At 39.9% G+C, this 60,948-nt stretch overlaps 1 protein-coding gene across 1 annotated transcript; it reads left to right on the top strand.

Moving 5' to 3' along the window:
* The first annotated feature begins 1,752 nt into the window (after nt 1–1,752).
* syt9b (synaptotagmin IXb) lies at nt 1,753–50,038 on the top strand. Its single transcript, XM_051382081.1, has 8 exons — nt 1,753–2,450; nt 23,551–23,726; nt 25,042–25,259; nt 25,530–26,070; nt 41,033–41,153; nt 41,320–41,491; nt 41,585–41,714; nt 46,922–50,038. The coding sequence occupies exons 1-8, from the start codon at nt 2,303–2,305 to the stop codon at nt 46,997–46,999; spliced, it is 1,584 nt and encodes a 527-aa protein (XP_051238041.1). The 5' UTR covers nt 1,753–2,302; the 3' UTR covers nt 47,000–50,038.
* Nucleotides 50,039–60,948: the final 10,910 nt, after the last annotated feature.

Below are 60,948 nucleotides of genomic sequence, written 5' to 3'. Positions count from 1 at the left end.
ACAAACCAGTCAAGGTTTGAAAGTATAGGGAGACACAGCTCACGTAAGGGATGATGACAGGATGAGGGTGCATCATGTATAGTTCTTTAGTGCGTTCTCAGAATTGCAACGTGAAACCAAAACTAATTCATCAAATGTATACAGTCAGTGTAACAAAAACCTTAGTTTCTGCAGTGAGAAAAGCCTGTATTTTCTGGCCATTTGATAAATAGTTCAATATTATCTTTCAGAACTTTAAGCTCTGTTCTGTTTGGTTGTTTTTTTCTGGTTTGTTTCAGGATATTGTTGGGTAATGTCTTGATGTTATATTATCTTCTCACTTAATGTGTCTACCTTTGTTCTCTGTTTCTGTGTTTATGCACTCTGCAATAAAAGCTTCATTAAAAAAAAAGTTCAGTTTCACTCTCTACCAACTCTTGAGAAAACTAGCTCGGCATTTTTCAGCATGTTACTTTATTGAAGGAAAGTGGATAGAGATAGGAAAGGGGATTGTATGCAGCAAAACTGGACTCGAACCTGTGCCGCAGCGGTAGGAAGTCAGCCTTGACACATGGCGAGTGCTCTACCCTGTGAGCTGCTACATGTTCCACTATGTTAGCTATTCATTAACTCTGCCTATTGCTTCTGCAAATGAGAGCTATGAGAGTGAATAAAAGTGGTTAAAACAACACTATGTAAGATTTGGCAAATTTTTTATTTTTCTGGCACCCCCACTTTCGGAGTGCAATACCAAAAACTAGTGAGATGACAACTTGCTGACATAGCCAAACATCAAGTGCAACACAAGACACAGCAAGCCAGCTATCTGTCTTGCCGTCTGTCTGCAGCCTTTTATTTCCAGACAGAATGACAGAGGAACCCTATTACAAGCAAAACTATTCTGAAGTGGTTATTTTAAGGTATCAAAGTTACATAATGTTTTAAGTTTCATGAGATGAAAGAATCTATACAGCTGTGTAGAGCTGAGGAGAACTGCAGTGGTTAATAATTCTCTGTGGGTTTGTCAACCTATTTCATATAACACCCATAATTTGATCAATTGTTTATATGTAAATATAGACTGGTGCAGCTTTAGAAGTTTTTACAGGATAATAAAGTGCTAAAATATAACACTCCTCACTTCTCCGGAGGCTGCCGGCTTTCCATTGGTTATCCAGTGGGTCCCTGTCACTGTTATTTGACATCAGTTTGGCCAGCAGCCTCATACACGTGCAGCTGAAACACTGAAAACCAATATAGCAAAAGCTTCACAGTCAAGTTATTTTTGTTGCTTGGAGGTATTTGTTGATACACTTAAAAGGTCCTCTCCTAATACTTCACAGAAAGAGACAGAGAGACTGAGATAGGGAGGCCTTTATTAGCTCCTCCGCCAGGGCTTTATTGTGACATTTATCTGTCGTTCTTGCCCTTCATTACTTCCATCAGTAAAGGTCAGGCTCGTGCATGTGGGTCCAGGTGTTTGGGCCCCATACCCTGTTTAAACATCTGCTACCCATGAGCACATGGGGCTATTACTTCATTACTCATGTGTTTACCTGCTGAGAGGAATCAGATCTGACTTTCCTCATTAGGCAAAAGAAAAAAGGAGGAACAGAGGGATTTCATGACATTTGCAGAGAGAGGCGCACATAAGTCTCTAATGGCTTTTCCACACAAGACTTCTCTGTGAGGTGGGAAGGTTGCTTCTTGAATGGCAGGGCGATGATGATGGTGATGGTGGTGGAGGTGGAGGTGGGGGGCTGATGGAGGCAGAGCTTCCTCTGTGTCTCGCTGCATCCCAGCGCACTGAGAAATAACTGAGCGCAGTGAAAGGCGAGCATTCATTCAAGGACCTTGACTGGCGCTGCTGAAGCCTGGAGGCTCAGTAGTGATTCAGCAGCACCGCGGAGCAGCCGACAGGAGATAGAGGAGGAACAAAGAAGGAGAGAAAGAAGGAAAGAATAGAAGAAGAAAAAAGAAGAGGTGGAGAAGAGCGTGAGCTGCGCGCTGGGTTGGAGCCGTTATTTTATCGCTGAACAACAAAACCATGCAAAGGAGGATTTTTCAAACCGGTGGAAACTTCTCCTCACTCACCTAAAGCCTTCAGCTCTCACTCAGAATTCACCTAAACTCCAGCAAATTCGGATTTCACGGGATTTCGCGGATGCGTCGAGCGCACCGGACCTATCCAGGGGTGTAGCCGTGGTGCTTCTCGTGCGTCTTTGCGCCGGTAGAGGCTGTGTGTGTGAGCGTGTGTGTGTGTGACAGAGCTGGTGGAGGATCAGCCGGAGTGGCCGACCAGTCAGAAGGATGCTGGAGGGCAATGCCTGCAGAAAGAGAGGATGAGATTTGTCGAAAGGCGCTGGAACTGCTCTCCGACCTGTGCTCCAAGGGAGAGGTGCAGGACGACAACTGCCTGGATTTCATTTACTACTTCAGGGACTTGGCCAGACCGCGTTACACGGACTCAGGTCAGCTTCTTTTTGAGTTTAAAGTAGACTGGAGTTTTATTATGGGGCTGATGAATCTACAGCTGCCTTAAAAAAAAAAATGAAATGTGCGATTTTATGGTCAAATTGAGAGTTTGAGTACATCGTGAGCTCCAGGGCTGATCAAAAATTAATTTCTATTTTTAGAAGAGCATTAGGGATACTTTAATCTCTAACAGACATGTTTCCTTTCATATGCAGCTTCTATTAAACTTTCCAACATGGGATCCAAGATAAAAAGAAATGTGGAATTTAATAGACCAAATTCAATCACTAAATGTTACCTACACTCTTTATTCTGTCTTACATGCAATCCAACCTCTTGCTTTGACACAATAATTTATACATTTAAGGGATCCTTACATTGAGGGTGTGTGTGCATGTATTAAAAGATGGGTTTTTTCCTCCCTCAGTGGTCAGCCTGAGAAGGAGAAAACCCTGCTGTTCTGCAAATAACAAGTGCCATACCACACTGTGAGCCACCACTATGTTCCCAGTTCACTGAAGGCGAGAAGAGTGTGATCTGTGAACTTGTTGCTTGCATCCATTAGCACCAGCAGCATCTACAAAGCATTTCCCACCTGTACAGTATGTCTGTGTGTTTGTTTGTTTGTTTGTTTGTTTGTTTGTTTGCAAGTCCACCACAGCATCCATCCTCCTCCGCCAACAGGCTCGAGTGTTGGTTGGGTTTCTCTTTTACTCTGGCGGGCAGGAGAGAGAGAGAGAGAGAGAGAGAGAGGGAGAGAGAGAGAGAGAGCCCCACCCGATATTCCCCATAGCTCCTAGCACTTTGCAGACGTGGGTCTAGCAAAACAAAGAAGACCAGTGATCTAATCCAGTTATTTTAGACTCCCAGTCTGGAGTAGTTGGCTGGAATTTCTGCAATACTGGCATTCAAAACAATACTCTGATCAGTCTGGAGCAGTTTGCTGGAAAGAAACCGGTCTGAAAAACATTCTGGTACACTTTTTAAACTTTAAAAAGGCTCCATCCATACTATAAAAAATGACATTACAGTTTTAGGCCGTATAGATATTATAGATAGAGCGTTACTGGGATAGCACCGAACATTTGATTTATTTTCTTCAGGGAATATTCCACAAAACCGGTCATCTCTACTGTACTATGATGAAATGTCTAGTACAGTATGAGTGCATGTGTGGCGTACTGTATATCAGAGCTTGTAGGCTATAAGATTATATTTCCCATGCACATCTGCAGTATACATACGATGCAGTAAGCATGATTGTGAATTAATTTCTCTCCTCCTCTGTGTGTGTGTGTGTGTGTGTGTGTGTGTGTGTGTGTGTGTGTGTGTGTGTGTGTGTTTGTGTGTGTTTACATGTACTGTATGTTGTTTGTGGCTGGGCCGCTGCCTTAAAAACATGTTACAATCCATCATTAAACATGTATGATGAAGAGGAAGTTCAAGCTACCATAGAGGTCCCCTGAGGATCTGTGACCCACTTCCTCTTGTATTAGACTGCTCTAAATGCACACACACACACACACACACACACACACACACACACACACACACACACCAGTTTGATCCACAACAAACAGACTCAAGAGGGGAGAGACCGGAGCGTGGCTGCTCTCCGACACTCAAAGTTTTGGGAGGTGCACCGAGACGCACAAACACAAGAGGAGTCAATGTTTCTACTTGCACCATAACAGACACATAATGGGACCACACAAGACCAGGATGTGTACTTTGTGATCCACTGCAAATGGACAAAATAGTTCTTGATCATTTCAGGTACACACAAGCACCAGTCCATCCAGCATTAAATGTACAGCAGCATCTTCCCAAGATGCAGCGGGTGTTACACCATTACCAATGAATATTTGCTGCCATTCTTATTTTAATTATTGGATACAGAAGAAATAGGTTTCTGAAAAATCTGCCTTAAAAACTTTGTACAGATCACATTTTCCACTGAATGGAAAGGCAAGTTTTAACATGATTTCAGTTCGGTGAAATTGCCACTGTCCGCAGGAGGGAAGCCAGTGAGGGATCATGTCCTTAAAGCTGCTCTAGGAAGTAGTTGCTAGTGGTTGGGGCGTCTGTGTGACACCCGTAAGAAACAGAAAGACACAATCATGAGAGCCACAAGGTGGTGTCTCCTCACTGATAACTTCATCATGATTCTTTAGCAAATGCACAAATAAGCAATTATGATATTAACATTATGTAACAATTCCAGAGAATCCACATCCTTAAATATTAACAAGCAGCACGTCGCTATGGCTCAGTACGCTTCCACAAAATGTACAGAAAGGCAATAAACATCATACATATTTAACAATGTGTATATGAGTATATTACAACACATGCACCCATGGATTCCCATTAAAACACATGCACCCATGATTGGTTTAAGTTCAGCTGTGACAGACAGTGATGGATGCTGAGTATTTCTTGAAAGTGCCTGCCCTTTTCTAGTTTCAGTTGAGTGTATCAAACCATCTGGCGCAGTCAGGTTAGCATGGAGGTGGCTGCATTTCATTGTGCAGTCTTGTACTGTAATGACAATAAAGCTGAACCTTGAATCTAAATGCCAAACACTAACTGTATGTGTGTGTAATCACAAAAGTGACTGGGTGGTGCTTCCTCACTAAGAACCTTTATTATGAATGAGGTGCAATAAGCAATCGTTTTCAGGCTAGGCTCAATCAAGATCACCTGGCTGATCACTGGTAACACGACAAAGACTAGACTACACTAAGTATTGTATTTTTCACCTGTCATGGACTTTTGCTAGAGTATGACAAGGACAAGGACCTGATCCCTTAGCAGCTTCCCACCACCAACACTGCTTAATGTACGTGATGGGGATATTGGAAGAGGTCTGTGACGGTGGTGAAGTGTTTTCTTTTTTTGCACATTCAGTACATGAATAAACAAATCTTTAACACTAAATATTTGTGTTGAACTGAGTGTACTTAATCAGTCCTCCTTCAGTAGCTCATTTCAAAAAAACAGTTCAAACCAGCAACAGACTGAACTTTCTTGAAATCTGAAACTAAATTGAAGAGCTTTTATTTCTACCCTAAACTATCTTTGTAACTTTGAATCAAATCACCTACATGCTATGCAGGTCCCATTATGTGCTTATTATAGTACCTTTGTGAAAAATGTACTCCTCTTGTACCTCTGTTTTTGAATGTGCAGCCTTTTCCTCAGTGGACCTCCACGATGGCACCCAGCTGTAGGTGCTAGATCGGTGACGCAATCGCAAAGCCTATTCCTTGTCCTCATTTGTGTGATTCACCCAAACTTCACCTTCCTACCTGTGAGACAAACACAATGCACATATCTGTCGAATATGTTTTCACACAGATTGGGCCACATGCCGATAGTAGTCAGTGAAAACTAGGTGATGAACCTTTCTTGGTTCATGCTAGTGGTATGCAAAATTATTGTAATGTATTGTAAAGCTTCCCCGTTTGCCCCAGTGTTTCTCTGGGTGTTTTCCAGCTATGCTCCCTCACTGCTTTCATACAAAACAGTTTTACTACACTGAAGTGCTGGCTTGACTATCTGGTCATCTCAGGGCTTCCATGCACAGTGCAGCTTCAGTTAGCGTATATGTATTTCACATTCATTCATTTTTCCAAAGAACACGAAGGTCAGATTTTGGCTAATTCGGATACTTTTGCCGGGGTTGGGTTGCACCGACTATCTGTAAACCCATCACTACATTTGCATGTAAAGTCCTTCTTAAGTTCTTAGTAACTACTAACTAATTGTTCACATATACAAGTTGCACCATTACAACTTTGATTGATCTGAGCAGCTGATACAGGACCCATTTTAAACATTACCAAGTCTTTACTGGTTAAAACATTCGCAAAAACAATCAACCATGTAACCATGAAGCTTCTGAGGCTTAACACAACCTCCAAAAATAACAATTTAGGGATTCAAGTGATGTTTATTAAACTTAACTTCTACTTTGTAAATATAGGTATGACTTTTTAAATGTATATATGCATACATGGAGAAGTAAGTGTTTCATAGTCAGTAGCATTTAGAGTGACAGGGAAATATCCGATCATGCTAGACTAACCAACCTTATCGATTATTTACCAAAACATTTCTGGCATAAAGTTTCGTAGTTTGAAGTATTTTTTTGTGATGCATAATTTAAAATCTTTAGTGTTACATCACTATTAAACAACATGTTGTGTCATGTTAAATATGTCAGCCATATATTACATTACCTTTACCAGGTCATATATAAGCAGGCTGACATTAGTTTTGTTAGTTAGCTTAGTTAGCTGCACAACAGCTCTCTTTGCTGGGTGTAAATAATTATCACCAATTAATATCTATATAAGAACTCATTTAATAATGCATAAATGTTACACAATATACAGTGACTAGGCTGAGTTCGAACTTAGAGCACAGCTGGTGCAACGGGATCCTGGTCACAAAGTTTTATGAAATTTCCACCTGTCTGTCTAATCCCCTCATTCTTAGACTGGTAGCTGACAGCATACAGGGACTTATTATGACAACAGAGTTTACCTCTGAATGGAACATGATTTTCATGTTCTTGCACTCAAAAGCAGAAGCAGAAGTCAACAATGATGCATTGGATAGTGAAATGCAGAAAACAATTTCTTGGTCTCCAAGACGAGGGATTGATTAAATGTTGGGGGAAATAGGTTGGGTTTCATTACACTCTTGATTGCATTTTCCAGGTATTGTTGCCAGGCAACATAACATTGGATATTTGGTTTAGATATCTTTGAGCCTCTGGTGTTATTCTTAAATGAGCTCAATAAAGTTAATGGCTCTCGTCTTCCCTTCACTTCTCTTAATTTGAAATCCACCTCTCCACATCATTCTCTTGAATCCCCTACATATAAATACATTCCTCCAGGTTTATCCATGCAGAGCTATCCTCCTTTTTTTCCCACATGGCATTGTACAAGTTGTTTCCAGGACATTATCCCTATGCCTCCCTTTAGAACCACACTCCCATGCCCTTTCACCTCAGCTATTGTCTCTTATTGACTCACTGCTGACTTGGCTGTTGCAGCTTATTGAACTGTACTCAGTGCTGGGCTCCCCAGAGGAAGGACTGCAGTTTAATGAGATGTCTGTAGCCTGAGGCCTGCTCTCTGACAGCAGCACGCATTAGACTCCTCAGAAAACAATAAATTGGTCATGATCATAGGCTTTCTGTGCTCTGCTCTTAATAACTATATTACCTTGTAATATTAAACGGTATACTTCCCAGGAATGTGATGTCAATACAGTTGAGTTTTCCTATGATTTATGTGTTATTTTGACTTTTTAAATGATATAAGTGACAAGATTCAACTGGACAAAGTGACCATGTTTTTAGTTTGACTGCCATCTAGGCTACTTTTAAATGGTCCAGTGGGGTTTCCTTATAAGGCCAAAAGTGAACCTACAACATGACTAAGAGTCTACAGCCATGCTAGCTGCTCTGGAGCTTTGAGCTAATGTTCACCATATTAGTTTAATGTGTTAGCATGCTAACATTCACTAATTTGCACTGAACCTAAAGCACAGCTGAGGCTAAGTGGAATGTCATATTGGTAATTAATTATTGAACAATTAAAATTTTGACCTGATGATACTGCTAGATGAACACTTAAAGGACCAGTTTGTAGCATTCAGTGACATCTAGTGGTGAAGCTGCAGATTGCAACCGTTTGAATACCACTCAGCCTTCCACATGTGTAAGAGAAACTACGATCACTGTGAAACTTGCAAAAGCATTAAAAATGTGGTAGGCCCTATCAAGAGCCAGCATTTGGTTGGTCTGTTCAGGGTTACTGTAGAAACATGGCGGTTCAACATGGTGGACTCCATGGAAGAGGTTCCGCTCCCTCTGTAGATAAAAACTGCTCATTCTAAGGTAAACAAAACCCAATGATTCTCATTTTCAGGTGATTATACACTAATGGACCTATTAATACAGATAGAATATAGATCCTCCAAAATGTTACACACTGGACCTTTAGGGGATCACTAAAGTTATAAAAAAGGGCGTCTGATTATTTTTTACTGAAATTGATGTCAATCTATTCAGTAGTTGTTGAGATATTTTAATTTGGATCACAGTGATAGATTGACCGACCTATAATTGTCATTCCTAGAGCCAAGCAGTTAGTGTGGCAAAAAAATTAAAAGCTTAAAAAGCACTAAAAGTGTACATTTTACATCACACAGGACACCTATATCTTTTAGAGTGATTTTGTCAGTCGTAGTCATAAATGGAAATACAACACTTATGTGTAGGAAGGAAAAATAATGAGAGCTGTTGTCCCATTGAATCACCCATTCAACTGTGATGTTTACATCAGTACAGTAATTTAATTGCAGGATATTATATGTGTGGGTGTGCTGGATAGTAAACAGCCATAAAGTTACATCATTGCGTGTATGTTGCATGTCTCTGATCAGTGACTGCCCTGCTCAGGGACTAAACATAGGGTGTGATGGGCCTATAATGAACCTTCCTCAGAGGCACAGGGGCCTCTGTATCCACTCATCACCACTAATGCTTGCAACCACAGAGATGATACTGCATTGAAATAACAAAAATAAAACCAGCTATAAAATAGGCCAAACTTGTATCTCCCTAACTGCCTGAAGTCAGTAATTATAGAGCTCATGATTTTTATTATGACCTATAGAGTTGATAATAAGAAACAAAGGGACGTGCAGAGTGTTTATACCTCCCAGTATCCATAGGAATTCATACTGGATAAATCAACAGCCCATGATTCGTGAACGTTGAGTGTCAGTGCAGGTAGTGTGGCCTACGTGTAGGAAGGCATAAAGGGACGGTGTGGAGATCTGGGTGGTGGATGGGCGAGTGGCAAGTTCATGCTGTAGAACACAGTTTATGACTCATGTGACATTAATGTTACATTAATGCTGCTATTAATTAGGGTTTTTGTAAACCAACTTTACCAATGTCAACCACAATCATTCCTTCACATTAACCATACAGTAGTTGTCATTCGCAGATATTGTGACAATAAGAGATTTCTAAAATACTGACTTTCATTCCAAAGCTGGGTTTTGCAGACTTTTCCATTATCAACTTTCTCTGCATGGATAGGGTGAACTTTTTACACCATTGGTTAAACTGATTGTCAGACTGAATTGCCATTTTGTTTTAATTCACTCATTTAGCCTGATATGGTGCTAGCCCATTTCTGCTTGGCGGAGGGTTATTTAATTTTTTTTGCTCGAACCAATTAGTAGCATGTGATGTTTGTGTCCCACTATGGTAGCAGAAAACCATCAGTTAATGTTTTCAAGACAATCAAAGAAATATGTTAATTAAAAAGGATGTTTTTCGGTAAATAAAGCTGTATGGCTGTGTTAATCTCATTTACATATGTCATTGTTTTTGTTTCCATTTCCTTGTCACTAGTTTTCCCTAATGTAGCTGGGTAGCTGGTAGGATTGTGTGAGTACTTGGCTGAAATGAATATCCAGAAGATAATGTGCTATTTTTCGTATGAGTACCAAACAAGTATAATGTGCCAATATCTGTAATATACCAACTTTTATTTAAAAAAAACTTAGTTTAAAATAGTTATCAAATAAATATAGCAACTTTTATCAACCCATATCAATTTCAGGCTTAAATAAACACGTTTGATTTAGCACTGCCCATTTCAGGTTTAAGCACAACCCATGTCCGGTTTAAGCCCTGCTCACGAGTACAGATACCAATACGGATAATTTGGTTGAACAGATACACATTTTAGATCCAAACTCTTTTTTTTAGGAATCTTCTATTTAGTAAAGTATAAAAAAAATCAAAGGAACTTACCTCAGTTTTTTTCTTAATGCAATGCAGAGCTATTCACCACTGTTATCTATAGATAGGAGAAGGATAAGGATTTATTCATTAACCTTTGGAATGTTTACCCATCTGTCTCGTGAATGCGTGTAATCTTTATTCTGTGTTCAAAGTGTCTACAGGTTTGGAACAGTTTAAAGGTCCAATGCAACTCTCAGAGTTGATCTAATTTAATCAAATCTATTATTGTTGAAAAGTATTGTATTGGGACAATATCAAATTAGGTATCGAGAATGGTGAAATTTCACTGGTATTGGAATCAACTACCACATTTCTGGTATCGTGACATCCCTAATCCCCTCATCTTCCATTACAGCCGAGGAATTATTCTGATGACATATTTTTAAGTTTTTGAATTCTCTCACTGTTTATACTCTGAAGCCAGTTGGAGTATGAGCAGTAGTGTGGCATCTGCCAGCTTGGAGTCCAGTAGGATGATCATTGTTGTGTAGATTGCTGCTTGTTTTTTCCCCCGTTTATAATTGAAGTTGTCTTGTGTGTCTTGATGAGCCACTGAGAAAGCTGACAGAAAAATGTACACACAGTTGATACCTTTGAATCACATCCACGCTTCTCCAATCACTGTCTGTCGGATGTAATCCGTCATTGCGTTCCACGTGTAACAGTGGAGTACAACTGTTGCCAGGTTATGGACGAAGACTGGAGACACATCTTTGGAATTGTATTATGCCTGTTTCCTCCACTGGCCAGCACTCGTTTTGAATTGATTTTTAGTGACTGCATTCAGTTCAACTTCTGGTCACATTTTTTAACCCCATCTTGCTTGCAGAGGGCCAAATGTGTAACTCTTCCCTTGTCTTTCAACTGGTTCAATGTTGGTTCTTCAGATCTTGTGTTTTTTTTTAAACAAGTGAAAAAATTCTAGGGATTTGCTTTCAGTCAGTCATACTGTTGAACGTTTATGATATGAAATTGATTGAGAAATTGAGAAATTAAAACTAAATTTCAGACTAAATGGCTTTGTTGAGATGGACATGCAGCATTTTAGAAATAGTTTAGAAATTTTTGGTATAGTTGTAAGGATTTGTGGGTGTTTCACATGTCCTTTGCCTTTGATTGCATTCACCAAACATTCCTCAAACAGCTATTTGCAGAACCGGGCTTGTGTTCCAGGGAAAAGCATTCTCACTCTTGATGGAGAGTACAAAATGAATGAGACAGAGTTATGACAGAGAGAGGTAGGAAGGGAGAGAGCAGGGAATATGAAATCACAGGACACAAAATATTCAGCAGTCAGTGAGCTGACATGTATTCCCTACCTATCAGTGGGAACACATCACAACTTAAAACATGCCTAGGGACAATGGTGTGTGTGCATGTGTGCTTGTTGACTTTTGGTTATTGACTCATAATCCTCATGTCTGTAACACGCAACATTTAAGGTCTTAAATGTTTGTAATAGGTTTATAATAGAGACTAGAGTTAATATATTCTACTTTTCATTTGGGTGCTGAGAGTTGCATTGGACCTTTAAACTGTTCCAAACCTGTAGACACTTTGAATACAGAATAAAGATTGCACACATGCACAACACAGATGGTTAAACACTCCAAAGGTTAATGAATAAATCCTTATTCCTGCTTTTAAACTCTCCTAGCTCCTAGTGTGTCTGCATGTGTGAGAGTGAGTGCGTGTCACAACAACCCACATGCTAAATTAATCATGCAGACCTGGCGGGGAAGTTTAAGTTTCAAAGTTGGCGCTGCTGGCTGTCTTTCTGCTTCACTTGCTACCTATTCTGAAGTTCAATACAAATAAGCCCTTTCTGCAGCATACCAAGCAGCAGCCAACCTAGAGCGGGTTGTTGATTTACACAACGCCTCATCAAAGGGAGATTTAGTCCAAATCAATAAAAGCAGCCATCTGTGTGTCTGTTCACTTTGGGGTTTTAAGCTTGATTCACTTCAGAGGCAGGAGAACGCCTCTGCCAAGGCTTCTATCAGTAAAATCCATTCGCATTGTTGGACAATGAAAATCAGACTCTGATCTCTTCCACTGATGTGCTTCCTGGTTGTGAGACATTCTCTCTGTTGCCGGCCAAGCGGCTTCAAAATCTTAAATGTATTGCTTTTATCATGTGTTCTATTGTAAATTAAAAACAATTTGTTGATAGCATTTATGAAAATTGCTTGTCTACAATGTTGTTCTCACACCTGAACTTCCTGCAGTCCAGCTCAGAACCTATGATCTTTGCAGAATTGACTATTCGCTTAGCCTGCTTCCCTTAGCTGTTATTTCTACACCTTCAAGGTTTCTTTTCTCGCATTGCAAATTCTTAGACATGTTTACATACTTGGACAAACAAGACAGAGATTAGATTCAGCTTTACTGATCGTGTTTGCAAGGTGTATGTTTTAACTTTTAACATTACCAGAGAAAAGGCATTGAGGATGAGGACTCGAGTTCTACACAGGCCTAAAACTAAGTCCTGAACCTGACCTGTGCTCGTGCAGACTTGACCCAAAAATAATGTTATTTCTTCGTTAAAAGTTTTATGCTAGCTTAGAAATGCTTTCTCAAAGAAAACAACAAATCTGACAACAGGCCAACACAGAAGCCACCAGCACAAAACATATAAAACAATAAGCCATAGTTTTAGTGGCAACACACACGTTGCAATCAGCCCTGTACTAGGATCTCACAATAATAGATTTGATGTAGGCCATCATTTATAGAAATCCTATGTTTTTCCCCCTTTTTACTGGGCTGTATTCAGTTGTAGCACACTGGTATTTGTAAGAGAAAGAGGGTTACTTTGTTTCTGATCTGTTAATTATGAACATGTATTAGTCTATTTATAATAATTCCTGCAAAGTGATGTGACTCGCAGCAGGTCGCAGCTTTCCCATCGCTCGTCAACACATTGACGTCAGGGCACTGATCGTTTTGTCACACAGACCCAGAGAGTTCAGTCCAATCAGAGTGTGTAAGTGAACTGTAATTATATTCACACTGTGGATATGTGGTTTGGTTATAACTCCTGATTATACAGTAAAATAGATCTGGTAACTAGAGTTTGCTCTAAAATTTGGAGGTTTGGGTGATTATTAATTTAATCATTTTTAAATGTCACCTAACTGTTTCCCCGGAGAGAGACAGAAAAATGGAAATAGAGAGCTCATATGGACGAGTGAGAGAGAGGTAGCGTGTGAATATTGACAGAAGTGGAGACACAAGGAAAAAAACTTTCTTTGATCGTGAGCCTGATGTAACTCTCTCTCAGCTAGCAGTGAGCAGGTCCGGTGCTCTCGTCTCTTGTATGAAATGGCTGTGTCCTCACTGCCCTGCATTATTATAAATTACTGTAAGATTAACTAGTCATAGGCCACGTCTCTCACGCAATGTCTCACTCCATCTTCATCTCCCTACAGTTTTCATGCTTGACTTCAGTGTCCCTGACTGTGTGGTTGCTGTGGCTGCTTTTACCCAAAGTATGTTGTTGTTCAAATTTGCTCTCAACTGGAGTGTGAAAATGTCCTGAAATTTGTGTAAAATGTTCTCAACAACTATTAGATATGAAAAATAAAATAGTAGTTAATACAAAAAGCATGAACGTCGCAAAGCATTTAGTATGTCGCCACCATATAGACTGACTTTCTCTCAGCAAAGCCAACTGTGACTGACTCCCAGCATCCCTTATCCAGAACAGAACTTTTTTTCAAACTTCAAACATGATGCTTGTTGATTATGGTTTTTAGCACTGTCCTCCGCTGGTCAACCGCACTGGCTACGCCCTGTCTTGAAACCTGCTTCCCAGTTGATAATCCATATGTACTTCCAACACATGAGAGGCACTGGCCAAGCAGCAACCTCTGTGGCTGGCAAATGAAGCCAACACGGAAGTAACAAAAGCTGCAGTTCCTTGAATGGCCACTTGAGTTTTGCTTCATAAGGTCCCATATTAAAATGCTCAACTTTACAGCAGTAATAAACATGTTTACAGCCTGGTACCAAAAAAAAAGCCTTGTTTTGGTCTCTATAGCATGAATGTTTATATAACTTACCTGTTTAAATTATATCAAGGCTTAAAGTTTTGCATAATTAAGGCCATGGCTGCTTTGAGTGACAAGTGGGTGCCGTCACAGGTGGCTGTTTTCAGGCTTCATTCTCTTACCCATTTTTAGATTAGCTGGGAGCCGGCGGAGTCAGGACTGCCAAAATGGCGACGGGCAGAGCAGCTCTTCACAAACCTATGGGTGACATCACAGAGACTTTGTCCATTTCTAATTATACAATATACAGCACTGCATAAATGTTGGCAGAGTCAAAGCGAAAGTGAAAGACAGAATTTTCTATATGGAGATAAAGTAAAGTAAAGGTACAAGTAAAAAGTGCCAGTTAAATTATGGTTATGAAGGATATGTATGGTCTTTGTACCTAAAGTGCCAAATTAGAACTCATTAAGGGTTTTTACTTATTGGTCACTTTCATAGGCCAGCACTAATACGTCAGTGAGTATTAGACACTTTTTTCTTGTACCAGTTATTCCTCCATGCATATTCACATAAACTCAAGCAACCCCAGCACAGACAATTACACTAATCAAAACCTCTCTAACCTTTTTTAATTATAATTGTCGACTTCCTTTAGAGAGGAGGGAGCTTATTGATTATTGGAGCTCCTGAATCCAATTAGCCACCACCAGCTGTACGGGGTTTAGGCCTCAGTGCCTTGATTGCGCCCCACAAGGGGACTTGAAAAGCGGAGACACCCTGTGGCTTTAGAAAAGGCTCTAACAAAGGTAATTGAATGAAGCCACAGGGTTGTCTGGGCTGTTTTACTCATTTTAAAAGCCAAACTTATCCAACAAGGAGCAACAATGTTTTCAGTATTTAATTTTTTAACTTAAATATTTGAGGTGGTTTGAAATATAACTGGTCAGCCTGGGACAGAAACAACATGTACAGTTGAAACCAGAAGTTTACATACCCTGTATAAAAAGACACATAATCTCTTTTCTCTCTGTCTGACATTAAATCAGATTAAACTTTTCCTGTTTTAGGTCAATTAGGATTACCAAAATTATTTCTATTCAGTGAATTGAACATTGAATCTTTTTGTGCAGCACTTTGGAAACCTTGTGTTTGTTAAAATTGTGCTATATAAATAAAGTGGATTGGATTGGATTGCTAAATGCCAGAATAATGAAAGACTTTTTTAGACAATGTTTTTATTACTTTCTTGAAAGTCAGAAGTTTACATACATTTCATTAGTATTTGGTACCATTGTCTTTAAACTGTATGACTTGGGTCAAATGTTTTAGATATCCTTCCACAAGCTTCACACAATAGTTGGCAGGAATTTTGGCCCATTCCTCCTGACAGAACTGGTGTAACTGAGCCAAGTTTGCAGGCCGCCTTGCTCGCACATGCCATTTCAGCTCTGCCCATAAATGTTCAATAGGATTGAGATCAGGGCTTTGTGATGGCCACTCCAAAACATTGACTTTGTTGTCCTAAAGCCACTTTGGAACCAGTTTGGCAGTATGCTTGGAGTCATTGTCCATTTGGAAGACCCATTTGCGCCCAAGCTTTAACTTCCTGGCTGATGTCTTGAGATGTTGCTTCAGTATTTCCACATAATGTTCTTTCCTCATGATGCCATCTATTCTGTGAAGTGCACCAGTCCCTCCTGCAGCAAAACAACCCCACAACATGATGCTGCCACCCGCGTATTTCATAATTGGGATGGTGTTCCTAGGCTGGCAAGCTTCCCCCTTTTTCCTCCAAACATAACGATGGTCATTCTGGCCAAACAGTTCGATTTTAGTTTTGTCAGACCACAGGACATGTCTCCAAAAATTAAGGTCTTTGTCCCTGTGTGCATTTGCAAACTGTAATCTGGCTTTTTTATGTTTCTTTTGGAGTAATGGCTTCTTCCTGGCAGAGTGGCCTTTCAGCCCATGTCGGTACAGTACTCGTTTCACTGTGGATAATGACACACTCTTACCAGCTTCAGCCAGCATCTTCACAAGGTCTTTTGCTTTTGTTCTTGGGTTGATATGCACATTTCGGACCAAAGCACGTTCAACTCTGGGACACAGAACCCGTCTCCTTCCTGAGTGGTATGATGGCTGGAGATTCCCATGGTGTTTATACTTATATAAACACCATGGGAATTATACGCATAATAATGTGTATAATTGTTTGATCAGATGAACGTGGCACCTTCAGGCATCTGGAAATTGCACCCAAGGATGAACCAGACTTGTGTCCACAATTCTCTTCCTGATATCTTGGCTGATTTCTTGACTTTCCCATGATGTTAGACAAGAAGCAGTGTGTTTCAGGTGTGCCTTAAAATACATCCACAGGTGTGTCTCTAATTAACTCAAATGTTGTCAATAAATCAAAAGCTTCCAAAAACATGACATCATCATCTGGGCTTTGTTTAAAGGCATAGTAATCTTAGTGTATGTAAACTTCTGACTTTGAAGAAAGTAATAAAAAATTGTCAAAAAAAACATCCTTCTCTCATTATTCTGGCATTTAGCAAATAGAAATAATTTTGGTAATCCTAACGGACCTAAAACAGGAAAAGTGATTGTCTGATTTCATGTCAGAAAAAGCGTATGTGTCTTTTTAGACAGTGTATGTGAACTTCTGGTTTCAACTGTATATGAGGAGAACTGACAGATATTCTGAGCTGTAATTTCATTTTGATAGAGAAAAGTGGAATTTTGGTTATGAAATATTTCAAATTTTCATGAAACAAATGCATCAACTGTTTGGCACATCAAAGCCAGAGCACGGTGGAACAAGCCACGTGCTCTCTATCTGTGCCAGCTGAGAACATAAAACCTGCACTGTGTCGGGACACACACTGTATATCATCTCTCTACTGCTTTCAATTCATCCCAGCTGGTGCCCAGTGCGGAGCTGCACACAAGAGGGCTGGCTGTGTTCTACCTGCCTCATTTCACAAATCTTAGCGCTGACTGTGCTCTAATTCTAATGAGCATACTGTATAACACAGTGCTTTGCAAACACATTCAGACTCCTTTAGGATTTGCAAATGTTATTGTCCTATTAAAATATAGCGAAATATATTTATTAAGGATGTTTTCATGTAAATCTTCCTGTTAATAAATGAAACAAAGTAGTGAGGAACCTGCAGTGAATCATCACCTGACTCTGCAGTTCTCCTCAGCTCTCCCGATTGTTTTAGTGTCTTTAAGTGTATTGTTTTGATTTTTGGGCCAGCAAACTCTGCTCTAATTAACTTAGTTTTCAGGTGCAGCAGGCAACACTTTTCAGCCCCCCAAAAACTCACTGTACAATGTCAGCCCATCAGCAAACAGAGACAGACCAATTTAGCAACTAGCTCGTGAAGACAGTTGAGCATTTAACATCTAAAAGGCCAGATATCTTTCTCTGGAGTTCATAGAGAACAAAGCAGAGCTACAAGGAGAGTGAATAGTGGAAGTTTCATTTATCAGACGGACAGAAATGTAGATAAAACAGCTCATTCTAAGGTAACAAAAACACAGCAATTCTTATTTTTATGCAGTTATACACTAATACATACCTACAAATATTGTATTCCATTTCTGCCAAAAATGTTACACACTGGACCCTTATTGCAGCTTTAACAACCAGCTGCAGTATTGCTTGAGCAGTTACTTTGATTGCCTTTGATTTCTTTGACAGTCTTTCTTCAGGACCCCATCTATGGGTACACGGACCTGATTCAGACCCTAGAATGGCATCTCAGAGAGAGTTGTTCAAATGGTGCAATTTTCATCACATTTAAAAGTTGATGAAACAGTAAGGAGCAGTAATAACTACTTACAAAGTGTGTGGAGAAGGAGCTAGTCTTAAGCTCCAGCAACACTTTAGTTTCATTTAAAGTTTTCATCTTGAGCTTTGATACTTGGAAACGGTGAGAGCCAACTAGCAGATTTACATTAGTTGTAAATGATATAGTTTCTTGTATGGACAAAAGGAAGCATTGTGCTGCTGTTTCACTGACTTTTCAGAAGATACAGTTGATACAGGTTTGATTCAATTGCTTGTAGATGGCTCTAGAATTACCTTACTGAAAGAATTCAGTGTGTCAAATCTGGAAATATCCAATCAATTTTTACCATTAACAAAAGGTGTTCCACAACAATAAGTTATCGGCCCTGTCTTGTTTACAATTTATATTAATAAGGTTTTCTCTTCCAACTGTAATGTCCATCTCTATGTGGTTAATACCGTTCTATATTGTACTGGATCCTCCGTCCGACTGTTGAAAACCTACAACTTTCTTCTAGTGCACTTCAAGATGCTCTTGTCAAATGTAAGCAAATACTAAATGCAAGCAACAGAGTTTATGCTTTTTTTCTAGAGCAAAAGATATTGATTGAAACAGTCTGCATCTATCCACACTGAATGGTAGCAATATTGAGAGACTATGAATATTTAAGTATTTGGCTTGATGAATCATTTACATTTAAACGTCATAAAAATAAAAATAAAACTGCCGCAAAAACAGATTTTTGTACAGAAACTGATCCAGCTTCTCTTTAAATAGTACAAAAACTACAGTTGAGGCAGTCTATCAGTCCTGGATTATTGTGATATAATCTACAGACACACTGCTGTTTCCACTTTCAAATCCCTAGACTCAGTTTATCATTCTGCCCTCAGATTCATTACCAGAGGTCCCTGTGTCATCTACCATTGCACTCTGTATAATAAAGTTGGTTGGTCCTCCATGACACAAAACCGTGACAAGCACTTGTATCTTTTCATCCATAAAGGCCTTATTGGACATTTGCCATCCTATATAACATCTATTCTGCACTGTACCACAGGACCCTATCAAACTCGCTCTACTAACTGTGTCATGCTTCAAGTCCTGCAGGTTTATTCTGAACTTGGAAAATCTGCCTTCAGCTTTTGTGCATCAAACACATGGAATTATCTACAACATATTCTCAAAAGTGACACTCTCACTACCCCTGGACAACTTAAGGACGATGATCTCAAATCACTTCACATCAGTGTGCAATTGTTTATATATTAATATATTAATATAATATTGTCCTCCTTTGAATTATTATTACTATTATACATTTAATTTGATTTGATTGGTTTATTTTATTATTATTTTAACTCTGAATATTAAGTAGATCCATTTACTATAAATGTGCATTTTCGATAGATAGATAGATAGATAGATAGATAGATAGATAGATAGATAGATAGATAGATACTTTATTTATCCCGAGGGAAATTCAAGTATCCAGTAGCATACAAAATACTAAAACATACATTAAAAATAAAATAAAATATAAAATATTATATATATATATTATATATATATATATTATATAACAGTAGCTACAGTAAACAGTGCAAACAGTAAACAGTGCAAATGGAAGTAAATCAGTGCAAATGGAGGTAGAAATTGTCCATTGTCTATTGTCCTCAGTGTTAATTTCGTTGACGAAGACTGACGAAAAATATTCGTCAACGAACCTTTTTCACTGACGAAAACTAAAATAAAAACTAAATAGAAAGTCAGATATGATGACGAAGACTGTGACGAAATATAACTGACATTTAAGTCAGCGAATAAAAATGAGACGAAAATGTTAGGGAGGGACGAATGGAGAAGAGATCCAATCAGAACTACAATTCTTGTGGGACAAGTTGGGAAGAAATCCAATCAGAGCAAATCTTTGAGGGTAGGTTGATCTATGCAGAAGCAGCAGAGGCATTTTAAAAAAAAAAAAATACAACTTAAAAGCTTCGGCAACTCTTTTAGTTTGTTTAGTTGCAAATGCAGAGCTTTGGCTGATCAGTTGAAAAAAATTGACATCTGGTCACACTTCACATATGACAACAAGGACAACAAGACCGTCTGTAAACCGTGTGGAGCAAAAATCACTGGGAAAAACACCACCAACTTGAAGTGACATTTACAGACGAGTCATCCAGAAATACACGCGGAAGTTATTTTATCAGATAAACCACCGTGATTTAGTCGACTAAAATCTGCTAATATTTGGTCTACTAAAACTAGACTAAGACTAAAAGATTTCAGATGACTAAAATATGACTAAAACTAAATGGTGTGTTATTCAAAAGACTAAGACTAAGACTAAATCAGAATTTGCTGTCAAAATGAACACTGATTGTCCTCCCTGCCTTTTGTGTTTTTGTACATTTTTGAGTCTGTTGGTGGAGCTGGACTGGGACAGCAGTCTGCCACTGAACACACTCCTCTGCCTGGTGAAGGTGTTGTGCAGAGGGTGGTGGGTGTTGTCCAGTATGGACAGCAGTTTGTCCAGGGTCCTTCTCTCTGCCACTGTCACCAGAGAGTCCAGCTCTGTGCCCGCCACTGAGCCAGCTCTCCTCACCAGTCTGTCCAGTCGACCGGTGTCTCTCTTCTTGCTGCTTCCTCCCCAGCAAACCACGGCATAAAAGAGGACGCTGGCCACCACAGACTGGTAAAACATCTGCAGCAGTTTTTTGCAGATGTTGAAGGACCCCAGCCTTCTCAGGAAGTACAGACGGCTCTGCCCTTTCCTGTGTAAAGTGTCCATGTTTGCTGTCCAGTCCAGCCTGTCGTCCAGCTGCAGCCCCAGATATTTATAGGTCCTGACCACCTCCACATCGACCCCCTCGATGGACACGGGTTGGAGATGTGGTTTCTTCCTTCTGAAGTCCACCACCATCTCCTTGGTCTTGGAGGTGTTCAGCTGCAGATGGTTTGACCTGCACCACCTCAGATGTATAACAGGCGTTCCTGTAGAAAAGGGTAAATCAACATTGAGTCACAGAGCAGGTTCTGTGGGCTGATAAACCATGTTAGCTGCATACTAATTAGGGATGTCACAGCAGGTCTTCAGCCTTTGACATCTGATGAACGCTGTGCAATGACATCACTATGGCCAGAAGAGCAACATGAATGAAAACATGAATTAAATGGACATATAATAGATCCTGAGCACCCTACATCCATGTTCACAGCCACCTGCTTTGCTGGAGAAGCTACTGATAGTTGTTGCTATGGATACAATTCAACACTATAATTGCCTCATCTTGTGCCATTTAATTACATGATCTAGTCCTATACCTTGACTCGATGTAGGTGGTGTGGTATGTGGCATATGTATACCGTATATACATATATAAATGATGACCTGAAGTAATATCAGTATACTGGGGCTTTAGAAAGTATTAAGACCCTCTCCATTTCGCACACTTTGTTGTACTATTACTAATATCAACTTTTATATGGATTAGAATTACATTCTCAGCAATTAAAATGTATTTAATTTTGGAAATGAGTGGGATTGGGAGTCTATATACTTAATACATTTAGAGATGAATTTTTTTTACTACCTCCAGTCAAAAATCTGTCCCTACAGTGTGCTGTTTGAATGCTGTCTGTGCAGAGTTTGACACTAAGGATGTTTTCACATTCATCTGCTGAAAGTGGAAAATTTGTCTGTGCTGATTGAAAGTTGGATTTTAAATGGCGGGGCCTCCCAGCATGATTTGTGATTTGTATATAGTATGGAAGTCAATCCTGGTTCAGTATGCAACATATACAAGTGTGATGTAGAAACTTGAAGCCACCAACGCACATCCACTGAGTATGGGTTAATGAGGTAGAAGGAGTAGATGTTAAGTGTTTTAATGTGAAAATTATATTTTTTATTTATATTTTTTTGCAGAAAAAACATATCAGACACACATTATTGTTCCACGCATACTATTTTTATATATTTCTGGAGGGGATCTTTAAGTTAATTTGCAAAAAAAATGTGTTTTTGTCATTATGCGTGTTTGTATGTGGAATGAACTCTATACGTACTTTCCACCCTCTCATTAGTAGATGCTCTCTGCTCTGTTAGGAGGAAAAACAAATAGTAAAAGGTAAGCGCTGCTCAAGCGAGTTAAATGCAATATAAATGTGCCACTAATGGCTGTCCATCTGATGTAACACCATGTCATAAGTGAATAACCTACCTTGGATGTTAGATACTGAGTGTATCACTGATACTGTCAGTGTATCTTGGAGTCTGTAGGGCAACATACTAAACAGAAACTCAGTCTGGTGGCTTAAATAAAATTCTGACATTCGTTTTCTCTGTTGAGTCAAATTCAGAGTGACAAGGAAAAAGAGAACTGATGAATAAATAGGTGGTGGAGAAAGATACAGAACAGTCTGTAACTGTTTCTCTCTAAAGGCAAAAGAAAGAGAGAAACAAGCCCATATCTAATGTATGCTTTTTTTTGTGAGCACTAGTTACATCCTACCTATCTGATCTGCAACCAGTAACAAGTATATGGTCAGTTGATCTGTCAGCTTCTGGGTTTCAAAGAATGTTACTTAGATTTGACATAGTCCAAACCAGAGCTCTGAATCACTGCCCACATCTCTGATTTGTTTAGCAATTCAAGTAGGTCTGGTGCTCTGCCCATTGATGGCTGGTTAGAGAAACAATCAACCAAGCAGAGCGTAGTGGGAGGGGTTGAGAATGGGGATGTCATCTTCCTACACAGTTAGCTGGGAGCAGTAGTAGTAGTAGTAGTAGCAGAAGTAGTCTCTGTTGTGTATCATATGCATCAAATCAAATTTACTGAAGTTGAAACATACATATAAGAAAAATCCAAACAAAGTGGTTTCCTTGTCAAAGGTCTGGTTGATAATTTGTCTGCTAAAGATACATAAATGCCCCCCTTTTTCTGAATGTCTTCCTGGATTCCCCTCAGACTATGAATCAAACAGAAGTGGATGTTTTAAACATGGCAGACACAAAGTAAAGTAAGAAACCCAATAAAGCTTGAGATAACATGTTGTTATCAACCTTTTCTTTCTGCCTCTGAATAGTTACAAAGCATGATGAAAAGAAAAAATGGACATGCCTGTAAATATGAATTCATAATTGGCCAAATCACTGTTGGTCTTCAGTGATTATTCTTTGGTTGTGAAGGCTCTTCTGAATTTCCGTGCATCTATGTTGCATTTTAGCACCTCATCATCATAAATGTTTCATATATTTGGATACTTCATGGGAGTAATTCATTTTTTCTTCAACTTTTGCCTACAGTGAGGAAATGTAATAGTTTTTCCGTCTCATTTAGCATTCTGAATAAACACATTCTGTCCACCCTGGGGAGCCAGGGTGGTCTGTGCCAACGTTTTTCACTGGAAAAGCTGAGTCCCTCGCTCTCTCTTCTGTCTCTAGATGTATCGGTGAGCCTGTTGTCCCTGCTGGTGACCACCTGTGGTCTGGCTCTCTTCAGCGTCTCCCTCTTTGTCTCATGGAAGCTGTGCTGGGTGCCACTGAGTGGCCGTTTCCTCCCAGATGTCCTCAAGGGGGCGCACTTCCTGGGAGGAGACCAACAGCCTGTCCTCACAGAGGTAAGGAGGAGAGGAAGCAACATTTAGTCTGCCTGATGACTCTCTTATATTTTCTTTTATTTTTTCAAATATTTTTCTTTCCATTTTGCCATTTATTAGTTAGTTTACACACCTTGATATTTCTAATCATTATAATGTGACTTCTACTGAGGATATACAAAATGAAATTAAACCACACAAATTAGTCTGTATTGTATTCCTAATGGATGCTGTGCCAGCTACAATACACACTAATTCAGCACTAGTTTCCTCCTGATCCTGCCACACAGGGGACAGAAGACAAAAAAGTGTGCCACATTCTTGTACGCATGCAGGTCAGTTCAGGACTGAGACCAGTTCACACTGGAATCTGATATTGGACACATAATGAAAGTGAACAACCAAAAAAAGAAATCTGAGCAATAAATCCGAATTAAGCTCTAAGGCTTACAGTGAGAGTGACATTGATCTTCTAATTCTCTGCAGTTAAGAAAAAAAGCCTGTTTCCCAATGTTGAACTACTCTTTGAGTAATGTTACATCTGACCCATAATAACTATATAGTAGTTACTGTTCACAGTTTGTTTCCTAGAATGGAGTTGCACAACACAGAACTGTTATCCTGGATGTTTGGCTGTGGTGCTACAGGAACAAGCCTGCAGCATAAAATGTTTCATATATGAGTACATTTCAAATCTCTTCTTTAATTTAAGATGATAAAAGAAAAGGGAGTGTGTTAAGTATTAAAAAGCTGGTGCATAGACAATGCCTGCCCTTGTGGACCAAATTTAGATTACCGTGACAGTGAAAAGTGCCTTTAATCCATGTCACAACTTCAAAACATACATGTTGTACATGTAACAACGTCACAAATGTTAATGTAATAAGTATAATGATGTTAGCTTCTACTTGATATATTAACTACCTTGCATATTAGATGTGCCTGCAACAGCACATGATAACTAACCAGAAAAGGTAGCTTTCAAGCTTATATTCATATTGTATTTATATAGTAATGAGTATATCAGTGGCCAGATGATAAGCTGCCAAACAATACTCAGACGTGACATTATTAAGTTCTTGTTTTGACAGCTCAGTTTCGTGTTCAGCCTAAGTACTTTTCAGTATGGCAACCAGAGAGTCAGACTGTTAACCAAACAACTCTCCTAAATAAAGATGAACTGCTTTAACAAAGCATTGCATTACTTTTGATTAAAAGTACACCAATTTTCTATCACTACAAATCGTCAAGGCCCCCAACCTAATTTATCCTTCCCACATTAGCAATACTACAGAAGGATTCACTGACACTGTAAACACTGATGTCTGCTGTGCAGGTGGACGGGGAGGAAAGGGAGTACAGCGAAGATGGCTGTGTGAAAGAGCCTTCCGGGCTCCCCTCAGCTGTGGCTGTCCCAGAGTCAGCCCTAAAGATAAGCCATACCTCGCCTGACATCCCACTGGAGACCCAGACCAAGGTGGAGAAAAACCAGGTCCACACTCTGGCCAGGGACAGGGTCCAGAGACAGATTACTGAGCCTACCTCATCTGTACGGTCAGTACACATCAATCCCTGAAGCTACTGTCCAACTTTAGGTGTTGGCAGGTTAAACATAGATGGACACACACAGTTAGACAGTTAGACTAACCCTAGACCTCAGGGCTCAGAGATACTCTATCACAATGTTGACTGCATATAAAACATCAGGGTTAAGGGAACACAGTAGCTCTAGCAGTTGCCTTACAGCAACAAAGACAAAGAATATGTGCTCAATGAAAGTGGTTTGAATGATCTTATATAGCCACATTTTACACTTTGTTACAGGCACAACTCCATCCGTCGTCAGATGAACTTGTCCAATCCGGACTTCAACCCTGCTCAGTTCCAGCGTCAGGAGTCTCTGTCTGGTTTGGGCCGAATCAAACCAGAACTCTACAAGCAGCGCTCTGTGGACGCAGAAGACGCTCGTCGCACCGATAGCTGCGGGCGTCTCCACTTCGTCCTGAAGTTTGACTTTGACCTTGAGCAGCTGATTGTGAAGATCCACAAGGCCCAGGACCTTCCCGCCAAGGACTTCTCAGGGACCTCCGATCCTTATGTCAAGATCTACCTGCTACCTGACCGCAAAACCAAGCACCAGACCAAGGTGCACCGCAAGACACTCAACCCTGTGTTTGATGAGGTGTTCCTCTTCCCTGTGGCGTACACCGAGCTGTCGAGCCGTAAGCTACACTTCAGTGTCTACGACTTTGACAGGTTCTCTCGCCATGATTTGATTGGCCAAGTGGTGGTGGACAACTTCTTGGATCTTGCCGACTTTCCTCGGGAGACTAAACTGTGCCGGGACATACAATATGTAACCTCGGTGAGATACCAACTTTTATTCATCTTTCAAAATTCTATCACTATCTGACTTTGTCTTCTTCTTTTCACCACTGATATATCATTTCTAAGTATAGCTTTGCATTTGTTAGTCAGCAGCACCATGGTAGGTTGTTCGTAGCTACCAACTGACCAGAATGTTGCAGCATGTTTGTGGTTGGATACATTTGAAAGTCTGTCAGACCAGTAGTATCCATACCAGCCTAAATCCCATGTATTTTCCTCAGTCCAGCCAGAATCTGCTTGAACAACCAAAAAAGAGCAAAAAACCCTGTTACAACAGCAGAGGGAAGTAGATATGTTAATGGACGTATCTCATTTCCCCTCCAAGTGGAACTCATCTGTGGTTTCAAGAGGCAGATACATAGAAATATACTTAGACACACTTAATGTTTAATGAAAGCAGTGGGAAACACTTGGGGGTAGTGACCCAGATCTACACTGACATAAGACTGGGGTTGATTTGACAGAGATACAGCGACACTGTCTATATTACATTATTCACTCAGATAAATCGACAGCGTTGGTACACTGAGTAACTCAGGAAGGAAGTCAGATCCTCCTGCCAGGGAATTCCTCATGGCTCGCCTGTCTTGTTGAGTGAGGATTGCAGTCTGGTTTATGGGCAAACAGTGTAAGTGGACAGTATACAGTGCTTCTCAGCATCATTGCATAGGCTATAATCAGTTAATGGAATGAGAATGACACTATATTTAAAATGTATAGTTTATGGGTACTATGTGCAAGATTTCACCCTTAATACATAACTCATCAACACTTTCAGCTATAAAACAGGACTAGACTGGGATAAAAACCTAGGCTAGGATTAACGGAAACTACTCTGTACATTCGGACCAGAGAATTCACATTGTAACTATTTTGTCAACAGTACACAGTGACAGTCTTTTATAAAGCTTGCACACACTGAAATAGAACATAAATAGATATCATCAGCAGTGTACTGGTTTGTGGAATGCAGGTACACAGTGTATGCACACCTCTGGGCAGGGGTATTTACCAACCTAAAACTAGCTAGAGATATCAATCAGAGGTAGAAATCACAAATCCCTTCACTGATTAAATCCCCTTCAGTCTGCTAGTCCAAGCTGTCATGTTTAGTTCAGTACATAACTAGCAAAAGCACTGAACCACGATCCTGAAACATGTTTTTACGCTTCAGGTCTGTCGTATGGCTAAACTGCAGTCCATTCTCTTGCTGTTATTTTTTAAATGCATAATGAGTACGATTTGTCAGTTGCTTTTTGTTAAGACATGATTCAAAGTTGCCAGCGCAACAAGCTAGAGAGAGAGAGAGAGAGAGAGAGAGAGAGAGAGAGAGAGCAGCGGCGGTCAATTAAGCTTGAGAGTGAATGAAGAGAGGGAGCGGTGTTACCCTGTGGGTAGGTGCCACATTGCTGGATTTAGTGTCAATGCAGCTGTGCATACAGAAGCACACACACGGAAGGACCAGCAACTGAGTGTAGCAGGAAAGAGAATGAGACAGCATTGTAACTTGGTAGCTAAGTTTTTACAGACTTCCAACTTCACACCCCGCACACTGCCCAAAGGTTGATGCCCACAAACTTCCTGAACACAGCAAAAATAGTAAGAAAATACAGGCAGAGTGCAGGGTGTCTGCAGATACAGACACTGCCATTTCTAGTGGGTCAGAAGTGATGACTGAGAGGGACTGTTCAGATTTCAAGCTCTCCTAACCTGTTAGCAAATTTTCAGTGTTTTTGTATACATACCTACTAAGATACCCCTACCAAATCCAAGCATTGCTCCATTGTGTAGAGGACAAATTTTAGAACTTCAGTAGTGATACTTTGAATAGGTTCGGCAGAAATCATAACAAATGTTCACAATAACCTGTAATCTAGTCCATAATCAAATTTGTGGAGTTAAGCAGTTATGGAAGTAACAGCAGAGAGCTGATGGCACTGCTTCAAATAGATTTACCACAATCAAAACACCAGATGATTGCATCACTTAACGTCAGCAGAGAGCTTCATATTCACTTATGTTTCTCTTTAGCACTTTTAAGGTGTTCATTTTGTACCTGTAATTTCCTCAGAGCTCTTGGCTCTCTCGGAGAAATTAGAACTATTTCCACCTTGTGTCTACGTATTTGTGCAATTATGTGTTATTTTGTGCTAGTAATGTGATAGATATTTGATTACTTGTGTCTCATTCAATTATTACAAAATGTACTGAACATGACAAGACCTTTAGAAAGAACAGATGCTGAAGTCAGGCAGACAACAGATTTAAGGTTTAGTGGAATTTTGTGGCTATAACCAATTAACATTAAAAAAAACAAGGCCAACCCTCTCGACTGTTAATTTAATCATTTTCGTCTTTCTTTGTTGTACTGCTTGGACTGAGGAATGAAAACAGCTATATTTGTCTTGTCTTGATTTTTCATTTCAGTTGTTGTGATTGTGACTTGTTGTGGAAGTTGCATGTGCATTTAAATCTATAGGTAGAGTCTATAGGCTTTGTGGCTCTAGAGATGGCAATGCCAGTCACTCACTTTGGTCCACGCTGGATGCATTGCCATGACATTTGGTCATATCGACTTTCTTGATCTCCTATCTCCACCAGCAAGTTGACATTTTTCTAGTAAAATCTCTCAAAATTATAAGACAGCATAGACTGTAATGTGATTATAAGTTATTTTAACTCAAAGGAATTGCTGAAACGGATTACATACAAAATTTTAAGTAACACAAACTCAATTTTGTAAGTTACAGATTAAGCACCTATTTCTAGGTATTTTGCTTTCACAGTACAAATAAAAATGACAAAATTAAGTCAGTTTCACCTAAAATGACTAAAACTACAAGATGAAGAATGTTTTTGTCTCACAAAATTGAGGTGGGTTCTACATAAAATTTCCCATTTGATGAGTTTTAAAAAATGTTTTTGTTAAATGAACCTACCTGGTTTTACAGCATGACGGGCAAATTTGGTATGCCTCCTTAAGGCACTGCCACCACCAGGTCAAATTTCAGAAATTTTAATTTGTCCAATACTTTGGGGTTTATGACCAAATACCTGTAAAACTAATGACAATTCCATCGGCCTCAATGGTACTTTGTGTGTAATACTAATAAGCACAGGTCAGTCGACCATGGTCACCATTCACTCCATACCATCCACATGTTTATAATTGTAAGCATGTTTGCATGCTGATATTAGCATTTAGCAGTCACATTCACAGCACATTATTTAGATCAGAGTAGAAGCAAAGTCAGAAAAAACAACAACTTGAAATTGTGGTTCAGATATATATTTTTGACAGCTACAATAGCTCCCGCTTGGTGAAACTACAACAAACTGGCAGTAAAGTGACTGCAAACTTACCATTACTGGTAGCTACATCTAAATAAAATCAAATACTATCACTAATATAGGCTGTTATATGCTAAGAGTATGAGACTAGCAGTAGGAGTTAGTAACTCAGAATAATGGGAGGTTTCTTGCCATTCTGCCTATACATTTCGCAAATGTAGCACTAGGCTTGGATTTAATTAGATTATAAGACTGCATTTTTGTGTGTTTACTTTAGATCCCAGAGGATAAAGTTTTAAAGCTTCATTGGCATCACTTTTATGTCCAATTGTTCATCTTTTGCTATCAGCACTGGTACTACTACTGGAGGGTTAATGTGCTACTATAACAGAAATTATCACCAGCTCCCACTGGTATTAACGTACTGTGAATTAGCTTGTAGCTACTGTATCAGTTGTGCCTTTACAATATAAAGCTCGCTATAGCAGTTGGACACGAATCAATGCATCCTATGAAACATATATTATCATTTGTATGAGGTTATGTCACTTGCTTTTTGCTATGAAACCCATGAAAATTGTATCAAAGGACTAGAAATAAGGCATTTTAGAAAGAGTGTTTCAGGGACCTACCCTGGTGTCTGTTGTGTGGCTACTCAGCCTGATTTATTTATTTTATTTTATTTTTTTGGCAGAGACTTTGAAACTTACACTGACAACACAGCTGCTCCTCATCAAGTAATTAAGTTCAAAGCCAGAAATGATTGTAAGCTGGGTCCGCCAGTTCAGACCTGTTATTGCATTGCTAACTACAGCCATGCAAAGATCCGGTGGGATAATGCTCCAACCTCTTAACACACACACAAACACAAACACACACACACACACACACACACACACACACACACACACACACACACACACACACACACACTAAAATATTGTTTTAACACCTTCCAATAGCATTCCCAGCTAAATAAGGTCAGTATAAATGGGTTAGAACCTCCTCTGAGGCATCCAACTTGTGAACTATAGCTGTCCTGTTTCCTGTGTCCAAGCCTTAGGACTCCACTTTCTAAATATAATCCCTTATTAATCATCAATTTGCCCAACACACTACATACTACATACTATTTTAATATTGAGGATCTATTGGATACTTCCAAAGCAAGAAGGTTTCAATTCATGTAAAAAGGCATTTTCATTTACACCTTTTACTTTCCTTTACAACTACAAATTTGTTATTTTCTGTTATTTGTAACAGATTATGTTTATTACGAAGTTGAACATGTCCTCTGAGTAGACAGAGTAGAGAGAAGAGAGTCATTATTTGATTCTTCTCCCACAAGGGTTAGCTCAGATACACACACACACACACACACACACACACACACACACACACACACACACACACAGTCATGTTGTTGGTTAAACATTATTAAATTGTGGCCAAACCTTCCAATCTTCATTCCTGGGTACCCAAATTCCCCTCAGTCTTTCAGCCTGATACAATTACTTTTACTGGGAATATATAAAATAATAGTATGATAAATTGTTTGATGAAGCCATTTACGTGAAGTGATAATTACATAATGCTTAAACTAAGAGAAAATGGAGGGACATGGTTGGTTGTCCATAGGTTCTCTCTATGAGAGAATGAATGCAAAACCCCAAATAGAAAATCGGGGGGTGCCCTGGTAGCTCACCTGGTGGAGCTGGAGTCCCATGTATCAAAAGCTGAGTCCTTGCAGAATGGGATTGAGTCTGAGGCCTGTGGCCCTTTGCTCCACTTCTGCCTTTTATAATTTAACACAATTTAGCCTATAGCCAAATGTTGCTTTGACAAATAAGTGGTGTGAACTTTTATTTATATTGAACTATGTTTGGTATGTTGGTGACTGGCGCAGCATAGAAAAGTCTCACCATGCTCTGTAACGTTATTACCAAAGTGAGACGTTTCTGGATGGTATTTAACAAAGTACTGTATTTTCTATGATCATCCTATTATATTATAGTCTTGTATTAATTTATGTCAAAAAGAAAAGAAGAAAGAAATTGGCTTTCAAACGAGAACAACACATCACTAGTTTCTGTTTATATTTATGTCCCAGCATTTTTATATCTGTAGGGGAGGTCTAAGGAAATAAATGTGAAGTGTCTGCTCTCTCCCTCTCTCACCGTCCCCTGCAGAAGTAGGTTACCTCCCTTGGGATTACAGGGAGGGACCCTGTGCTGGTCAAGTCTCCAGTCTGCGTGCATTAATCATGGCTGCCTCTAGCCATCCCTGGACATATGCATTGCACTGTAATGTAACTTGTAAAATGCTTATAGAAAAATAAGGTTCTTCCTGGGGGGTGTACATTATAGGGTCAGACACTGGAGCACTGACACAGTCCCACTGTAGTGCCTGAACTTGTTACTGTATACTTAGACACATTGATGAGTGTTTACAGTTAAAAACTGGCACATCAATTTTTATGAGTTTTAATTAACTCCAACCTCCAGCTTGCCATGGCAAGACTCTTCTTCTGTGTGGATTCATGCTGAAACCATAGCACCTCACTGTTAATCCACACACCATTAATCACCAAAACAGTAATTAAAATCCTCCTGTGGAAACCACATATACCTCTGCTGGTACAGGAACGAATCCTGCTCAACCCTGTGCTGGATTCATCCATCACTCTTCAGTCCCATGATGCTTCTGTGGCATTAACAAATAGACCAATGATTATTTGTACGCCTCCACGCCATCGACATCCCCTAGCCGGAGGTATTGTGTTTTTGGGTTGTCTCATTCTAGTGAATGTGATATCCCAGGATAGCCTCCAGGGAATTTCATTACATTTTACACAAAAAGTCCACTTGGACTCAAGGATGAACTGAAACTTGACTCAAAGGTCAACGGTCAATGTGACATAAAACAAGTAATGATACTTTTTAGCCAAGGGGTCAAAGATAAACTTCACTGTGACAACATAATGTCCCAGAAAAACACATGGGAAGATTGTGACCATATTGCACAGTTGGTCAGGCAATGAATTAACACTTTTAGCTCAAAGGTAAAAGGTCATTGTAACCTCAAAATAGGTTTTACCCATAATTTAAGAATGAGTTGAGTCGACTCCAGACATGTTGACTGGGATGACACAGTAACTAGCACAGTACAGACTTTCATCTTTCAATCTCATCAAATCTTCCTGCCTCATTCTGACTTTCGAGCGTTAAAAACGCGACACACCACGTTTTGAACAGCTATACTCTAAGAATCCATTTTTACATAGTAATCAAGTACATTTTTAATGTATGTTCACTGGAGTTATACATATGTATCATCATTAGAGAGAAAACTTAAAAATACACTTTATACCTTTCAAAATCTTCACTTCATATATTATGAGCCTGAACAGACATGGATGTAAACTGCAAGTTGAGTGGTTGGTAATTCTAATTACTCATTGGGAAATGGTGGATCAGTGTTTAGCACTTCGCCTCACAACAAGAAGGTTGATTCCCGGCTGGGGCGGAGCCCTTTTGTGTGGAGTTTGCATGTTCTCCCTGTGTTTGTGTGGGTTTCCTCCACCATCATAAACATGTATGTAGGTTAATCCTCCAGTCAGTGTCACAGGCTCAGATCTGGAGTTTGTCACCAGGCGCTGCAGTGGCTGCCAACTGCTCCCAATATGAAGGATGGGTTAAATGCAGAGGACAAATTTCACAATACATTGTACTGTGTGTGATTGTGACAGTTAAGTAGCTTCTATTCTGATTCTATTCTAGTATATTAATGGATCTTAGTTCTCTGGCTCACATTGGCTTTATTGTTGCTACGGAGTCTGTGTTTACACAGTGATAATAAAGCCATTATGAATCACCAATATCACTGCCATATCAAAGCAGCTTTTATAAACTCGTAGACAAAGAACTTGTAGGGTATCAAAGTTCCTTGTTGGGCCTGGTCACACTAGCATTTAAAACTGCGAAATCTTGTGGAAAAATTGATTCATTTCAATGGATTGCCCCAATGGATTTGCTTGAGGTCAGCAAAGTAAAGTTTAAAGGTTTAGCAGTAGTTCGTACTTTGGATCTCAATGGGAAAATGAGGCAGCATATTCAGAGGAAATTCTCACTCCTCAGTCTTTACCTTGTTAAGGTCTGAACTATCCAGTAATCTGTCTGACTCAGTGTGCAGTCAATAATAACCGAACACTTAAATACACCGTTTCCTGACATGTTCATGTTAGTATATTGCATATATGCCAATAGAGAGTTCTCTCATTGCTTACTCTATCATGCAGATATAGTGAATTTAATGGAATTTGGAGTGTCAAGAGACTTCCCAGCTTGTTTATTTAATAGACTCTGTTTGCTTTTAGATATCTATTATATTGTTACATGCATTTTCTTGCCTTTTTTGAGCCCAAGACAATGAAGAGCTCAGAGACACTGTAACCTGCAGCTCCTGCAGGGCCAGTCAATACTATTGACTGCAGTCTGGTTGGCCTGTAATCAGGGCCATGATAAATGGGGTCAGCGTGTATGTGCGTATGTGTGTGTGTGTGTGTGTGTGTGTGTGTGTGTGTGTGTGTGTGTGTGTGTGTGTGTGTGTGTGTGTGTGTGTGTGTGTGTGTGTGTGGATAATTCAGTGAAGGAGGTTCCTATTTCCCAACCATGATAAATGGTACCATACACCAAGCACTTGTCCTCCCATTTGCCCTTATTCACTAAGTGAGAAATATTATTCTCTAGATGCTTACGGTCAACTGAGTCAGTGGGAGATCCTGAACATATTACAGGGGCACACATGCATATGTAGAACCTATGCACAGACAAAGTAAATATACAGCGTTTCAATAGTTCAACATTTTGTTCACTTTTTGGCAGAGATTGATACTGTTCTCATGTCTGTGAATTAAATAGGCTACTGTATGAAGCCGAACCCAGGAGGTGATTAGCTTAGCATCACTGGAAGCCCATGGAAAGAGGTAACCTTTCAAAGTAAAAAAATATATTTATCTCTCATATACATAAATCTTTTGTAAAACAAAAAATAAAAACACCAGGAAAATGACTCAAGGCTACACATTTGTACAAGAGAGGAGGACAATACAAATCGAACTAGCTGTCATGATATATAAAGAATCATGATGATTGATAAATATAATTTTAGCATCTAACTGATAAATAGCTTTAATAGAAACATTGTCTCTTTTTTCTTTACATTGCCTGAACTTAGGTTAATTTGGAATAAGGACAGTCACTTACCCCTATGTTAGCTTAAATTAAGGTTAAGTTATTGTGTTAAAATTCAACATGTTTGTCATGTTTGTCTATCAGTTGGACATGGGTTTTGAAGTTAACATTTGTTTTGTAGTTTCAGACTTTGTTAACCTGATAATTTTGTGTTTTCACAATAACTTCAGCAATCTTTTGTCATACTGATATAGATTAATATGCTAAAAAAAACTAAAAGGCTAAATCCAATTTTACAGTGTACCAGCACCTCTAACTTGCACTAAGAGAAGAGGTGGCCAATAGGAGGTTGACAACCCAATTCCTAGCCATCATGGACAACATCTCCTACCCCCCACATGACACTGTGGCATAGCAGAGAACCTCCTTTACAACTACGTTGCACTATAAGGAGCTCTATAGGAGATCTTCTCTGCCTGCTGCAATGTACAACCCCTCCGTCAGCTGGCTTGATAGATTAGAAGAGGCATATATACCTTTCTTGTTTTGAGAACGACCATGCCACAATCAAGGCATAAACCAGCGCTGTAAAAGTGCTGCTGCCAAATTGAAAAAACTAGTGGCACCATGTCTAAAACCTGATGTGTCGTATCAAACAATTACTGTTTTCTTTTACTTCCCCAAACAAAGGACAATAAAAGAGATCTGTGGCTTCAGGCAGAGAAGATGAAAATGGTAAACTGCGAGACCCGGACACGTCAATACGTGTATGTCTGTGGCAACATAAATTAGTTAATCATGTCACTGAGTAAATTACCTGCATGCCGATTGTGCCTGTAGATCAATGCAAATCAGAAATCACTCTTAGTGATGGTGTAAGTGAAGTTTTTACTGTGAAAAAATATGGCCCTACCATAAAACACATGCTTTTTACATTGAGTTTGGTTTAACAGTCTGTCCACAATTTAAACTTACACATAAATTGTGCTGACCTATCTTTTAGTAATGAACCTTGTAAACCGCATAACGTAATGTAGGAAGAGGAGCTAAAACCGGCCTTTTCTACTTCTCTCATCTCATAGTAAAAGGTTGCTTAAAGGTTATGTGTGTCAAATTTAGGAGGCTCTATCATCAGAAATGGAATATAATATTCATAGGTATGTTTTCATTAGTGTATAATCCCCTGAAAACAGGAATTATATTTTTGTTACCTTAAAATTAGCTGTTTTTATCTAGAGTCGTGGGTCGCCTTCCATGGAGTCTGCCATGTTTGCCCCCAACAGACAAACGAAGCACTGGCTGTAGATACTGCCTTTCACATTTTTCACTTGTTTTTCACTTGTGAATAAGTAACAAATATCAACCTTTACCTTAAGATATAAATCGATATAGACAGGCTGTTCAATGTTTCAACATTTTTCCCATGACCTTTCACCTTTCTCCCGCCATTTAGCACTTAGTGAAAAACTCAGAAACATTTAGCTTTCTGTTTTTATGACACAAAACAATCCAAGAGATTTCCAAGTGAAATCAATAAGGTGGTTTGATCGGGTTTATCATGTCAGTGATAATAGTCGACACTTCTCAACAGTGGATTGGGTTGTTCACAGTAATTTCATAGTTTTTTGTTGGTTTTTAACATAACTTTTGCTTTTCTTACCAACAAATGTCAATAAAGAGTGTGCAAAATAATAAATGCACATTCACAATACAGTGCAACTTGCTTCATATGAGGTAGACTTTTATATTTGGAGTATTTAAACATTACATTGAAATGCTGAAACATATTCAGTCTGATGTCTTTAAACTGTACTTGCTACAAGTCAGCTACTCACACCGTTTTGTGAGTAACTGTCTCACTATAGAGTAGAGTTATGATGGATCCTGTAGCCTAACCTGATTCTGCCACAGTACATTCATCTAAACAGCTAAAGTTCAGCCTTGGCAGTGATTTATTTACTTCCACCATGTTCAACCAGGCGGATATACTGTACTGTTGATTGGCCATTGTGTAACAGGATCTCCAGTGTTAAAGTGAGATGAACAAAATCTTGTGCCTGCTTTTTGTCCTTTTACTGTTCTACTGAGTCAACTCATTTCAGTTCTTTTATTATTCCAACAACTTTGTAGATTGTAGATCCCTCTAATACCTCTCACATTTATATTGGTGGGAACTGGTGGAAGTGCCCTCTGCACCAGTTGTAGAAAAAAAAAGGTTAAGTTCCTCTTGACAATGGCACTAATGTGCAAGAAAATGTGATTAAGTGCCCTATAGGGTGCGCTTCTATTAGCTTCTCTACATGAATTGAAATTAGGTAGCCTCTATATGCCTCTAAATGGTTAAATAGTTAATAGTTCCCTGTGTGTTTTAGAACAGAGGTTAATATGAACCAGGTTTTGAAACCGTTTCACCATAAAGGCATCATGCTGGTGCCCCACCTAGTATTAAGACCAGACATAGGAAAAAAAATAGAGAAGGAAGATTTCTTTAAATGTATTTTGCATTTTGAGAATAAGATTGAAATGTCGAGGAATAAAGTCAACTCCTTCGTCTCTTGAACTTGAACTATCTGTGTGACCATTTTCCATGCATCTATCAGTGTGCAGTCGTCCTGGAGGATGCTTCGGGCACAATGGATGTGATAAAGTAGTCTGCGATTACTTAGTGACTAAAACTATCAATACAACCATTGATGGCAACACCATATGGCTTCAGATTATCGTACCAATCTATGTGCATAGCATAGTGGGACCTTTGTTGCAGTAATGCCTGTGTCTCAGAGCTCCACACCTTCAAGATAAATAGTCAGGATTATTGGGAAGCGTCACTGTCACAATGTGTCTAATTTTACTTCAGCTTTATTTAACCAGATAAAACCCATTTGAGATAAAATCTCTTTTTCAACGGTGGCCAAGGGGCCAGCAAAGTTTTACATCGAGGGCCAATTTTATGCATAAAATAATAAAGAACAAATAATAAGAGTTAATTTCCACACATCTACCACAGGGGTTAAATGAGCACAGAAATTAATAAACAAAAATTAATTATGGATTTTAGCAAGAACATTTTGTAATAAAAACGTCAGTTAGTCTTTGTTAAAAACTTAAAACTATTAAACAACCTGGGACAAAATGCAAATGCCCCTACAGCCAGTGATTGGTTGTCCATTCTGGGTTACTGTAAAAAAAAAGAAAAAAAAAAGGTGGTTCAACATGGCGGACTCTGTAGAAGAGGATTCACTCCCTCTGTAGCTAAAAATTCTAAGGTAACAAAAACACAATGATTCTTATATTCAGGTGATGATACACTAATTAAAACATCCCTATGAGTATTACATTCTGTTTCTCCCAATAGAGCCTCCTAAATGTTACACACTGGACTTTTAAGAAGCCCTGCACAGGCATACACACACACACAAACAGAGGGAGCTACAAAAAAAGGGGGGGGACTGAGAAAGAAATGAGATAGATCGAGTTAGACTGAGCCTGTGATTATTAAAGACACAGCAAAAGAGAGGCTTGTGGATAGAACCTGGCTGCTCCTGAGGGACAGAAGGTGCTAGTATTATAATTGGAGAAGATGGACTGCCCACACTCTGTCTCTGCTTTATTGGAGCGCTTAAGAGCACAGGTCTAATTTCATTGGCTGAGCACAAGTGACCATAATCCTGACCGCAGGCTTGATTTGAGTGCTCATAAGAGTAGCGAGCGGCACTCTATAGTCTGAAAACTTAAGTGTGCTGATTGAGAGTGTGTGTGTGTGATGAGAGATTGATCACATTAGCAGTGGAGAGCTGAAGGGTTTGCCGATCCACCGTTTGAGTGAGTGCCTGCCTGTTTGTGTATATCAGTTAGTGAATTCCTGCAAAATGTGTGTGTGTCTTACACCTCGGAGACATCATAAGCTTTACATCATTAACGCCCGAGGCTCAAAGTAACAATGATAATGCAGTCGGTGTCACTGGTGGATTCTGCCTCAGCAAGTCGTGTGACGAATCAACTCATCACACAGTCAGAATGTCATGCATCCTGGACAACTAGTGTGTGTGTGTGTGTGTGTGTGTGTGTGTGTGTGTGTGTGGTGGTGTGTGTGTGAGAGAGAGCGAGCATGTGTGTGTTTACAGGCTTGCAGGCGTGTAGGTAGTGACATCCGTGATGAAGCAACTCAATTTGTTCAATTTGATTTTGAGCAAAAGACCCACAGCAGTAGCATCCTAATGTGTGTGTGTGTGTGTGTGTGTGTGTGTGTGTGTGTGTGTGTGTGTGATCTCTGTGTCTGTGTAGAAATTACTCCAATTATTCTTAATCAGCATCAGAAGGAGGACACATTGATGTCTTAGTAACACCATGATTTTCCAGTATAACCGCTACTTCTGATCTTAGGCTTGGTTGCTTCTGACAAAGACTAAGTGCAAAATCACTAACATCCTGTGTATTAATCAAGGATTGGACAGAATGCATTAAGACACATCAAATAGTTGTGTTAACCTGCTTTGCAACTGTGTCCATTGAAACATAAAGCGGCTGAATCCTGAGTATCAAGAGAGCGTTTTTGTTGTATTAGAAGAACTGTAATGGGATTCACTGACTTGGATTGTAGATGCTGAAACAGCTGGAACCACATCTGCCGACTGCTATTTTCTTTTTAAATCCCTTGTTGTGGTAAAGTATTCAAGATTTTGTACACGTTTTGCTCTTTTCACTTCCTATTTTAGGTTTTGTAACAGGGAGCTCTGTGTCAGCCCGATGTGTGGGATAAAGTGTAAAACTAGAAATCAGAGTTTCCCCTGTAAGAAAGCTTGTGAGTGTTTGTGTCTCATAAGCACAGCACTCATTCTCACACAATCACACGTTATTTTCAGACGTGTTAATTGGGAAAAGAGATTGGCATATGCGTGACTGTGGATAAGTTGTGAAAGCAGGAATATTCTCAGAGGAAAACAGCAGTAGTTAAATGTAATGGCAGATTACACAAGTTAATCCACATATCCAAAACCAGGTTGCATATCATTTAAATGCTCAGCACATGACATTCCTGTAACACCAAACATGCTGATTACGATGAGTCATGGTGTTGCTGCACGCTGCAGATGTGATTGAAAAGGTTTCCATGTTTTTTTGTACATGAGGTGTCACAGACGTGATCCATATCTGAGGTGCAAAGACTTGTGTAACATTATAATGTGCCTTCTGTTGATTCTACCCATTGGTTTTCTGGGATTTGACTCAACTGTTACTTATTTAACCCTACAGGGATAATTTGGGTTTTTTGAAGTGGTGTTCTTATCCATAGTCAATGTATTACCTGCAGTGGACGGAGGTCAGCGGGTCCCCGGTGGACAGGAGTTCCGGCATGGAAAGCAGAAAAATGCACTGCTGAATACAGGGTTGGCAGAAAAATGTACTTTAGCCACATAAAGAAAATCCCACTTTAAAAAAAAAATCAATAATGCTATATAAGTGTATGGTATATTAAGAACATTTTACTTTACCTTGCCATCAGACAGCCCTCAGTTTGGTGAAAAAAACTGAGACTAAAGAGATTCCATTATGTGTCAGTTATGACTAATGACTGTCAAAACCAAGTGTGAACCTATCGTGACATCACCCACTGGTTTGATGAGACCCGTTTTGAAGCCTCGAGTTTGGCATTATCGCTGGCATTATGTCAGTTATTTGAAGCCAGCAGCGGTGACGTACTGCAAGTTGAGCTGTGCTCATTGGCTGCAACTCGTCCTTAGCAGGAAACAATGGCAGCTAGCCTGGTCACACACGTTCTCATATGAGAGATACACAGTACACTAAAATATGTTTTTGAAGAGATTCTAAGCAAGAAATAGGCAACGCAATAATAGAATCTTGCTTCATATTTATCAGCACTGCCTAGTTTGACAGTTTGATCCGAGTTTCGTACATTGCACTGATGCACTTACTGAGAATGACCTGTCAATCACAAGGTAGCCACGCCCTAAAGCACACCCTGCTTTATCGCCTATGTTACTCTAAATGGGACCATAATTTACTAAATGAACATCATGCTGTATGGAAGAATACATAAGACCATAAACTCATTAGGAAACTGTTTACTGAGCTCATAAATCTAGAAGTAGGGTAATTTCCCCATAAAACTCATTTCTATCAGACTTATATTTTGCAATCCATGAAGCTGCCCCCTGCTGGCAATACGAAATAATCCAGCTTTAAGACACTGGCTTCACTTCACAGAAGATCTGTCTACTAATTATACACTGTCAATTGTCAAAACTGATGTATCATTATGTTCTGAAATATTTCCCCTGGTGAAATTCATGCTTCTGATGTGATGCTTTGCCTGGGGATCACTCAGACCTCAGATGTCATTCTTCCCCTACCAGTCCCAGTCGTGGTTGTCTTTAAAATCTTAATAAAAGGAGCATGGACAATACTAATATAAAAATGTAATACATTTCTTTTCAGGACAATGTGGACCTGGGAGAGCTGATGTTCTCGTTGTGCTATCTCCCCACGGCTGGCAGGCTCACCATCACCATGATCAAAGCCAGAAATCTCAAAGCCATGGACATCACTGGAGCCTCAGGTGGGTGCTGACTGACAATGCAATGTTTCCACTGAGAGGTGGTGTAGTCAAATATACACATAAGCTTTATAGTGCTTTGTTGTGAGTCAGTATAATATTTTGTTTCGTGGCTTTCCTTGCCCATACATTTTGGCATCCTTACTGACCTCACCACACCTTTCTCCAGATCCATATGTGAAAGTGTCCCTGATGTGCGATGGCCGGAGGCTAAAGAAGAGGAAGACGTCAACCAAGCGTAACACTCTGAACCCGGTGTACAACGAAGCCATCGTGTTTGATGTTCCTCCTGAGAACATCGACCAGATCAGCCTGCTCATAGCTGTCATGGACTATGATCGGTAAGTCAGCTATACCTATATCAGTCTCATCTACAGTGCTTTAACTGATGCAACATTTTGGAGTCTCCATGTGTTGTTTTTTCTGTCCTGCAGGGTTGGACATAACGAAGTGATCGGGGTGTGCAGGGTGGGCAATGAGGCGGAGAGTCTGGGGCGAGACCACTGGAGTGAGATGCTGACATACCCACGGAAACCCATTGCACACTGGCACCCTCTCATAGAGGTATGTGCCGCTTTGTGTGTTGGTACAATACATTTTTGTAGAGGTTTTAAACTTGACTTTCTTAGTAACACGCTTACAAAGTAAACATTCTTACACGATGATCTTTTTAATGCAAGGACTGGAGAAAAGAGTTGAAATGAGACTAATTAACAGCCATGCTAGCATCTTTGTGAGGCTGTACTTTGACTTTGAATGCCTGTACAAAGCCTTGTGCCAATCCATCCAATAGTTGTCAAGACAGTTCACCAAAAGCCAAAAATGTCAACCTCATGGTGGCGCTAGAGAAAAATTCAGGCGGTCACCAAAGTCAGTAGTTGTCAATCTCCATTCTCTAGAGAACAATGTCGGTACAAAATCCGGTAGTTGTTGAGAATTGAATGACCGGTCACTGATAATGTTGGCACAATTAAAAACTGCCTAACTTTTAATGAAGTACAGATAAACAGCCTTTGATGTGCACTCTGTAATGGGTTTGATTTCATATCAGTAGGCTGGTCACAAAACTCAGAATCACCACCCACACAGCTGATTTATTCATCCACTGAAACAGATGAATGAAATGAAACAGAATGGCCATTCAGACTGATTATCAGGCCAAAAAAAGAAGAATATTCAATTAAAACCATGCTTGTGTTAGAATATTTAAAGAATCAATATGTAAAAAGAGTGTACAAACGCTTCTCTACACTAAAAAAAGATTCTTAATTCAAAACAAATAACTTCAGAATCAAATAAATACAACCTAAATGAGTTATATTCCATGTTGCGTATTTCATTTTGAGGTACAGTCAAAAAAGAAATAAAACAATTACATAACAAAAATACTGCATAACCCTCATGTATACTTGACTTGTTTTGCTGTGATTGCCACAACAGAGGCACCTAGCTTCCAGAGAGAGACACAGAGAGGTGGCTACATCCACTGAGCTGTTTCTATTTCTGAATTTCCAGCCCACACTCATTAAAAAAACAGAGCATGCTAAAACAGATGCTGGACTGATTCATGTAAATTCATGTGGAGTTGTCAAAGCTACATCCATTGGTATTCAGCTGAAGGGGTCAGAAGATAAAACGCTTCAGAAGGGATCACTGTCCGGGTATATGTAACGCCTGGCATCGGCTATGACACGCATTAGCATCTGTCAAGCTCATATGTGTGTTTTCTCTATTTTGAAGGATTTTCAAAATTCATTTAAGCTTTACTAAGAGATGTTTCGGCAGGTTTAACATTCCTTACTGAATTGAATGGACCCTGGCTTGCTGGAAGCTAGCTTGTTAGCTATTACCATTGGTCGTCATGAGGACTGTTGATGTGAGCCCTCTCTAGACATCATTATCTTTACCAGAGGAGGTCTGCTGTCTAAGGACCCCAGGAATATTATTTATTCTCTAATGAATAAGTCTGACATTTCCATCTAAAAGCAGACCAACTAATGTATAATGTGTATATTTAGATTCTTTTACCATCCAGATGACTGACTTCAGTCATGTGTGGCTTCCCCTAAGTGATAGGCATCGAATGCTTGACAATGATGGCTGCTACAAGTCTGGTCTTTACCAACTAACCCAGTTTTTATGCAAATCAACTTATTGAGGACAAGCCCCTTGAGATGGGTCATCTTGTTTTTCCAATTCATTTTTTTAGAATTCAGAACTTAAAAGGATTATGTAGCTGCATTTATATAATTTAGCACCCACAACATTAATATCATGTAATATTTAAGAGGAAGTTAGCAACATTTTGAGCTTCATTAAACTGAGCTTCCATTTGGGACCAATTGATTTTTAAGAGAATGGCAGTTAAGTGCCCTTATATTGACCCAAATTAGAACAATATCTTGAGTTCATTCTTGATCCTGAACACAGTAGATTGAAAAAAATAATATAACACCATGTGAACTGTTGTTAAGGCTGTTTAGGGCCACATCCACTGGACTACGTATTTGTTTTAATATGCAGTTTTGCTAAGTTTGCACCTAGCGTCCACACTACTTCTGCGTTTTTTAAGCAACTACAATAGAGTCGTTTGGAAACGCTGGCCCAGTTTCAGTTTTACAAATCTGGGGTTGCGTTTCAATCTGGACAAACAGAAAACAAAAGAAGACTTTTGGAAATTGTATCAGTTGTGTGTCATCCTCTGATTCGTCATGTTACCCTTCTCCAGAAGAAATCAGACGGCATCAGCAACTCATGCCTGTTGTGAAAAAGGTCTATTGAATAGTTTTCCTCTAACTGTGACATTCATTCAGCACAGGCTGAAATACGATTAAAATGTTCCAGGAAAACAAAGATTATTTTACCGGATATTTGATCATTTTAAATCTTTCATTTCCAGGTGTTTACATGACTGGAAAACTACTTTCTGTAAGGTAATTGTAATTGTAAGGTTTTCCAGGACGCATGTGAACCCTGACAATGACAAGGACAATGTTTGAATAAAAACGGCAGTATCTAGTAGGATTCTGTGAAGAGCAGTCACGTTTCTGTCTCCTTATTTTTGTCCGTTTCCTGTTTATACTGGCACGTGCACGCCCAGTGTACAGGAATGGTCATGTGGTATGCTTTTTCAGGTGTGTTAATATAGACGGAGATCATTTCTGAAACGGTGAACTTTCTCTGTTTTAGTTTTAAAACTTTAAAAACGTAGTATTGTGGATCCAGCCCGAGCCTCCTCTTAAAATATTTTTCCTCATGTCGATGGGAAAGCTGGAGCCAGAGTAGTTATTGCTTGAGAATGGTCAGTCCCAGTTGAGCCTGTGTGTTGATGTGCGTGAGTGAGAGGAGCTGCAGGAAGAAAAATTATTCGGCTGAGTTTTCTTGCGTTTCAGTAAGGGTTGTGCAGGCAGAGCTCTTTTCACACCACATGTTCACATAGTTATTTTATTTAGTTGCCACCTGACAGCAGGATTATTCCCACTTCTCCCAGTTAACCACTCAGTGTTTTATTGAGCATTGCATCAAGATGTAGAAGTAAATGAAGCGCTAGCTGTCACACTGTGTCAACTGGAGGAGTTGCAGTATTGGTGGGAGGTTGGTGACCCTGATATTGCCAACAGTGCTGAAGCTAGAAGAGCTCTCTTCTGTCTCTAGGGCCGTTTGTGTGACACACACACACACACACACACACACACACACACACACACACACACACACACACACACACACACACACACTGTGTTCACTCTCCACTAGCTGTGTCTTATCTGAGGCCATTAGCAGCAGCACTGGACTACAGCAGAGGGGCCAGGGCTCTAGACTAATGGCTTATTTGTGTTTCCTTAAAAGATCCACACAGAAGTCCTGAGGGGACCAGGCCTACTGGTTATGTCACACATGCAAACACACACACACACACGCACACACACAAAATCATGCCCACATATGCCACATATGTACAGTAACTACAGTACAGTACATACAGTGATTTGCAAGTATTCACACATTCATTCATGTATTCACACTAGACAATTTAGTTCATTTGAAACACATCTAGATGTTGTCTCTTGTACACACACACACACACACACACACACACACCCTTGCTGACACACACACAAATTGCTGACACACAGACCCTCACAGTTTTCTTATACCCACTTTAGTCTTTTATGGCTTTTCTGAAGTGTTAGAGTAAGCCTCTCTGACCCTCTGACCACTGTTTGAGAGCATTAATAATTCACCAACTTGATGTCTTCAGCCAGGACTGTAAAAAAAACACACACACACACACACACACACACGCACATGCACAAAATGCTCTTGAATTCCCCAGAGTCATTTCAAGCCCTGTTCTGATGCTATTGAGCGGAAAGCAAAGGAGATGAAGAAAGCAGAAAGCTCAGTTGCTTCCACTTTGTCACATGAATGAGTGACTGACCAGAAAGGCACACTGCAGGGCCCGCTCTCATGAAGCAAGGTAGTGTGTTCCAAGCCAACTTTGAGCTTGTATATTCCCGGACTTTCGGTCTCACAGGGTTAGCTCATCGCCATGGTAACCTTCTCGGTCAGCCTGCTTCAGGGCAGGTTAAAGACAGATCAGACAGGATCAAATGAAAATCGCCAATCAACTCTCAGAAATGATTACATCAACAGAATCCACCCTGAATTATTTTTATTATTTAGAATTTCAGTATGGCTCCTGGGCCTTTTTCACAGCAGATATTTTAACTTGCCACACCAGAATTAAAGACTGAAATTTCCCAGCAAAATAAATTCATACTTTCAGTTTAACTGGTGAATTTTGCCCTGCAAACTTGAGCTGATAGCAAACTGCTGACTAATAGCAATACTTGCCATATTGACAGAGCTGACCTTTGAGAGAACAAAGGAAAGTCCAAGATGGAGGAATTATTTGCTGTGTCGCATCAGGGTTGCAGTTATGAGACAGGAGCCAATTGTACAAATACGTTTTTTGAATGTACTGTGAATTTATTGTCCCATTGACACCTGAGCTAACAACCTTGCTAACTAACAAATTAACAAACCCTTAGCAAGATCAATAGCTCAGAGAGCCTTCTTTTCCATCTTGAATAAAACTCTTTACTGAATGAAATGACATACAGTCCAGAGAACAAAGTGCCAAAAGGGAGTGTAAACTGGACAGTGCGGAGAAAATGGGTGTACCTGTTTGTGCTTTAGGATTTAACCGCTGTGAAACAAACAAAAAACAAACAAAAAATGTATTTCTCTGATTCAAAGCTCACTACACAAAAGCCTTGAAGCACTGCCCCCACTGAAAATGAACAGGAGGAAGGGTGTTTTTCACTGCAGCACCTGTGTTGGTCTGAGTCGGCCCTTAGGCCTGTAGACAGGTCTCATCCGACTCTGAGGTCATCTGCTGACTTAATGACATTATACTGTGTATACAGCTATGTACGGTCACTGGAACAAGCTGCCATCACTGCTGCTTTGACACTGATGTATTTAGAGAAAAATCCTAAATGGCTGACATGACACCTGGACCGTGTGTGTAATTGCTCTGACAGGTTCACCCCCTTTTAGCCACAGTAAGCTGCTTCTATATATTCAAGCGTAGTTTATATTTACTTTTAGTTCTGCAGCAGGTTCAATTTGATTTCACATGACTGACACATTTTAAGAGCACGCTAATACGACGTAAAAAAACCATTCCTTTTGTTTGTCTTTTATTGGCAACTAACTGATTGTCTTTCTCTCCCTCTCTCCTTTCTCTCACTGTTGTGGTCCAGTGGGTCGGACAGGGAGCGGTCGGCAGTGGAAGCCAAGGAGGATCCACCAATTCCCTGAAGACACCTCCATCGCCATAACCACAAACGCACACAGACACACACACACACACACACACACAACACACACACACACACACACACACACACACACACACACACCCAAACACATGCACAGAGCCTCAGGGTGGAAGAATGATGGATGATGGAACTGCAGACTGAAATGTTAAAACATAGAGTACAAGGTGTAACTAACAAGCGACTGCAGTAGTAACATCAGCTAAAAGCCATTACACACACACTGGTGTGTCACTAGATTGAACAAGGCTTTAGTGTGCTAAAGCTGCCACAAAGGCTAATCCACACCTTTTACTTCCTCTGTCTTCACAACCAAAAAAACACTTAACTACATTCCAACTGAACTACTACAGTACTTTCATTCATTATTTTATATTAACAGGTTGTACTAACAGGCTGAGAGGTTGAGGTTATCTAACAGGCCAAGCTTTTTTTTGTTTGTTTGTTTATTTTAGCAAATTACAGTTTGAGGACCACCAAAATCATAAGTTTTTAGTCCAATGTGTGAAGCTGTGACTTGTAATTGATGTGAGTGATCAGCTATCATAGAAAAAGTACGAGTTAGACAGGTGAAGTTACAGACAGAGAGGGCATTTCAGATCAACAAAGTCTCTGCTCTTTTGAACACTTGTTTGGCTGTCAGACATTCAAACTGCATAGGCTGAGCGATGCCTGAACTCTGTGGCAGCCACAGCAGAACTGAGCGTAAGAGATTTTCGTAGTGTAAACCTTAGTTTTACTTCGATGGGCGACTTTCTCACAGAAAACTTCCTGGAAAGATGATACCTGAAGAGGATTTGCTCCAAGAATGTGTAAAGCAGCTGACAGATGACACATAAAGTGTTTTATTTACTGCATGTTAAATTGTCATACTTTGTTAACAGGGTGTGGTCAAAATACCGAAAACGCTGATCAGTCTCCAACGTAGTGTCATTACTAATTGTATTATTGGTTTGTTACAATGTGAGCATTATATTTGCAGGGATGGAAAGATGCTGGAAAATAGTAAAAGTACTGTTACTTTAAAGACATCTTACTTTCGTGAAAGTAAAATTATTGTGTAAAAATAGTGAGAACCTCAGATTATCAGTTAAAGTAAAGAACTTCCTTCCTCAGTTTAATCTTACTAGACTTAAGCAAAAAGAGGAATAAACTCAAACACCAATCATACACAATACATGGACTGTGGACTCCACTGTGGACACTTCTTTTTGAATTAGCAGCAGAAGCATCACTAACAGGGTGTGAACTACAGGGGCTATTAAGACATGATAATAAGACATGATTTATGAAATTTGGGGGGTCTCTAAAATATTGACAATGTGCCATTTTTGCTCTGCATTTCTCTTCTTCTGTATCTTTATGATTATGGATTGTGTGTAAAATGAGGCTATTTTTGATGTATGTCATTAAGTGATTATTATATTTCAAATGTGCTGACATAAAGCAAGTAGGGCTACATGATTGTACCCCCCACACACACCTGCAAGCAAAATGACAGATCTTTATAAATACTTTAAAAAACTACACACAAAACAAAAGTTAGTAACTTAAAAACAGTCACGAGAGTAAAAGTACTTCCATCCCTGTATATTTGTAGTTTTGGCCATCATTTCTATTCAAATAGATTCTCAGTAAATGAAGAGACCCAGAAACAACCAGTCCTCTTATGCTGCCGGTCTACCTGGCACCAAGTTTTATGTTTTTTAGTTTAGGCAATTTGAATAAACACAGTGTTTGGAATATGTACCATGCTTACACAAAATAAGCTTATAATAATTAAGATTTTGAAACAGTGCCCCTCTGCAGGACAGGGCCAAAATATGGTGGATTTTCTACTTAAAGCAGCCTTAGGTCTAGCAACGATTGCCTATTTACACATCCAGCAGACAGGGAGCATAAGCATTCATTTGCAGTCGTATTTCTGGCCATCTGATGAATGAAAGTCCAGTATTCGCTCTCTTTCTAGCTCTGTCTTTGGTCTTTGCCAATTCTTAAGGGACGCCTGTAGCTCTTTAGTGGCTAAATGCTCCACTCCACTCCAAATAAAGTGGTTTAGATATTCTGGATAAACCGTCGGCTCATTAGTCTGACTGCTTGATTTTTTGCAATGTCGACATGTTTCCAGATCTCAGCAAGTATTTTGGGGAATACACTGTTATCATATCACATCATTAAGAAATTTCCCCCCTGACAGTATTTCTGATTCGGATTCTTATTCTGATAACAAATTTATGTGATGGACAAAACTATATGATAGTTTAAGTGGCGATACAAATATTGATTAGTAAGTTGCACTTACTTGAGTATTTCCATTTCCCCGTATGTGGTACAGCAGCCTGCAGTGTCGATAGGCTATTACTTGTAAAGTGTGACCAATCAGATATTGAGTGAGACTACAGACAGACAGACAGACAGGCTACATCAGAACGAAAGTAGCGCATTTTTAAATGAATTTATTTGTATGGAATAAAATAAATAATGATTCTGATATTCTGAAAAATGTTGAATATTGGATCCAATAATTGGTCAGGCTGATAATAGTAGTAAGTACTGGTGCCTTTTTGATGGGGGCTTGTCACTGTAAAAGGCTCCCATTTAGAAAAAAGTCTAATTAATAATACAGATGATAACTCATTAGTGATTACTATTAGCTTTGCCATGAAATTAATATCTTGATTGTTTCTATACTGACACACTTGCAGCAGCCCTATCTACTGTAATCGGACTTACATGTTTTTTTCCTTCAATTTTAGACCACACCCTGTGGTTGTTTTAATAAGCCAGTGTTTGTTTTTTGAAATTCAAATTAATACCAGTATTGTTTATGTCTTTGTATTGGACACTGTCACAAATAACAATTTCTTATGTGTTTGTAGGTACAATGCATGCATCATTTTTCTGTGAGTCATTTTTAAATCTCTCCTCTGTTGTGAGATACTAATCAAACTGTAAACACAAGATGTATTATGAAGCTAAAGCAGAGTGTGTAAATTGTCCATTCAGATGTTATTAATAAATATTTCTATATATATAGATATATATATAGCATGGATTGATTTATGGGTATTGTAAGCTACACAAGGAAAATGTTTCAGAGAGAGTCAGAGGGATTGAATGAGACAGACATAAACACACCCATACACCCCTCAGGCTTTCACCCCCCCACCTCACACCTATGCTGTGAGCCCTCCCAAAAGACCGCTGTGATTGAAAGACCTATGAAGAGCTTCTGACAACACACACGCACACTTTCTGTGACACACACACACACACACACACACACACACGCACACACACACACACACACACACACACACACACACACACACACACCTTCACTGAGGCCAACACAGAGGTAAGACCTCATGGTGGCTGAGATGCTGAAAGGCAAAATGTCCACCTGTCTGTGAGTGTGTATGTGGATGATGTCCCTTGGGTTTTCCCCCATCACCTATAAAAAACATCAGGCCTGTTCTGGCCGATTGACGGCCTACACTTGGCCCAGATATGGCAATGAATTTCGGTCCATTTCGGCAAGCTCTGGTAGCCACTTACAGGCCGTGACATATGGTTGCTGTTCTGGCCTTATGTCAGATGAGAGTTTCAGGACTGGTTCTTGTTGTCAGCTTCGACTAAAACTTAACCAAGACACTTCATTAACACAGACACTTGAAAAATGCTTCCACAACAGTATATTGAATAAATATATTATTGATTTTTCACATCACGCCGTTTGCAAAACTCTAAAATGTCATTAGTAATGTGTAGACATATCGTTAAATGAGGCAAGTTAGCCAGTAACCACTAGAACTGAATACTGAAGCTTTGTAAACGAAAGAGAGTGCTGAAACTTGTCTGGTCCAACACAGGGCCAGAACAGGGCCAGCTATGGTCATACAGTTGGCTGAGATATGGCTATATCATGGGCTACCTGATCTCCTACATATGGACTGTAGTTCATTTCTGTATTTGGGGCAGAGCAATTTTGCTCTGTGGGTGCCTGCTGCAGCTGGAAACACCAATAATGAGAGTGGTGATAAACAGAAAAGTTGTGGCACATGAAATGGCAGGCAATTTTTTCTCAATGCAATGCAGAGCTATTCACTTGTATTATTAAGGAAAATACTATATTAATATTAAGTTTTGGTTTAGGATTTGGTATCAGCAGATATTAAATGGGGATGAGGGGCAAAAAAAATTTGATTGGGGACATGGTATCGAATTGGTATCGAGAATCTAGGAATTTCACTGGTATTAGTATCGACTACTAAATATCTGGTATCTTGACATCCCTAGCTAAAAATACTCTGTACAGCGGTCAGGTCAGGTCTGTGTATTCATCACTAGAAGCAATCCCTTTCACATTACACATAATCATTTGATCCATTCTTTATGTAATACCATTGATTAGAACAGCTTTAAGCCTGACATTTCTCAACCCTGACTTTATAAAGATCCCTCAACCCCTAGTGGTTAGCAAAATGTATTTAGGTGGTGGTTATTTTGCTTTCTGCAATACACTCCTCATGTCCTCGAACTTCTGCACCTGCCTCTGTCACTCCTGGACTCGTGTGCCTTTGCAGGTGTCTCATTTCTAGTCTCTCAGATCTATTGCACAGCACAATCTGGAGGTTACAACCATATCATCATCAATTTTCTCCAGGCAGCGTTCACATTTTCTATAACAGTAACCTGTTTTCCACAGCAACTAAAGGTGAGTTAGTGAACTTTTTTTGGGTATCTTTCTCCATGTGTGGCTCCTGGTGGTGAGGCTTTTGTCTACCTATTTTGGCCTCAGGTTTTCCAACTTATGGCCACATCAGTAAGGGGAACATTTCCCTGCAGGCCCACGTGCCCCAGCTTTAAAAAGGTCTGTGTGTAGTTGCAGACCCCCACTTCACCCTCCCCTTCCAAGTGTGATGGAGAAACTATGGTGGTCACAAAACACACAGAAATATGAAAGGGCCTATCCATAGCAAGTGTTTGGTTTGTCCCCTCTGGGCTTCTGTAGAAACATGGCAGACTCTATGGAAGAGGGCCCACTATCTCTGTAGATATAAACAGCTCATTCTAAGTTCACGAAAAACACCAAATTCTTATTTTCAGGTGATGACACATTAATGAAAACATAGTTGCGCAAATTAAATTCCATTTCTGCCAATAGATCCTCCTAAATGTTACACACACTGGTACTCACATTTTTCTGACATCAGAATTTGCCAAACTACAACAACTTTTGTAACTTTACAAAATGAGCACGCCCACTTCACGCAGCGATAAAAATATAATTAGTATATAGGTTTTTAACTTCACTGTCACTTTTCGCAGGTACAAATACTATTAATGCTTTAGTGGAAAAGACTATGTACTGATTATTGCATTTCACCCCTCTCTATGCCCCACCTTAGAGTTCAGAACAGCTACAAACACTCTGGATGCAGCTGAGATCAACAACAGTCACTTTAATGGACTATAACGTATACTCTCACTGCTCTGTTAGGGTTAGGGAAAGGTCAATGTCATGGTTAACAGGAACCATCACTGTTCCAGGAAGCACATTTCCGTTTCTAATATCAGTCAGATTTTTCTTGTGACAGAGGACAACCATTAGTCATCAGACCACACGAGGAAGAAAAAACATCTGATGCTGTCCTTTTCTGGTGATGTCACTTTCAAAGTTCTCAGTTAACTCAGGGCTGCACAATTAATCACAACAGCAATCACAATCTTATCTTGCAATCATGAATCTCTACTTCTAGACGGTCTGCTCTGCTGCATCCAACCAAGCGCTCCCTACTTACAGGTAAACTGCGTGGTCTGACCAATGGCAGCCATTTGTTTTCAGCCCAATCTGATTAGTAGTCTGAGCTTCACGGACCGCTGCAGCCGAAAGCAACCTGAACTAACTGAGTTACAGATCATTAGTGCCGCACACAAGTTCACTCATACACCCACACCTTCCTGGGATGACTGCATTTTGACAAATATCTATCTTTATTCGACCTGATAGTGTTCTTCAAGACCATGAAACATTTTGGACTGATTACTCAGGGCTGTCCCGGATAAAAAATGTTCCTAGTCAACTATTAGTCGTCAGATAAAACCGATTCAACTAGTTGTTGCACGTTTATGATATTAATTAAATTATTATGTATATCTATATTTTATCAGCCGCCTTAAATGCTAACGGCAAAAGCATGAATGAGTGTTAATTGATTTCAACATCGCACAAGTATAAATGCGATGGATGACATATAACGTTAACTGTTACTTAACATTAGCCTTGCTCTTTATTGGATTTTGGGCCCCAGCCACAGCAGAGATAGTATGGAGTCTGACACAAAAGAATATGACCAAAATCTAACCTTTGTGTTGCTTGTCCAAGTATGGCATCTGAACAGGGTTATGTTAGAACAAAATAACATTGTAATTATATTCTTATTTATAATACTGTACCATAATAATGCGACTAACTAAATAGCTACTCTGCAGTACAGGAGCAACGCTGCTCCTTTAAACATCGAAAGGCCACCTGGAAATTTACTTTACAAATTCATAGAATTAGCATTACTGAGCTAGCTACACCTGATAAAATCTGCAAGCAACAGTTGTCATTTCAGCTGACACATTGACTCTTACCAGAGATTTAGAGTGGTCAATTGGTCAGGAATACAAATAGGAAACATGGTCGCTTTTCAACAGGGTAAATACAAAATCTGACCAGTCTTTTTGACACAGGTAGAGACTATCATATCAGTAGACAAATCATAGGCCATTTGCATACTTGGTGAAACTGAGAGAAAAAAAACATAAAAAATACTTTGTACAGTGTGTGACCTTATAGCTTTCCAAACACCTACAGTACTGGCATGTCTTCAGTTATTTGTAACGTTACCACACATGAAGTATTTCTTAAACAGAACATGGTGTTCTGTTGCTAAGATATCTGCAGTATGACAAAGAAAGGCGCACTGGAACAGTAGCGAGAGCTTCATCTAATTTACTGAGTTTAATAAAGCAGAATGCAGAGAAGTCGCTGCATAACAACCACAGTGTGCAGCACAAAGCACAGGAAAAGGTTACAATCACGGTGCAGATGTAAGTGTGGGAGCATGTACAGCCTGAATTCATTTGTGCGACACACACTGAAACATGCGGTGCCTATATGTTTTCTGTAGGTGTGAATTATCTACACAGCCTACAACAATGGGTGGAGTTCGAGGTCTCTCGTTGTCACAGCCTGTGAGAGACGTGCTGAAGGGGCACTCAGCTGTTTGACCTGTAATAACCCTCTCACCGTTTTGCCCCTGTGGTACCCTTGAAAGAAAGTGTTCTGAAATATTTTTTTAGCCATTCAACAAGATGTCCCCCGTTGTCTTGTGTTTGAAAGTATGACAATGCTGAAAGGAGAGGAACAAGGCTCACTCTGTGCGAGAGATAGCGCAGACTATAAAGCAGCAGTGATGTGGAGTCTGAGTGATGTTTGGGATAATATTCTGTCTGAGGCTTCCTGTGTTACAAATACAATGGGATGACACTTCAATTTCAGCGTGTACAAAGGCACCAGGGGAACTGAATAGTGCTTCCATGATGAGACTGCTATAGATAAAACCAACTAGACGGAATGCTGACACAGTATTTATGCTGATCGTGACAACATTATCAGTCATTTAGATTCACAGTTCCAAGCCACAGATCACACAGATCACTGAGGAATCTGGGCCCTGTTTAAAAATTAAGGGGCATTAGTGGAGACAAAGTGCATCTTGGATGTAATTCAACGTATCAACAGGCACCAGAAATGATCCAACAGTGAGGCGCCTTCAGGCTGCATATGGTGCCAATTTGTCCACCTAATTTATCCCTCTTGTGCTCTCGAAGGCAATTTGCAGGAAGCGGCAGCAAAGCACTTTTAGAGAGGTGTGTGTGTTGCTGTGTGGATATTTTGTACTGTTCTTGTGATGGCTGCTGTGGGCGCTCAGAGCGAGATGAGCTTCCTGAAAACATCTAAAGCCCAAAAATCTCTTCGCAGAGGTTGAGCAGCTTTGCTGCGGGCTATACTGTGTTTTGTCAGTTGAATATTAGTTCCTCAATAACCTACTGCTTACTTTACAGACATGTTTCTCATGCTTTAATAGGGCCCTTCACTACTCTGTCAAGGTCGGTGGTAGCGGCAGTGGCAATCAGAGAGTGAACTCAGGGGTGTTTGCCTCTGCCATGTGCGCTGATGATGGTTTAACTTTTTTCAACTGGCTTCTGCAGCACATCACGTGACCATGGCAACCGCAGGAAACACAGAATAACATAAAGGAAGAAAAAATAAAACCGATCAATGAATAAATGAAGAATATTATATATTTCTGTATTCATACATTCATGAGCCATTTATTTACACATATATTTATGTAGACATTTACTTCCAAATTTATTGCCTCCTTTCCAATTTCCTGCATGATAATGAGGGAAGGTGTCCCTTCATCTGGGATCAGTGCAGTGATTAACAACAATGACATACAAACAGAGCCACAGTTAAGCTAATACAGCTGAAAATCTGCTGGAAATATGCTTTTCCACCTCTCTTTCTGGGATGATACCATCAACATCAGTAGCTCTGGGAGACATGAGGAAATAAATGACAACGTACTGAAAATGATGCCCAGACTTCACCAGCAGGGAGCAAACGTATAAATTAAGTGGAGTGTGAAGCAACATCACCTTAAAGTGTGAATATCCAGTTTGGGCCTATACTACTTACAATAAAAGGCTTAAGCTCATGACATTAACATTTTAAATCAAACTCAAATTGAGAGCATTGTTAACAAATGTCTCCTGTAAAATACCAGCAGTGAACATATGGCCTACATATTTTATTAAAACACATAAGGATACATAGAACAACTACAGCCTGATGAAAAATTAAAGGAAAAGATGAGTGTAGGAACAGAAACAACAAATGTAGATCCTTCTCTGATGATGAATATATCATCATTCATATCATATGAAAATGATGTAAATCATATGCTATGACCTTAACATTCAAGAGACCTCAACCCAAAAGAGACAATATTAGGGATGTTCTGATCCGATATCAACATTGGTATCTGCTTCGATTGAGGCCTTTTTTAACTGATCGGTATCGGCCATATTGAGATTCACTGACCTGATCCGATCTTTTGTTTTGTGCGTTCCACCACCATCATCATAACATACAATGTGGAAATATCTTCCTCCTGCCAGCAGGGTTCAGACACTTTCTACAACAAGGAGTACTGAAGCTGTTCTGGAGGCTCATGGTGATCCAATGCCTTGTGCTGTTTTTTTCCTTTAATTTATCCCCCATATGTACCGTATATAATGCAATAAAATTGTGTAATAAGATGCCAGCAGTCAAACTCAAAGTAATGACATGCCAGAAGCAGGAGGGAATTAAAATGATAGAGAATCCTGTGAGTTCACTGGAGGACTGCAGGGAAGTTCAACCCGCCTCAGGAGCTGCTGATCATCCATCACTGTCTGGTTTGGATTGGCCACCCAGCCGGACAGGAAGAGACTTCAGAAAAAATCATTGGTGCCATGCTATCCTCTATTGAGGACTTATACATCTCCAGAGTCAGCAAACATCCTCACACCCTAGATACAACATGTTCCAACTCCTCCCCACTGGTAGGCGCTACAGAGCGCTATACAACCGACAGTTAACATCTGTCACTATAACATCTGCTTCCCTACAAATTAGAAATTAAATATTTACGGTCTTAAACACAAAACATGTTACGTAATTAACATGTTGTAACAGTTTGGATACGTGTTTCTTGCGTGAGCTAACGTCAGTTGTTTATTACCAACACATCAACCTTATCAAGCCCAGTTTTACGGCTACTGTTTAATCATACATGAACAAAAACATGGAGGCAAAAGAAGAAGAGGAGCTCAGCAAAAAAGCATCCATTCACAGCAGGTATGCCGCTCAACTAACTCAAGACAGGTGGGATGCTATCTGACAAGCCAGCACAGTATCTTAAAAGGTGCATTACAGAAATTCAACTTTTACAATGTACATCAATCAATCAGTCAAATATTAATCGTGCACACTGTCTATACTGTAGATAGCCATGTATACATTAGGGCTGCCCCCTAAAAATCGATGATTTGAATCATCAGTCAAGCACGAGTCCACTTGCATTTTGTCAGTTGAATCTTTAGTTTTTTAGCTGCGTAATTGTACACACAGTGTCAGCGTGGCAGAATCTCAAAATGACCACAACGGGATGCACATTGCTCACCTGGTACGCAGGAGTCCTTCCTGCAGCGGCCTGGGTTTGATTCCAACCTGCTGCCCTTTGCCGCATGTCACCCACCCTCTCTTTATTCCCCCTTTCCTGCCTGTCTTCACCTGTCCTATCAAATATAAGGCATAAAAAGCCCCCAAAAATATTCGAAAAAATGTCCACAAAACTAACTGTGATGGAAGAGGAGAAGAGTGATAATTAAGCAGGACAGCATGCTGCCGGACAGCAGTGCAGCGGCTGCTCTGACACTCACTCCGACTGTCAGTGAAGTCCGCTTTTAAACCAGACGGTGATACAACCTCCACTACTGCCGTCCACTGTGACTGACTCTAGGGCTGACGGTGCTGCAGCAGCCCGGCAGCAGAGACGCTCCGTGGTGGCAGTGGGATTTTATAACCGGACTATGAGCAGGACACACACTTTCACTTTCCCTGACTGTGAGGAAATCTGATGTTTTCATATCCAACTGACGAAGATCAGCAATAAAACGTGAGACTCATATAGTGGCGTTTCCACCACAGGAACTATAGAAGTTTAGTGTGGCTCTGAAAGTCTGTATTGACTGACAAAACTCTGAGCTGGGTCCCAGCCTAGTATTCATGCATACTCTGTGCAGATTTCATTGTCAACAGACCTCTGTGGTTAAGTAGAAGTTAAATAGATACATGAATAAATCAGCTCACTCAGATGACCTCTGCTCTGTAAACATGGACCTTTCCTCTCTAAGCTGATCTTTGCACACCCAAGAGGGACTATATTTCTGACACAAACTAGACATTTATTTATAATGTATCGATGTGTTAGAGTTATAGAAAGGGGGGGCTGCAGAGAAGTACGTGCATGCCCTCATCATGAATGCTGTCAGTTAGGCTCGTTGTTAAATCTGCTTATGCAGACGTGTAGGTGTTTAGCTACGGCTTCATTTGAATACACTCCCACACACTGTTGCTTTGCTCTGTTTATCTCCCCATTCCCATTTTAACTGATCACTAAGGATACCACATTCAACCAGAGGGGCCTATTTAAATCTTTCAGTCAGTCATTTACAAGAAGTAGCAAACTTAACACTATCAACCTGTAATTGCTTAAGAGACTTTCCCACTCAAATATTTGAATACGCGTAAAGAGGGGCTGAGTTTAATTACTGGTTTTCAATAGGTTGGTTTTTGTTTCTTTGAGTGTGTGTGTGTGTGTAACCCTTTCTCAAGTGATCCCCAAGGCTATAGCTGTATAAGTCAGTACGTGTTCATGGTCAACTTGGTTGCTTAAATACGAGCTCAAATTAACCCAAAGCAGTAAAACCAGAAGGTAATTGGCTTTTTGCATGACAGGAGGAGATGGGGGCAGTGAGTGAGAGAATGAATGGGTGAATATTTGTATGTTCTATTAAGGAGCTCGGAGGACACATTGCCCCATTTTCACCATCTTATCTAAATGGAGACACTAGGAGACCATCCCACCAAAAAGAAGCACTTAGTTTAAATGAGATCATTTAGTCTGCAACCACATCACCACCAATGGGACTCCAATGAACACCAACTATGATGCACACAAACATGCATGCACCCCGCACACACACACACACACACACACACACACACACACACACACACACACAGAGAGAGAGACTCACACACATAATGTAATGGCTCAGGCATGCTAATGGTACCACTGTGGAGATGTATTCTCTTCTTCCTGTCACTGAGCAGTGAGTTACTGACTTGTTTGTGATCTTGGGGTGGAAAAGATGCATAAACATGAGGTGGATGCACTAAAATAACACACAGGAACACAAAAATGCATTGCTACTCAACATAGGAACATTGGCATTCAACACACAATGTGAGCAATATAATCATTTATTCATTTATAATCATCTTCCATGGATGTTTTTGCACCTAATAGCACAGATGTGTGTGGCATGTATGTATATTTTTAGAACATGCCATAAAAAGCATTGAGAATAGATTGACTTGAGATGAGATCATGAATATTTCACATCTGCTGGTAAATCAGAGAGCTTCTCTAGACTTTGAGCTCCAAGTTGCTTTTCAGCTGCTAGATAAAGCTGAGCCCACAGGGACCAGCTGACTGACGACGGAGAGCATGTTGGGAAGGAACCCCTGAATAAAACAGGGACTCCGGGGGATGCAGCACCAGAGGTTCAAGGAGCTGCATATTTTACATATGTGTGTGCTATAATCTTCTCAGGGGATCGTGGTTCAGATTTACATGTTATTTAATCTGCAGCCCATAAACTTGTTAGTAGTTGCTTGAAAGCTGCGCTAGATTACAAATGCTCCATGGCTTAAACAGCTGAAAGGGTCATGTCCCACCTCTGCATGAGGGTGCTGTCATGGAAAATTTCCCAACAAAGGTTAGAAGGTTAAACATTCCCAAATATTGCTGTTTTTAAATGACAAAGAGAAATTACTTACTCACTGTAAAATCCAATAGCTGCCCTGACATACAAACATTATTTAACTTTACTAGGTTATCAACAATATGCACTTATGGCTGGTATTTATGAAGTAACAGTTACTTGCATGGGGAAAAACGCAAAATACTTAGTGTTTAGAGTGAAGATGACTTTATTAAGAGTTAAACTCACTCACAACAAAAAGTAGTCACAGTCTCACTCCCACTGCGCAGAAGAAGAAGAGTGCATGTGCAGTAGCAGCATTCAGTCTCTCCCGCTCAGCAACCCACCAGCACACAGGCCGGGGCACTGAGGGCAGCCTGCTGACTCCACTTTTGCGCTCTCTTTTTATTCTTTTGAAGAATAATAATTTAAGTTATCAAGCAAGTTTGTCTGTTAATATGTTTTAGTTACTGCTACGACTGTTAGCGTTCGCTAGCTAACAAACCAAACAGGCATAACGTTAGCCTGTTCAGGTCAAGGTTAAGGCAAGTTTGGGCGGTTTCCCACCATAGTCTTGTGATTATCTTAAAACCCGTTAACAGTTCCAAAGCCTTTGAAAGTCCCACATTTGAAATGTTGAAGCATGAGTTTTTTACGTTTTCCCCAAGTTGACAGCGAAGGCATTTTGGCTGGACTTTCAAATTTGCAACGTGGAAATTACGATTTTCAGCGAACGCAGCATGAATGTGTTTGATGCAGAGACGAGGTCTGTGTCTCATTCCGCCTAGTTCCGTCAGTACACTGCTAATGTGCACTGACCACTTACTGCCGTAGTGCCCACTTTCGATGGTTAGTATTGTCCCAAAAGGAACACTTATGTTAGAACACTTACCGGAAATGACGAGCGGGATGAGCGTGACGAACGCGACGAACGCAACACACGTGAATGTGATTTTTCAGCGCGCCAAAAATATATGCCGGCTTTTGTTTACAAACATTTTTCTCCACGTTCATTTACCGCTCAGTTCACAGCATGTGGAAACTACGTCGCCTCCGACGCCAACGCAGGTTAGGGTAGCTAGGTAGCATTAACATGTAACGTTACGCTAATTAACTCGCCAAATGATTGTGTCTGGCTTCAGTCAGTGTCAGTGAGGACATGTAAGTAATGCATTAGACGACAGTAAAACGTTTCGTATTACCGCTGTTACTTACATTTATACGATTCACATTTAGAAAGTGCTCGTCCCAATGGTCCCTTCCCCTTCACTATACACTTAAAACTAAGTGTTTAAAGT

This window comes from Dicentrarchus labrax, unplaced genomic scaffold, assembly GCF_905237075.1.
Source record: "Dicentrarchus labrax unplaced genomic scaffold, dlabrax2021, whole genome shotgun sequence".
NCBI lineage: Eukaryota > Metazoa > Chordata > Actinopteri > Moronidae > Dicentrarchus > Dicentrarchus labrax.
Note: the sequence above shows the minus strand (reverse complement) of the source record. Positions and strands in the feature narration are given on the sequence as shown.

Bases quoted from the DNA above. Each gene is read 5' to 3' on its own strand.
- syt9b (XM_051382081.1), top strand. From the start codon at position 2,303: ATGCCTGCAGAAAGAGAGGATGAGATTTGTCGAAAGGCGCTGGAACTG. The intron at 23,727-25,041 runs GTAAGGAGGAGA...TCTGCTGTGCAG, and splicing joins AACAGCCTGTCCTCACAGAG to GTGGACGGGGAGGAAAGGGA. The intron at 25,260-25,529 runs GTCAGTACACAT...ACTTTGTTACAG, and splicing joins GAGCCTACCTCATCTGTACG to GCACAACTCCATCCGTCGTC.